Below are 60,948 nucleotides of genomic sequence, written 5' to 3' on the forward strand. Positions count from 1 at the left end.
GGGCCCAGCGGCGCCAAGGTATTTCAGCTGCTCTCGCCCATCGGCCTCACTTTACGCGTGAGCCAGTTCTGAGGGTCACAGTCTCGCGTAGGCGCAGAGAGGTTATTTTACCCCTGGATCTGGCCCTGCGGGCGACCGCTGCTGGGATCCCGTGTCCAGTTCTGGTGCCACCATTCAGGAAGGATGGTGATGAATCGGAGAGGGGTCAGAGCAGAGCCGGGAGAACGGCTAAAGGGTGAGAAAACCCGCCTGAGAGGGAGAGACTCCAGGAGCTCGATCTTGTTAGCTTCACAGAGAGAAGAGGGGTGACTTGTTCCCTGGCGATCAGTACCTCCCTGGGGAACAAATATATAATAACCAGCCCTTCAAACCAGCACAGGGAGGTCTAACAGCATCCAATGGCTGGAAGCTAACGTTAGACAAATTCCGACCAGAAAATAAGGAGTACATTTTCAATGGTGAGTGTAATTAACCCTCAGAACAATTCCCCCAGGGTCATGGCGGATTCTCCATCACCGACAATTGTTAAATCCAGATTGGCTGGTTTTCTAACAGCTGCTCTGGGGAGTCTTTCGGGGCACGTCTCTGGCCTGGGGCTCTACGGGGGTGTGTGTCAGATTCGCTGATCACAGACGTCAGTTCGGACCTTGGAATCTACAAAAACCTCCCGGAGAAAAAGGTGTGTGAGGGGGGGAAATCACCAAAAAACGTGCCACACGCGTGGGAAAGGTTTGCCGTGCCGGTGAAAAATACTCACCAACTGTGCACTGCTGTGGTTTTCTTCCACCCCCCAAAAAAGTGAAAAAACTCATCAGCCAAGCTTTAAATGACTCACAGGTGCCAGTCAAACACGTGTACAGGGTGCTGCAGTGTCCGGAGGAGGATGAGCTCACCCGAACGGTCTCCACCATGGCTGGAAATTTGAACAGTTGGTCAGTATTGGTTCTTCCTATATCTACGGAAATGAAGATCAGGCTGAATTTGTGTGTTGTCTCGAAGGAGCTGCATAATACCCCCTACGGCACAACCAGCGAGCCCAGTGGAAAAGCAAAGATTTTGCAAGAGCGAGGTTCCAGGATGTGAAGACCATATTGAACACTGAAGAGTATTTCTTTTCTTCCAAGCTGCAGTGAATTATCACATTGAAGAGGCTTGGCTGTGAGAGGAAGAAATCTGCTTTAGATAATTTTCTGTTGATACTCGAGATTTCCCCGTTTTTGCATCCCATGATCACATTAGGTCTTTTGGCCACAGCATGGGCACCGTGAGCTCCCGTTCTGCTGATTATCCACCACGCCCCCCCCGCATCCTTGTCAGAGTCGCTGCTCCCCAGGAGAGGGTCCCCCAGCCCGCACGCACGGCCGACATCTCTGTTCCTAGCTGGATATATTGGCATTTAGCCGTATTTAAACGCAGCTTGTTTGCTCGCGCCCAGTTTACCAAGCGATCCAGATCAGTGACCTGGATCAATGACGTGGCCTCTTCGGTACTCCTGCCATTTTTAGTTCACCCGCAAACTTGCTGGGCGATGATTTTATGTTTTCTCCCAGGCCGTTGATAAAACCGGTAAATAGCGTTGGGCCGAGAACGGGTCCCCGAGGGACCCCGCTGGAAACGCACCCACTCGATGATGCGTCCCCAATAACCGTTACCTTTTGAGCTCTATCAGTTAGCCAGTTTTTAAGCCATTTATTGTGGGCCACGTTTATTGGGCACCATTCTAGCTTCTTAATCAAAATGTCGTGCGGTACCAAGTCAAAATATTATATCAAAACTATGACCTTTATCAACCAAACTTGTAATCTCTGGAGAATTGGGGGGAAACTGATTTGTTTTGCAGGTTATTTTCCACCTTGTGGAGGGGAAATGGCCCCACAATGTTTTATAGCGGGTGGGAGACGTTCTGGTTATTTTTGAGGTTTTGGGTTGGAAAAAAATTCATCCCACAAAGGTGAAAAACAATGTGGTGAAAACTGGGTGGGTGAACACTTCCCCCAACCGCGCTCCAGAGCATCTCACGGCAGGACGTACGTGCGGGGGAGATCTCTGCTAGCAGAGGATTTGGCTGGGGCATTTTCACTCTCAGCCCAGTGCCACACCGCCTGGCCATGCCACGGCCTCCCCGACTGCTCCACATGCCAACGACTCCGCGCTCACCCCAGCGGCGGGTGCACGGCCCGGAGGTGCCGGACCACCCACCGGCGCTCCTGGAAGCTCTTTCCGCACAGGGCGCAGCGGTGGGGGCGCTCCCCCGAGTGCACCCGCCGGTGCTTGGCGAAGTTGGAGGCGTTGTTGAAGCTCTTGGGGCAGACGGGGCAGCGGAAGGGGCGCTCACCCGTGTGGATGCGCTGGTGGGTGGACAGGGCCGAGGACTGGGTGAAGCGCTTGCTGCAGACCCCGCAGGCGAAGGGGCGCTCGCCCGTGTGCACCCGCAGGTGCTCCTTCAGGTCCGTGGCCCGCTTGAAACGCTTGGAGCACACGAAGCAGATGTATTGCCGGGCATCGGGCAGGGGGGCGGGCGGGCTGCCACGTGGGGAATGGGCATTGGGGCTCGGGCGCCAGGGAGTGGCATGGACCGGCTTGCCCTGTCCAGGAACAGCAGGGCTAAGGCCCCAGGGAGGGGCATGGACTGGCACACCCAGCTCGTGGGCATCAGGGCTTGGGCACAATTGGGGCGCCCGGTCCAGCTTTTCCAGCAAGAAGCAGGGAGCACAATCACCCTCCTCTTCCTCAGCCGCTCTTCCTCCGTCGCCAGCTTCCCCGCAGCCCGAGTCACCGGGGGACAGCCGGGCACCTGTGCCAGGGACAGGGGAGCCCTGCTCTGCGTTTCGCTCCACTGCCAGACACCGCCATGCCCTGGGGCACCGGCTTTCCGCCAGCCCCACCACCGCCGGGCACACACCGTTAGCCAGGAAGTCAGGCCTGGGGCCTTTGGCAGAGGACCCCAGGGGCACCCACGTTAGTGCCAGCCCCTTGGCGTCACCACCGCTGTCTCGCGCCAGGTCCTTGGCACCCCCACCAGTGTCCCGCTGGCTCAGGGGGACGGGGGGGCAGCCGATTTCGCTGCCCAGGGGCTGGGCGTGGATGCGCTGGTGCTTCTTGAAGTTGGAGGCGTTGTTGAAGCTCTTGGCGCAGACGGGGCAGCGGAAGGGGCGCTCGCCCGTGTGGATGCGCATGTGGCCGGTCAGCACCGAGGACTGGGTGAAGCGCTTGCCGCACACCCGGCAGCGGTAGGGGCGCTCGCCCGTGTGCACCCGCTCGTGGTCCCGCCGGTCCGAGGAGCGCTTGAAGCGCTTGGGGCAGAAAGAGCAGGCATAGGGCTTAGCCGGGGGGGCGGTGTCCCGCCCGGCACGGGGCTGTGGGGGCACTGCCGGCAGGGAGGGCTGGGCAAGGACCGGGCGTGGCCCCAGGCGGGCGTGGCAGCGGGTGACGAGGCCACTGGTCCCCTCCTGGCACAGCGGCTCCAAGACGTACTCGGGGCACCCGCTTCCTTCCTCCTCCTCTTCCTCCTTCACCCTCACCACCTGGATCTCCAAGGGCTCCCCCGCCAGCCTGCGCTGCCCCCTCATGGTGGCTGGGGTCTCCGGGCTGCTTCCCAACCCCTGCGGGAAAGAGGGAAAGGAAGGGTGTAAACACAAGGGAGAGACAAATGGGGATGGGAATAGAACCCAGGAGTCCTGGCTCCCCCCCCATCCCCCGCTCTACCCACTGGCCCCCACTCCCCTCCCAGAGCCAGGGAGAGAACCCAGGAGTCCTGGCTCCCAGCCCCCCGCTCTACCCACTGGCCCCCAAACCCCTCCCAGAGCCAGGGAGAGAACCCAGGCGTCTTGGCTCCAGCCCTTCAAGTGAATCTGCTGGATGTTGGGGGGGGGCTGGCATTGGGGGGCTGCCCCCCCCCGGGGGCCCACAAGGAGCAGCCGGGCTCGGCGCTGGGTCCCGCACGGAGCAGGGGGGGCAGGGGGCTGCCTGGGGGGCAGGGTCCCCCCGCAGCTGGAGTCTCCCCCTGGCCCATTTAACCCCCGAGTGGCCGGGGGGGATCCCCAGCCCCATGCACCGCCTCCCCTCCCTTTGTCCCCTCACCTGGCCCGGCTCAGCACCGCCCCCGGCCTCCCCCAGCCCCGGGCCGCCCCGCCCCTTGAAGGGCCCAAATCCCGGGATTTAAAGGGGAGGGTGGCGGAGATTTTCGTGTCCGGTCTTTCTTGTCTGCGGTCAAAAAATCAAAGCTGGGTTGTTTTTCTTTCAAGAGGCAGGGCGGGGGAGGGGTCCCCCCCGGGGTCCCCCCCCCGGCTTCCCCTGCCCCCACCGCCAGCAGAGAAGGAACAGATCCCCCCACCCCCACCCCGAGGTTGGGCTGTGAAGGGCGAACCCAAGAGTCCTGACTCCCTCCCCTCAGCGACCACCCCCCTCCCAGAGCCAGGGAGAGAACCCAGGAGTCCGGGCTCCCAGCCCCTCCCCCCCGCTCTAACCACTAGCCCCCATTTCCCCCCCCCCAGAGCTGGGATGGAACCCAGGAGTCCTGGCTCCCAGCCCCCCGGCTCTAATCACTAGACCCCACTCAAGGTGCATTCCAGGTGCAGAGCCTGACCTGTAACCCCTACCCCCGACACCCCCAAAACTCCCACCATCGCCACCAGAACCCCCACCCCCATCAACAGTTCCCCCCCACAGCACCCTGGGGTGCAGCAGCATCACCTCAGTGAGGAAGGGAAACCGAGGCACAAGGAGGGCAAAGGTCAGATATCCCAGAGTCCCATGGGGCCTGGAGCCACATTCAGCACCACCCTCAGGGCTCTTCTCCAAGCCAGATATTCTCGGTTGTGAAATGAACATTCAGCCACCCAGGTGGGCACAGTGTGGCCAAGGCCTGGGCAGAGAACCCAGGAGTCCTGGCCCCCAGGCCCCCCCTGCTCTAATCACTAGCTCTCACTCCCTTCCCAGAGCCAGGGAGAGAAGCCAGGAGTCCTTGCTGCCAGCCCTCCCTGCTCGAACCACAAGCCCCCACTCCCCTCCCAGAGCCAGGGAGAGAACCCAGGAATCCTGGCCCCCAGCCCCCCTCACCCGCCCCCCGTTCTAAGCCACCAGACCTTAGGGGGGGTCTATGGGAGAACCGACATCCAAACCCAGCTCACCTTTAAGGCCGCCAATGAGCCAGGCCAATGGCTCCCTCAGTGGCTGGCGCACACACAGGGTGTGTCTACACAACACACACAGCCTGCTCTGACTCACATTTGAGCTGAAGCCCTCACACAAATCAGCCCGATCAGCCCGCACTCGGGACTTGGCTCCCAGGGCCCCGCTAGGGGGGTGGGGCAGAGCCCACGTTCTGCTGAGCCGCCGAGCCAAACCCTCTTTCTGCAGTGCGGATGCAGCTGTAAACCCAGGTTTCCAATTCAGTGTGGACGCGCAGGCACGGGCTTGGCCACCCCAAGTCCCAAAGACCCGGGTACACAGTGCAGTGTGGACGTACCTTAATTGGCCCAGACATATGAGGGTCTGGGCCAGAGATCCTACCAGGTAACAAAACCCATCATTTCTGGCAGGACGTTTTGAAAACCTGTCTTCTTTTTATCAAAACCCCCTGCTAAATTTTTTGAGGGAGCTGCCCCCCAAAAAAACCAACCAACCAACACACACCTGAAAAAATGGCAGTCTTTGAAAACCATTTTTGATGCAAATGACCAGATCTTGGTTCAAACAAATTCTGGTGCAAAAATTCTGGTTGTCAAAATGTTTGGGTCTTGAAAACCGACTGGGTAAACAATTTAGTTGGTTTGTTTCTGGTCATAAGTTTCACCTTTCGAATATTTTGGATGCTTGGCGAAAGGTTTGGGGGTTTTGTTTAAGAAAACGGTTGGTTAAAACATGTCGTTTTTTCAGCAAAAGTTTTCTTGCTGTTGGGAAAACATTTTTAGTAAAATGATAGTAAAAAAAATTTCAGGGTTGGAAAAAAAATGGATTAAAAATTGGGAAAAATGTGTGTTTCTGCTAAAAAAAATTGCAACTATTTTTTATTTGAATAATGTGATTTGCAGTGAAAATTTTTAGTTTCAAAAACTTTTTTTCTAAAAGTATGTTCAGTTTAGAAAATGGATTTTTTGATAAAAAGTTTTGGGATTTTAAACACGATTTTCAGTTGAAACAAACTGGGGTTTCAAAATGCATCTTCAGTCAAATAAATTGGTTTTTAAACCACATTCTCCGTCCATTTCTTTTGCTTTTGGTAGGAACGTTGGATTCTCAAAACCCCCAAACTTTTAATGAAAAACTGAAGATTTTCACCCCCGAAATGCCAGTTTTCTTGGTCCAAACTCCTGGTAAAAAAAAGGGTTTTGCTGGAAAATAACTGGTGAGACATGCGTGGTAAATAGCCGCTTGGGACCCAAAGTTGTATCTTGCCTGATGTAATTTTTGGTACCAAACCAGCCCCCTAGCTTCCCTCCAGCAATGAACTGGACTCTCCTCTCCCCTCCCCCCCCCGGCCCCGCCCCTGCCGCTGCTGGAAATCAAACCCCAGGCCCGACACTTCATTCCACACACACAAAAACAACCAAACAAAAGTGTTTTAATTAATAATAATAATTAAAAAACCAAGATAACGAAGATTCCACCGTAAATCGGAGCTGTGGAGAGGGAGCAGGTGGCCAGGCCGGGCACCTTGGAGTGATCTGGGCTTGATGGCCTGTGGGTCCAGTTCTGTCGTTGGATTTCCTTCTCCGGGGCGATTGGGAGGTGGGGAGTCCTTGGGGGGCGTCCCACTCCCCTGCCTCCACCTGCAGCTATTTGGGGGCGCCAGACCGAAAAACACAATGTGAAGATTGGTCCCAGTGCATGGTGGGCCTTCCGTGATGGCCCCCAGCCGTTGGTCACTGTTTGAGGCAGGATACCGGGGCAGATGGGCCTCTGGGACTGATCCGGGGGCAGGGAGGGGGTGGAATACCAGGTTACATAGGCCAGTGGGGCTGCTCCAGTGACCAGGAGAGGGCCGGATACAGGGTAGATGGGCCATGAGGAGCAATATGAGCCTATTTCTAGGGACTGTAGAGTCACCGCGACCCTCTATGGGGGTGGCCAGGACAACCTCCCTCCTCCCCCCAACCACTGGCTGTAGGACTAAGCTATCTGTCCCTAGAGGGGAAAGGCCCCGTGCCACATTCCCTGCCCCTCTGAGCCAGCCAGTCCCTGCCCTGGGGCCAGATGGGAGCTGAGGCCCCCTAGAGGGGAAAGGCCCCGTTCCCTGCCTCCCTGAGCCAGCCAGTCCCTGCCCTGGGGCCAGGGGGGAGTCTGTGCCCCCTAGAGAGAAAAGGCCCCGGGCCCCATTTCCTGCTCTCCTGAGCCAGCCAGTCCCCACCCTGGGGCCGGATGGGAGCCGGCGCCCCGTAGAGGGAAAAGGCCTTATGCCCCATTCCCTGCCCCCTAGTGAATTACCACCGATAAGTCCCGTATTTACCCGAGTGCTCCAGGACCCACAAGGGCTCAGATTGACCTGATCCAGGCTGCCATGCCCTATCTGCGACGGGCAGCCTGTCTTGGGGCGCCGTGGGGGGCATCTGTGAGGAGGCCAATGCCTTGGGCTAGGGCACGGGGGGCTGCCCACAGGGATACAGGGCACGCCTCCCTCCCCTAGACAGGGTGTGGGGGTACAGTAGACCCATGTGGGGACAAGGGTTGCTACATGGCTAACCCATGGGGAGTTGCCAGTCCGGCTCCGGGGCTCCCCGTGCCCATCAGGGCGGCGCCGGTCCGGCTCCGGGGCTCCCCGTGCCCGTCAGGGCGGCGCCGGCCCGGCTCCGGGGCTCCCCGTGCCCGTCAGGGCGGCGCCGGTCCGGCTCCGGGGCTCCCCGTGCCCGTCAGGGCGGCGCCGGCCCGGCTCCGGGGCTCCCCGTGCCCGTCAGGGCGTGGGCGGCTGCTGGCGGTGCTTGCGCCGGATGTGCCGCTGGAGCGTGTTGCGCTCGCCAAAGCGCATGTGGCAGTCCTCGCACTGGAAGGGGCGCTCGCCCGTGTGCACGCGCTGGTGGTGGGCCAGCTCGCCGGCGTCACGGAAGCTACGCTGGCAGATGGGGCACTGGTGGGGCTTGCGCCCGGCATGGGTGTACTTGTGCCGCTCCAGGTGGGACGTGCGCTTGAAGGCCTTGCCGCAGGCCCGGCAGACGTGGGGCTTGTGCTCCGAGTGGGTGATGCTGTGCCGCTGCAGATAGGAAAGGTACTCGAAGGTGCGGGAGCACACGGGGCAGCAGTACACCTTCCGCAGCCCCGCTCGCTCGCCCGCCGCGCCCGCCTCCTCCACCAGCACCGTGTAGGGCAGCCCCTGGCTGTCGATCAGCAGGTAGCGGCCGTAGCGCGCGGCCTCGCCCTGCTCCGGCCCAGCCTCCCCAGGGCCAGGGGGCCAGGGTGGGGCCCGGGGGGCCCGCGGCCGCCCAGCCTCCTCGTCCTCCTCCAGTTTGAGCCGGCGCCCGGACGGCTCCTCCCGGGCTGGGGGCTGGTGCCGGGGGTCAGCGGTTCCGTCCCTGGGGGGGCGCGGGCCGAAGGGATGGAGATCCATGGGGCGGGCGGCGCCCCCCGCTGGCGGGACCTGTTCAGAGCGTCTGGAAGGAGAAACGGGGGGGATGGGAGGGGAACGATCAGGTGTGTGTCATAGACCCCGCACCACGTACAGGAGTCTCCGAGGGCTCGGGGCAGGGGCGAGAATGGGACCTTTTCCCTCTGGGGGGCGCGGGCTCCCATTCAGCCCCTGGAGGTTTCTGGGTCCCAGCTCAGTTCCCGGTGGGAGAAGTGGCCTCCCACCTCACCCCATGGCCACCCACTGGCCCCTGACCCCCCCTCACTGCCCCAGTGTTCCCGTGCCACCCCCTGCTCCCACCCACTGCCCCTCATCCCCACTGCTCCCTCCTAGCCCCCTGCCGGCCCAGCACACCCCCACCCCTGCCATCCTCCACTGCCCCTGGCACCGCCCCCCTGGGGGCGTTAATTTACCTTCCCAGGTACCTGTGCCCAGTGTCCCAGCCCCGGGCTCATCGCGGCTCTGGTGCCCACATGGCCGGCCGGGCCAGCGCCGGGCACGGTGCCCTCAGCTCATGGCAGTGCTGGGGCCGGCTCCGAGCCGGGCCCGGGGAGGGATCCACCTGGGGGGGGCGGCACAGGTCCAGTCCAGGCTGGGGGCGGTACCGGTCCAAACCCGGCTGGATTTGGTGGTACCGGTCCGGTCCAGACTGAGGGGGACGGAACCGATCCGGAACCGCCTGGGGGTGGGCGGCACAGGTCCGGTCCCGCCTGGGGGTGGGCGGCACAGGTCCGGTCCCGGCTGGGGGGGCGATACAGGTCCGGTCCAGGCTGGGGGGGGGGGCGGCACCGGTCCGATCCGGTCCAGGCGTGGGGGGGGGGGCAGCACCGGTCCAGGCTCTACGCGCCTGGCGCCCCCCTGCGCCCCGGGGCCATGTGCCGCCCCCTGCGGGCTCTGGCGCCCTGTGACGGCCCCGGCGTGGGGGGGGGGGGGTCGGGGGGGTCCCGTCTGTCTCTGTCCGTCCGTCCCTCCACCCGCAGCAGGAGCCGGTGTCGCTGCAAAAGCCGACCGGGTGGAAACGCCTCGCTCCAATCCGGCCCCGGACGCCTGGGTTCCGAGCGAGACCGGGAGGCGGCAGATACCCCCCTCCCCCCACCTCAACCCCCGAGGGAAAACCCAGCCACAGACCGACCTGGGGGGATGTCTGACCCCAGGCAACTCCTCGCACGCCGCCTGTATCCGGCCGTCTGCCTATACCGCCCAGAGCCGAAGAGAACCCAGGCGTCCTGGCTCCCAGTCCCCTCTAACCACTAGAGCCCACTCCCCTCCCAGACCCAGAGGGAGAACCCAGGCGTCCTGGCTCCCAGCCCTCCCACTCTAACCACTAATTGAATGAATCGCATTATCCCTATTTCCCCCCTTTTCTCTTTAGGGTATTTTCTCACTTCCCCACACTGCTGGGAGGCGGGGGGCTGTGGACAGCAGCTGCCCAGTGGGACCTGTGCCGAGTGCTCTCCAATTCACCTCACTAGTTAGGGCAGGGGGTCTCAAACTGGGGGTCGGGACCCCTCAGGGGGTTCCGAGGTTATTACATGGGAGTCGCAAGCTGTCAGCCTCCACCCCAACCCTGCTTTGCCTCCATGTGAAAGGGGTCACCAGGACAGAAGTTTGAGAACCACTGAGTTAGGGTGTCTGTCAGAGCAGAACAATGAGCTGGATCAGGGCCAGCGTCCCCTAGAGGGGAAAGGCCATGTGCCCCATTCCCTCACCGCCCCAAGCCAGCCAGTCCCTGCCCTGGTTTTTCTGGGCCAATCTCCCCTTTGTGTGGTTGGTTGCTCAGAAGGGTTTTTGTGGAGAGATTGGTCTGTACACACACAGAGAGCAGGGCCCAGCCCCTCCAGCAGGGACACACACACACACACACACACACACACACAGATATTCCAGGGCTCAACCCCTCCATGTTGGACTAGTTTGCTCTTGTAACTTTAATAGTGTTTCTTGTAGAAGCCTCCAGCTCCCCTTTCCCCCTAGAATCGCATCCCCAGGGACCCCGGCCTCGTCCCTGTCCGGCATCTTTATTGTGCTGCTTTCGCTCTTTGCCTTTCACCGGATCATTTAGTGATCACTTTCCCCCATCTGCCTTGTTCCGTCTGCTGCCTCCTTAACTACTTACAATACCCCCAGCAGAGTTCACCCATTTAGTTCTGGTTTACAATAGAACCCAGTTTGTGTGATTTCTAACTGCGGGGGAAGGAGTTGTGCAGATCCTCCTCCACATCGAGGGAAGAGGCGAATTTCATATAATTTGGGGTTTGTACTCCAAGGGGGGGGTGGACATCTGGGTGCAGGGCCGTCCCTAGACATTTTGGTGCCCTACGCAGCCCCCCCATGGGGGGGCCGTCCCCAGGCCTCCACGGGGGGGCACCTTTCCTGGGCCGCTCAGCCGGCCGGGGGATTGGGCTGGCTGCTGGAGCAGCTGCTTTTGGTGCCCCAAATTTCCTGGTGCCCTACGCAGCTCCGTACTTTCCGTGTGGGTGAGGATGGCCCTGTCTGGGTGCTGTGGCAAGCCCCTCAAACTGAGCCTTCCCAGAGCGGATCTCTGTCTCTCTGTGCGGCTGGGTGTGGTGTGTCTGTGTGCTTGGCTGGAAAAGGTTGGGGTTAGGTTAGGGTTAGGGTTAGGGTTAGGAGCCTAGCCCAGCAAGACCAGGTAAAGGGGACCCAGAATGATGGAATAGTCCAACTCAGTGATGTCCCAGCTCCCCAGGTGACCTCCCAGGGGGGTCTGTCAAGGCCGATTCCCCACTCTGGCACTCCGAGTGCAGAAGGTGGGGCCCCCCATGGATTTTAAAAATGAACACTGGCCACTCCAGGCTTGTATTAAACTCCCAAGGTGACAGCTTCTCTCTGACCTTGGCTGGGTAGATGCTGCCACCACCAAGTGCAGAACCCCTTTGAGAGCCCAGGAAGCGCACTTGGGAATTCCTTCCTGTGGGGCACCGTCAAGGCCTTTCACCCCTCTCTGGGGAAGAGCTGAGAAAGGAAACAAACAAAAAAATAAATCAGCTGTTGCCACCGGCTAACTAAACAACATGCGCACAAACCTCTGAAGACACAAAAAAACAATTCTGGTCTTAAAAAAGGTACATTTTATTTTTTTAAAAAGGAAGAAAATACATCTGGGAACTCAGGCTACTGCTAGATTTTAAAAGAGCAACTCCAAGCATTAAGCATCCAGACTAGCTTCCTTGAGGTCCAGTTTAAAGGTTACAAGCAAAACAAAAGCACCTGGGGTTAGCACAGAGGAATTCACAAGCCATAACGAAATAAAAGGAATAAACCTAATTGCGTCTTCCTAGACATTTCCTGATCTACGTACATATCTGGGGGTTTAGATGAGTAGTTTCTAGGTATGATACTGATGATTTTTCATACCCGGCCCAAGCTTCTTACAGCATCGCTCTGCCCTGTCTGCCTCTCCCTGGGAAACAACCACAGACAGACAAAAGGGGAGTCTCTTCTCAATTTTAAAATCTTCTAGCCTCCCATTGGCTCTTTTGGTCAGGTGCCCACTCCCTTCCTGTTACCTATGCATCGCAGTGATTGCTTTACAGGTAAAGCAAGTAGAGAACAGCTACTAAGAGGAATTTTATAGCTAACTGGCCAGCTGGGTGTCCGTCAAAGGGAGCTACCCCCGCCCCCTTCATTTATCACAGGGTCCAACCCGTTACACCCCCCCAAATGCATTGTTTTTCCAATTGTCTGACCGAAAAGTCGGGGGGGGTGGATTCATTTGAGGAATAATGAAATGTTGTGATTTTATTTTTTTTTTTAGCTTAAAGGGAGGGATTTTTCTTTTTAATTGGATTTTTAAGTAACATTTTTACATCAAAATGTTTCGACTTTTTGGGGAGTTTTCTGAGGTTTTTCCGACAGGACCCGTTCGTCAAAATCGATGCGACTTCACTCGGTGTTTGGGGTGCCCCACCTCAGGATTTTTCACACACAAACAAACCTCTGATTCCCTCCTTTTATTGGCTTGGAGGATGGAGAGAGACCTGGATTGAAACCAAGTTTTTTTTAATTATCTGTTATCTATTAGGTGTATTATGGTAGTGCCCAGAAGCCCCAGTGATGGCCCGGCACCCATTGGGCTAGGCACTGTATGTTATTTATTAGCTTTACTACAGTATTTATTCATTTACCAAGGAGAGCCCCACAGGCCTGTTTCCCTGAACACAATAGACCCAATCAGCACCAGGCACTTTTCTTACTCAGCAATCCACGCCTGCTTCCAGCCTGTCCCGTGTCCCAAGCAGCAATGTCTCTGCGCCTCCCCCAAGGGCTACCCTCTCCCTCTGTCAGCTGTCTCTCTGTGTCTCTCACACAGACGACACCCTCTGCAGCAAGCAACCAGTTGTCCACCTCCTGCAACCTGTCCCAGGACATCCCTTCAGCCCATAGACTCTAGTTCTGATTAGCTTTGCCATGCAACCTAGTGCCTTGGGCAGGGGCTTCTGATTATCCACAGTTATCACCACACAAAGGGGTGTTTAATTGCTCCTTCTCTTTAGCTTGGGATGGCCATTAGCTTTCCCCAGGTCTGGAATTGTCTATAGATTCAAGGATTCATAGGTTCTAAGGCCAGGAGGAACCATGTGATCATCTAGCCTGACACTCAGTATAACACAGACCAGAGAACTGCCCCGAAATAATTCCTTGGAGAAAACCGTCCGGTCTTGGATTTAAAATGGCCAGTGATGGAGAATCCACTGGAGCCCTAGGGACCTGGTGCCAATGGTTCATTACTCTCACTCTTAAATATTCACACCCGAGTGAAGACCCGAGGGAGGGTGGGCATGAGCCTCCCGCAGCAGTTCTCTGTAGTGTCGCAGTGCAAGGTTCCCCAGCTGCGGCCCAGGACCCCCATTGTGCCAGGTGCTGGACAGACAGAACAAAGAGACGTTCCCTGCCCTAGATCCCACCATTCTGTGCGGTTTGCCCAGCGCCCAGGGTGTCCTAATGTAGATAAATCTCTGATAATTTTCATATGACTTTACACTGTGCCTCTTCATATAACCTTGTGGTGGGTCTACCCACGTGTGACCTCTGTTTTCATGAAACTTTGTATGAAAGCCTCATATAGAAACTTTGCATTGAACCTTGGTATAAAATTATAGCCCCTAAGGATAGAATAAGAGAGAAGAAAAATGTCTCTTTGCTAGCAGTAGAACAAGATCTCCCCCCCCCCCCCCCCAATCAATTGCCCTGTTGAATGAAGGAGGTGTGAATGAGTAAAGGCTTGGAAGGCAGCACCTCCAGACAGCTGCAACCATTGGAGAGGGGATGGAAGCCAGACCCAAGGACAATCAAACGTGTCAAATGGGCTCATTAAAGAAGAGCAGACATATTGATGGCCTCAGGGCTTAGAAGCCAGCACCTTCTTTTGGAAACACCCTCTTTGCAGCATTGGGACAACACCCAGAAGGAAGCAGCACAAAGAACCAATGGACACAGACACAGAGTTTGAATCTGGTGTAGATTTGCATGAGAGGGAAGCTGCTATAAAAGTGAGGTGTCTTGCAGAGGAACGCCGGTCTCGTCTTGTCAACATGGGAGCATCGATCCAGATGGGCAGAACCCCGGCTCCACCCCCTCTTCTAACTCACCTGGCCAGTGCAGTTAAGGGGAGCAACTAGTTGGTAACAACAACAAGACGGAGTGTGCTTGTGTGTGTGAGTGTGAGTGTAATACCTTCCTTCCCTGACGAACCAAGGGACACACCCCACCCATGTACTCATTCGCTAGACCGATACTGACTTGGACTCCTTATACATTCCATGGGTGGCGTACCCAAACCCACTTATCTAGGGTTACCATACGTCCGGATTTTCCCGGACATGTCCGGCTTTTTGGGCCTCAAATCCCCGTCCGGGGGGAAATCCCAAAAAGCCGGACGGTGGTGCTCGGCCGGGGGCCGGGGCCAGGTGTGCGGAGCCGGGGGTGCTCAGCCGCGGCCAGCGGTGCGGGACCGGGAGCCAGGCCGGGGCCGGGGGTGCTCGGCCGGGGGTGTTGGGCCGGGGGCTGGCCCGGGGCTGGCGGTGCTCGGCCGGGGGTGTTGGGCCAGGGGCTGGCCCGGGGCCGGGGGTGCTCGGCCAGGAGCCAAGGCGGGCGGTGCTCGGCCGGGGGTGTTGGGCCGGGGGCTGGCCCGGGGCCAGGGGTGCTCGGCCAGGAGCCAAGGCGGGCGGTGCTCGGCCGGGGGTGTTGAGCTGGGGGCCGGCGCCCCAGGGCCTGAGCTGAGCTGGGCGGGAGACGCTGGGGCCAGAGCCTCTTGGCCTGGGCAGCTCAGCTGTGCACTGCCCCAGCCCCAGCTTACCTGCTGCCCCCCTGTTTCAGGCTTCCCGCGAACATTTGATTCGCGGGAAGCAGGGGAGGGGGAGGAGCAGGGGGTGGAGCGTTCAGGGGAGGGGGCAGAGTTGGGGCGAGGACTTTGGGGAAGGGGCGGGGTTGGGGCGGGGCCGGGGCGGAGTTGGGGCGGGGGCGGGGCCCCGTGGAGTGTCCTCCTTTTTTAAAATGAAAATATGGTAACCCTACACTTATCCACTGACACTTGAAAAACTCTTGACCCCAATCTGGGTCTATGCCGGTTATGTGATATGTATGTATCTCTTCACCCTTGCAACCGACACCTGTAATCCCTCATAACCCAAGCCTCACCCCAGATGTACAGTACCTTCCCTCTTAACTCGTGTATGTTTAATTTTAAACATTCACTTTATAAAATGTTTATATCATATGCATATAATACAGTGTTAATGAATACATGTATTACTAATAAACGTGGCATTTTGCCTTATTCCCCCTGAAAAGATCCTGTGCAGTTCTTTGAATATAACACTAAGGGTCCCAAGATGCACAGTCACTGAGATCAGGGTTCCGTCGGGCCGGGCGCTGCCCAGACCGAGAGTCACCGAGATCGGGGCCCCGTCGGGCCGGGCGCTGCCCAGACACAGAGTCGCCGAGATCGGGGCCCCGTCGGGCCGGGCGCTGCCCAGACACAGAGTCGCCGAGATCAGGGCCCTGTCGGGCCGGGCGCTGCCCAGACACAGAGTCACCGGGATCAGGGTCCCGTCGCGCCGGGCGCTGCCCAGACACAGAGTCGCCGAGATCGGGGCCCCGTCGGGCCGGGCGCTGCCCAGACACAGAGTCACGGAGATCAGGGCCCCGTCGGGCCGGGCGTTGCCCAGACACAGAGTCACCGGGATTAGGGTCCCGTTGCGCCGGGCGCTGCCCAGACACAGAATCACCAAGATCGGGGCCTGTCGGGCCGGGCGCTGCCCAGACACAGAGTCGCCGAGATCGGGGCCCCGTCGGGCCGGGCGCTGCCCAGACACAGAGTCGCCGAGATCGGGGCCCCGTCGGGCCGGGCGCTGCCCAGACACAGAGTTGCCGAGATCGGGTCCCCGTCGGGCCGGGCGCTGCCCAGACACAGAGTCACTGCGATCAGGGCCCCGTCGGGCCGGGCGCTGCCCAGACACAGAGTCACCAGGATCAGGGGCCCGTCACGCCGGGCGCTGCCCAGACACAGACTGAGAGACATTCCCTGCCCCAATCTCTCAGTCTAAACCAGTGGTTGTCAAACGTTTGCACTGGTGACCCCTTTCACCCAGCAAGCCTCTGAGTGCGACCCCCCCATATAAATTAAAAACACTTTTTTATATTTAACATCATTATAAATGATGGAGGCAAAGCGGGGTTGGGGTGGAGGCTGACAGCTCGTGACCTCCCACGTAATAACCTCGCAACCCCCTGAGGGGTCCTGATCCCCAGTTTGAGAACCCCTGGTCTAAACAGACAGAGGTTGGACTTTCTCCCCTTTTTGCAGATGGGAACAGGTTGGATTGAGATATTCAGTGACTCCCCTGCGGTCCCACAGGAAGTCTGTGTGTGTCAGAGCTGGGAGTCAAGTTGGGCCCCAGCCTTGGTGAAACACCCCTCAGATAGATAGATAGATAGATGGGGTGGCTGGGGATAGACAGATAGATAGATAGATAGATAGATGGGGTGGCTGGGGATAGACAGATAGATAGATAGATGGGGTGGATGAGGATAGACAGACAGATAGATAGAGGGGGTGTCGGGATAGATAAATAGCTAGATAGAGGGGGTGGCTGGAAATAGATAGATAGAGCTCAGTGGTTTGAGCATTGGCCTGCTAAACCCTGGGTTGTGAGTTCAATTCTTGAGGGAGCCACTTAGGGATCTGGGGCAAAATCAGTACTTGGTCCTGCTAGTGAAAGCAGGGGGCTGGACTCAATGACCTTTCAAGGTCCCTTCCACTTCTAGGAGATGGGATATCTCCATTAATTTAATAGATAGATAGAGGGGGTGTCGGGATAGATAGACATTAGTGTGGAGCTGGGGTCGGGAGTGAGGGGCACAGGCCAAGCACTGGGGTGGGCTTCAGGTCAGGGGGGCCACCAGCCATAAGGTGACCAGACAGCAAGTGTGAAAAATCAGGACAGGGGTAATAGGAGCCTATATAAGAAAAAGCCTGCAAAATTGGGACTGTCCCTATAAAAGTGGGACATCTGGTCACCCTAACTGGCTGATGGGGCCTGCAGGTCAGGAGTGAATCATAGAATAGCAGGGTTGGAAGGAACCTCAGGAGATCATCTCATCCAACCCCCTGCTCAAAGCAGGGCCAATCCCCAGACAGATTTTTTTACCCCACTTCTCTAAATGGCCCCCTTAAGGATTGAACTTGCAACCCTGGGTTCAGCAGGCCAATGCTCAAACCCCTGAGCTATCCCTCCCCCCAACAGGCTGCCTGTTTCTCATCGGAAGCTTTTCCTGGTGGCTCCCTTTGTGCTGCCAGGTGGGGGGCGGTGGGAGGGGCTGGGAGGAAAGACCAGATAGGCAGCAGCAGCCGCTGGCAGGGACCGGGAGGGACACGGACACGGTGCCCCGGCATAAGAGGATTTGGGGAGGGACTCTCAAACCGCCCCCGCCCCCCCTGAGCTGCGAAGAGAACCCAGGAGTCCTGGCTCCCAGCCCCCCTGCTCTAACCACTAGACCCCACTCCCCTCCCAGAGCAGGACCTATTGGGGTCCATTCCATACTGTGGGGGCGGGGGGATCGCTCAGGTGCGACTTTAACCCTTCCATTCCTGGCAATTTTTCCATCCAGCAGAAGCTGTAGGTGCATGAACTCACAGAGCTAAACCATTAACAGGGGATATTATGGGATGGAACCCCTCCCACCATCAACCCACACCCAGCCCGCCCCCAACACCCCCCCCTTTGCTGGATAACGTGATAACGAAGAATTTAACACTCACTGTTTTTTAACTTTACTCTTTTGGTCTCCTGCAATCTGACAGACTCTGTGGAGGTGAGACAGAGTCACTGAGATCAGAACCCCGTCGGGCCGGGCGCTGCCCAGACACAGAGTCACTGAGATCGGGGCCCCGTCGGGCCGGGCGCTGCCCAGACACAGAGTCACCGAGATCGGGGCCCCATCGGGCCGGGCGCTGCCCAGACACACGGTGAGAGACATTCCGTGCCTCATAGATCTCACAAAACAGACAAAGGAAAGATCATTTCCCCTGTTTTAGAGATGGGGAAACTGAGGCAAGGAGCTGCAGCGACTCGCTCAGGGTCACACACAGAACCACAAAGACAAGCTGTTTTCACTCACTGTTTTAACCTCGGGAGTCAACCTATAGCTGGTGTTACCTGTCAGAGCTCTATGGACTCAGTGTTAGTTGCTCCCACTTATGTAACTCAAACGCCCAAGAAACATTTTGGAAAATAAAGTTGGGGTTGAAATCTAGCGCATCCTTTGAGCACAGCTGTCCAGCCATTTCCCTCCTGCTGGCTGATGAATTTGCACAAATGTCCACATTTCAAAATGTTTCTGCAAATCTTTGACCTTGAATCCAATTGTTTACATTTACTTTTGGGGAAAATTTCCCCCCCCCCCATAATGGAAAAATTGTGTTTGTGGGGAATATTGATTAAAAAAAAAAAACTGACCGTGTGACTGATCCGGCCAATCAGAATAAGCGATGGAGGTGGGGGGGAGGCAAATTTAAATGGAAACCAAGGGAGAAGAAGAAAAAAAATTGGACGTCGAAAAATTACAAGGGGGGGGAGTGTTTTGCAAAGAAAAAATCAATATTTTTCGCAAACCATTTTTGAAAGGATTGAAACAGTTTTATGTGGAAGGGTCTCAGGGTCTCCATGGTAGGTGATGAGGAAATGGCCCAGAGAGAGAGAGAGAGAGAGAGAGAGAGTGTGCGTGTGGGGAGATAGATAGATAGATAGATAGATAGATAGATAGATAGATAGATGGAGATAGGTGGATGGGGGTGGTGGGTGGATGGGGATAGATAGATAGATAGATAGATAGATAGATAGATAGATAGATAGATAGAGGGAGGGAGTGGATGGGGACAGATAGATAGAGGGGATGGATGGAGATAAATAGATGGGTGGATGTGGATGGGGACAGATAGATAGATAGGGTGCATGGGGATAGATGGATAGATAGATAGATAGAGGGAGTGGATGGGGACAGATAGATAGAGGGGATGGATGGAGATAAATAGATGGGTGGATGTGGATGGGGACAGATAGATAGATAGATAGGGTGTGTGGGGATAGATAGATAGATAGACAGATAGATGCGGTGACAGATAGATAGATAGATAGATAGATAGATAGATAGATAGAGGGGATGGATGGAGATAAATAGATGGGTGGATGTGGATGGGGACAGATAGATAGATAGGGTGCATGGGGATAGATGGATAGATAGATAGAGGGGTTGGATGGGGATAGATATATAGATAGATAGGGTGTGTGGGGATAGATAGATAGATAGACAGATAGATGCGGTGACAGATAGATAGATAGATAGATAGATGAGGTGGATGAGGATGCAGACATTTAGATATGTCCAAAAGAAGAAAAAGTTGTTGCTAAAAAAATTAGGAGAAAAATCAACTTTTTCCCTCAAAATTTAAACCAGTTTTGGCAAAACTTTCCCAAGGTGTTTTCATTCCATTGTCAATTTCTGTGCATTTCAAAGATTCCCTCCCACTAATATTGAATCTGAATCGACCCTTGATTTTTAATGTCCTTTGCCAAAAATTTGGCTTTTCCATTTCGACACCAGTAATGTGTCTTTCAGCAACACGCCGTTATGGGATCGAATGGAGCAAGTGGGGAGGCTGGAGGCAGGACAAATGACCCATCCATAAGTCAAGAAATGAAGCCAAATGGCTTTAATTAAAAAAAAAAAAAATCCTGGAGAAAGGCAGAGAAAAACCCAACGATTTTACCAGAAAAAAGTCAAACGCTTTGGACTCTCCCAAAGGAGGCCACGGGTTTAAACCCCAGGTTGATTTTGTGGCTTTTGAACTTTTCCATGCCCTTCCTTTTACATTGTGCATTGGCAAGAACTTGATCCCTTTCTACCTCGAGGACAGCTTTTGGGTACTGAAAACCATCCCTCACCCCCAGCCACCAAGATCAGGGCCCTGTCGGGCCCGGCGCTGATGGAATCTAGTCAGAATGTAAGAACATCCTGTATTAATTAACGGCACGTTTCATCCACAGACCTCCAAGCGCTTTACCTAGTCAGACTAGTATTGTTATGCTCTAGTATGCAAATGGGGAAACTGAGGCCGGCAGCAGCCAAGGGACTGACCCAGCCGGCAAGTGGCAGAGGAAGGAATGCGAAATCAGGCATGCTGAGCCTACCGATATCCCCGACCATTTAAAGATGGCGACAATAGGAAGGAAAAAAAAGATACATCCATGAAAAACATTTTGGGGGCTAAAAAAAAGACCAAAAAATCCCATGTTCCCTCCCCAGAAAAATGACCAGTAGATTTTGCCATAATCGCCAAGAATTTTTCCACCAGGGGTGGGTGTTTCAAGCAGCGGGATTTGCCGTGGCTCTCCACGGCATCGGAAAGGGAATGTTCACTTGGCGATTCGTGGTGGGAGGAAGGCCCCGATCCCGGGGGGAAACCTCAGCCTCTGGTTTAATTCTGTGCGTTTGCGTCAGAGCCGAGATACGGCTGGACGGCGCTGCACACGGAGTGACGCCGGAGAGTTAATAAATCAGTCACCTTGCTGAGCCCTAGGGCAGCTCATCCGCACACCTCCCACGGCTTTGCAAAAGTTCGTGAGCCCTGGTCTAGAGATGGGGAAACTGAGGCATGTGGAAAGGTCATGCCCAAGGTCACCCCACAGGGAACAGGAATAGAAGCCAGAAGTGCTGATGCCCAGCCCCACTCCACCCTGCTCTAAACCATCAGATGCCACTCCCCTCCCAGAGCTGGGGATAGAACCCAGAAGTCCTGGCTCACAGTCCCCCCTGCTCTAACCACTAGACCCCACTCCCTTCCCAGAGCTGGGGATAGAACCCAGAAGTCCTGGCTCACAGCGCCCCCCTGTTCTAAACACTAGCCCCCGCTTCCCTCCCAGAGCTGGGGATAGAACCCAGGAGTCCTGACTCCCCACCCTAACCACTAGACCCCACTCCCCTCCCAGAGCCAGGGATAAAACCCAGGAGTCCTGAATCTTTCAGGCTGTAAGAGCTTAACTCCTACCAACACCAGGCTGAGTTCTACCTGCCCTGAGAGCCCCCTGAGCTGCTGGGGAATCTCCTCCAGATGGGGGAGCGCAGTTCTGATTGCAGCCATCGAGGCAGCACGGCTCTCTCTCACGCACAGAGCAGGACCCAGCCCCTCCACCAGGGAACACACACACACACACTTCAACCCTGCTTATTTATTCCTGGTGCGATGGGGGCCTCTGGCCTCAGACAGGGGAACTAGGGACCCCACCCCACCCCTTTAGCCGCTCCCTGACTAATGAGGGCTAATTGGTCTCCTTGGGGCAGCATTTAAACACAGAGGCTTGGAACTAGAGAAGGTGCTTAAAAGGGTGGCAGAATTTGGGGGGAGTTTGGAGCCCAAATTGTATGTGTACTCACAAATGACTGAATCCCCTTATGCCCAGCCCCGCGCCCCACCCCAGAGGGGCCGCGTCCCAGCGCCGGGCGAGGGGTCCCCGTATAACAAGCCCCAGCATGAGCTCATGGAGGATGGCAGGGTGGGGGCTGGGTGTCAGGTGCGGGGGCTGGAGGGGTAATGGGGGGTCACTGTTCTTTGCGGGTCACATGACCGGTCTCACCCGCCGGGATAAGTGGCAGGTGGCGGATTCCCCGGCTCTATGTTTAGTGGCTAATGACGGGTTGGGATGGCGCATCTGCCTGCTCAGCGCCTCGGCAGGGCCTGTACAGGCAGGTCTGGAATCCCTGCCCTTGGCCCCGCTACTGCTGTCTTCTGCCACCTCTTGGTATAAAGTAGTCCCTACAAAAACTCTTTACAAAGGCATCTATTTCCCTGCCCCCTGGGCAGGGATTGGGGCCTTTCTTCTGTAGGGGCCCGGCCCAGGGTGGGATGGGCTGGCTCAGGGAGGCAGGGGATGGGGCTTGGGGCCTTTCCTCTCTATGGGCGCCGGCTCCCATCCGACCCCAGGGCAGGGACTGCCTGGCTTAGGGGGTCCCTCACCACAAAGTAGGGCGACCAGCCAGCAAGTGTGAAAAATCAGGACGGGGGTGGGGGGTAATAGGAGCCTATATAAGAAAAAGACCCAACAATCGGGACTGTCCCTCTAAAATCGGAACATCTGGTCACCCTACCACAAAGCCATCATGAGTGGCACTATTTGGCCAGTTCAGCCCAGGAAGGAGGCCAGGGGCTTAATTGGCCAGCAACACAGAGCATCCCTCGCTGGGGTCCCCCAGGGCAGTGTGTGTGTGTGTGTGGGGGGGGGGCTGCATGTGTATGTGTGTGTGTGTGGGTGGGTGGGTGGGTGCATGTGTGTGGGGGTCTTGCCCTTGCATGGGTGGTGTTTTCCAGAGAGATATTGAGGGATTGTGCTTCGGGGCAGCCCAGGCCCGGGCTAGTAGGGGGCTGCGGGTTGGGAGTGAGGGACACCGGCAGGGCTGGGGGGGCGGGGGCTGGCAGGGACTGCTGGTCGGGAGTGAGGGGCACCGGCCGGGCTGCTCCCTAAAGAATCTCACACTTTGCAGATACTCCCTAATTCCCAGGCTGGGGGCAGCTCCCCCCTTTTCCCTTTGAGGGGGGCAGGCAGCTGAGACCCCCCCCCAAAGGGAGAAGCTGGGGGACATTAACTCACTGAGCGTGATAGCAGCCCCTGCCCCCCCAAGCCATGAGCCCCCCGTAAAGATCCGCCTCCCTTCGCCTCCCATCCGGCTGGGGAACTGCGCCTCGCTCCCTGACAGTGCGGCGGGGGCGGGGCGGGCCTCTGAAGGGGCCGTCGCTAAAGGGTCGCGCTTTTCTAGAGGCGGAAAGTAACATGGGAAGCCGGGGAGAAGCGAGAAACTGCCCCCCGCCCCCGTGTGGGCGGATAGAGAATCGCTAGGTTAGATGGGGTGGGGGCTGGATGGATGATGGAGAGGGTTGGGGTGTATGGATGGATGATCGAGGGGTTTTGGGGGTGACTGGTGGAGGGGGGTTGGGGGATGGATGATGGAGGGGATTGATGGATGGATGATGGAGGGATTTGGGGATGGCAGATGGAGGGGGACGGATGATGGAGGGTGTTGGGGAATGGATGGCTGATGGAGGGTGTTGGGGTGGATGGATGGATGGATGATCGAGGGGTTTTGGGGGTGACTGATGGAGTGGGGTGGGTGGTCGGATGGATGATGGAGGGGGCTGGGGAGAGATGATGGAGGGGGTTGGGGGATGGCAGATGGAGGGGATTGGGGTGGATGGATGGATGATGGAGGGGGTTTGGGGTGGCTGATGGAGGGGGTTGAGATGGATGGATGATGGAGGGGTTTGGGGTGGGTGGATGATGGAGGGGGTTTGGGGGTGACTGATGGAGTGGGGTGGGGGGCGGGATGGATGATGGAGGGGGTTTGGGGTGGATGGATGGATGATGGAGGGAGTTTGGGGGTGACTGATGGAGGGGATTGAGATGGATGGATGATGGAGGGGGTTTGGGGTGGATGGATGGATGATGGAGGGGGTTTGCGGGTGACTGATGGAGGGGATTGAGATGGATGGATGATGGAGGGGGTTTGGGGGTGGCTGATGCAGGGGCTTCAGATGGATGGATGATGGAGGGGGTTTGGGGGTGACTGATGGAGGGGATTGAGATGGATGGATGATGGAGGGGGTTTGGGGTGGATGGATGGATGATGGAGGGGGTTTGGGGGTGACTGATGGAGGGGGTTGAGATGGATGGATGATGGAGGGGGTTTGGGGGTGGCTGGTGGAGGGGGTTGAGATGGATGGATGATGGAGGGATTTGGGGGTGACTGATGGAGGCGGTTGAGATGGAGGGATGATGGAAGGGGCTGGGGGAAGGATGATGGAGGGGGGTTGGCAGTGGCTGATGGAGTGGGGTGGGGGGCGGGATGGATGATGGAGGGGGTTTGGGGGTGACTGATGGAGGAGATTGAGATGGATGGATGATGGAGGGGGTTGGGGGGTGGCTGATGGAGGGGATTGAGATGGATGGATGATGGAGGGGGTTTGGGGGTGGCTGATGGAGTGGAGTGGGGGGCGGGATGGATGATGGAGGGGGTTTGGGGGTGGCTGATGGAGGGGATTGAGATGGATGGATGATGGAGGGGGTTGGGGTGGATGGATGGATGATGGAGGGGGTTTGGGGGTGACTGATGGAGGGGACTGAGATGGATGGATGATGGAGGGGGTTGAGGTGGATGGATGGATGATGGAGGGGGTTTGGGGGTGGCTGATGGAGGGGGTTGAGATGGATGGATGATGGAGGGGGTTGGGGTGGATGGATGGATGATGGAGGGGGTTTGGGGGTGACTGATGGAGGGGATTGAGATGGATGGATGATGGAGGGGGTTTGGGGGTGACTGATGGAGGCGGTTGAGATGGAGGGATGATGGAAGGGGCTGGGGGAAGGATGATGGAGGGGGTTTGGCAGTGGCTGATGGAGTGGGGTGGGGGGCGGGATGGATGATGGAGGGGGTTTGGGGGTGACTGATGGAGGAGATTGAGATGGATGGATGATGGAGGGGGTTGCGGGGTGGCTGATGGAGGGGATTGAGATGGATGGATGATGGAGGGGGTTTGGGGGTGGCTGATGGAGGGGATTGAGATGGATGGATGATGGAGGGGGTTGAGGTGGATGGATGATGGAGGGGGTTTGGGGGTGGCTGATGGAGTGGAGTGGGGGGCGGGATGGATGATGGAGGGGGTTTGGGGGTGACTGATGGAGGGGATTGAGATGGATGGATGATGGAGGGGGTTGGGGTGGGTGGATGGATGGATGATGGAGGGGGTTTGGGGTGGCTGATGGCTGCGCCTGGTGAGGCTAGAGGGGTGTCTATGGGGATGTCTGGAGCTCTCTCTCTCCAAGCCTTTACCCCCTCCCTCAGTCCCCCCAGGGGAAGTTGCTGGGGGGGGGAGCGCTGGCTGGGGGAGAGGCTGGGCCCTGGTGGGGTGTGTGTCGCTCCCCGCCGCTCTCTCTGGCACAGCGCTCCCCCCACGCGTGTCTCTGCCCTGCGTGCGTGGGCGATTCCCCCCCCCCACCCGGCGGCGCTTTGCAGACGCTCCCTGGCTCTGCCAGGGGAGGGGGGGGCTGGCTTTGCAGCCCGGTTGCTGGGGGTTCGCGTGCAGATCTGGGTGAGTGGGGATGGGGGGGGGGTTGTTCTCTGCAGACCCCAGACCCCCCCGGGAACCCCCGTGCGCCCTCTCCCTTTGCAGTCCCCCCCCCCGTTCCCCTCAGCCCTGGGGCCAGGGGGAAAAGTCTCTTTGCTGTGGGTCTATTTTGTATCCATTTTAGGGAGGTGGGGGAATCGAGGGATACTTTTGTCCCCCCCCACGACCCCATCTCTTTTGCACCCCCCCGCCCCCGGCAATCCAGGCTGGGAGCAGCCGAGTTATTGCAGCTTCACAGCAAAACACCCAGCGGAGGGGGGAGGGGCACAGAAGCCATTTTTAGGGCGATTTCCCCCCATTTTGGGGCACTCGAAGGAATCGGGGCGGGGAGGGCTGGGACCAGGAGTCTAGACGTGGGGGGGGGGGCGAGGGTTAGAGTCGATCTGAAAGTTTGGGGGGCGAGGGGGGCCCTGGATCTGAGATACGGGACTGAGGGGCTGTGGGGGCCCCAGGATGTGATGTACAAGACTGGGGGTCTATGGGGGGTGCTGGATCTGAGGTATAGGACTGGGGGGCTCTGGGGGGGGGGCCTGGATCTTATGTACAGGACTTGGGGGGTTCTGGAGGGCCCTGGAGCTGAGGTATAGGACTGGGGGGCTCTGGGGGGGCCTGGATCTGATGTACAGGATTTGGGGGGTTCTGGGGGGCCCTGGAGCTGTGGTACAGGACTGGGGAGCTGTGGAGGCCCCAGGATCTGATGTACAGGACTGGGGGGCTGTGGAGGGCGCTGGATCTGATGTATAGGACTGGGGGGCTGTGGCGGGCGCTGGATATGATGTACAGGACTTGGGGGGTTCTGGGGGGCCCTGGAGCTGATGTACAGGACTGGGGGGTTCTGGGGGGCCCTGGAGCTGAGGTACAGGACTGGGGGACTCTGGGGCCTTGAATGCAGGGTGGGGGGGCATGGGACTGAAGAAACACTTGGGGGTGTTTGTAGGGGGAGGGGCTGTGATGTGGGCTGCTTCAAAGTGGAAATGCCCATCCCCCATGTCCTAAAATTCTTGCTGATCTCTGAGGGTCCAGGCATGGGGGGGGATAGGGTAATTGGGGGGTTCTGGACAATCTGGGGGGTCAAGGCCAGGAGTGTGTTGTTGCGTGTGTGACGCATGCTCATCCATGTGTCATAGCACACTTAGTGAATGGCGGAGGGGGATTCTCCTCCAGCTTAGTGGGCTAGGGTACCTGGAGCTATTGCTGACTAGGTGTTGAACTGAGGAGTAGAACCCAGGAGTCCTGGCTCCCAGCACCCCCCCCCCCCTCCCCGCTGTAACCACTAGACCCCACTCCCCTCCCAGAGCCGGGGATAGAACCCAGGAGTCCTGGCTTTCCTTTCACAAACCCCCACAGACTGGCTTTGCTCCTGCCCTTGCCCTCTGATCCCATGCAGCAGCGTCTGCGTGGCTCAGCAGGTGGCGGGTTCGAGTCCTGCTCCCGGAGAAGCGACCTGACCGTGTGCATCTTTTCTCCCTCCCCCAGGGCTGGCTGGCGGGCGGCGCAGGACGGGTTTGGAGCTGGGCTGCCGCACGGCCCGTCTCAGGTAGGTCCCTGGCTGACCGGCGGGGAGGGTCCGAGGGCAATTCCCACCGGGACAGTAAGGGGTCAGTCTCAGCCTCTCCCATCACAGCGCCTGCTGTGGGGAGCCAGGGCTGTGCCCCCCCGGATTTCCCCAAGCCCTGTGGGTGATTGGCACCCGGTTCTGGTTCTGGGCATAGCCAGCCTGAGGCAGCTACCGTCAGCTCTGGGGCACGGTGGCTACAGATGGAGATGGCACACCGGGGGGCATATATACAGTGATGGGGGATGGGTGGCATGCTGGGACGATTTGGAGTATGGGGGGTGCCCCGGGAGGTTATGGGTAGGGGCTCTCTGGGGCAGGTAGCGGCTGCCCCAGTGGTTTATGGGTAGAGGTTTTCTGGGGTTATGGGTAGCGGCTACCCCAGGGGGTTGTGGGTAGGGGCTTTCTGGGGCAGGTAGTGGTTGCCCCAGGGGGTTATGGGTGTCAGGTGGCCCGGGAAGTTTTGTGTAGCGGCTGCCCCGGGGGGTTATGGGTGGCGGCTGGCCTGGGGGATTATGGGTGGCGGCTGGCCCAGGGGATTATGGGTGGAGGCTGCCCTGGGGGGTTATGGGTGGAGGCTGCCCCGGTGGGTTATGGGTAGCGGCTGGCCTGGGGGATTATGTGTGGCGGATGGCCCAGGGGGTTACGGGTGGCGGCTGCCCTGGGGGGTTGTGAGTGGCAGCTCTCTGGGGCGGGTAGCAGCTGCCCGGGGTTAAAACCTCACTTCTCTCTCTCACCAGCGTCCCCGTGCGGCAGCCAGGGGCCCGCCAGGCCGGGGCGCCGGGACGGAAGGAAAATGACTGAGAGGAATAACCGGAGGCGGACGAGTATGCAGGGCACGGGCAGCAGGGGGCGCCCCGGAGCCAGGCCCACATAGAGCTGGGGAGCCATAGGGACAAGAGGAGGGTACTGGGGGGGGCACATCAAAGTTGGGGCTCAGGGGGAGGGACTTCTGGGGTGAAAGGGGGCTGTGGGGGCTGGGGCGTGTCAAAGCTGGGAGGTGTCTGTGGGGGAGGGGCAGGGGAGCCAGTGGGGGATATGATCTGGGAGCGGGGAACAGTGGCTTGCAGTCAGGTTTTGGGGTGACCTTTTCCTGGGGGGAGGGGAGTCCCAGGGTATGGATGGGGGGTTGTTGTGGGGAGGGGTCCCTGCCCCGTTGGGGTAGGGGCTGGGCCGGGGCTGTCAAGGACCCACTGTGTGGGGGGTGGGGCTGGTTTTGGGGTCCCCCCGTGACACGTCTCTCCCTGCAGTGAAGAAGGACGATGAGGCCTACGAGATCTCCATCCCCTTCGAGGAGACGCCCCACCTAGAGCCCCAGATCTTCTACAGCCTCAGCCCCCCCCAGAGCAACTTCGAAGGTAGCCCCCCCCCCCGCACCTCTACCCCATGCCCCCATCCCCAGAGACTCCCCTGTACCCTCACCCCTGGGGGGGATGGGGAGATGGGAGGTGTTAGGTTTGGGGGGGGTTCAGTGGGGAGGAATCCAGGGCTGGAGGGCTAGTTTCTTTGTGGGGGGCTGGAGAGCCAGGGAAGAAAGGAGGGGGCATAGTGTGGGGGGAGGCCACCCGGGGCAGTGGGGCCCTGTCAGTGGGGGGAACGGCCGGTGGGGTGGAGCCAGTGAGGGTCAGGGTCCTGTTGGAGCAGATCAAGGTCCTCTTGCGGGGGGGGAAGAGACTGCTGGGGGGCAACGAGGGGGGCAGGGCCCCATTGGGAGGCAGATTCCGGCAGGGGTCAGGGCCCTGTCAGAGGGCAGAGGTTGGGGGGGGGTCAGGGCCAGGGGTGGAGGAGTCAGGTGGTGCCCCCCCCCCGCAGAGCTGCCGGAGCCGCCCCCGCCCGCCCTGGCGCTGATGAGCAGCATGAAGACCCAGCTGCACATGGCCCTGGAGCGCAACTCCTGGCTGCAGAAGCGCATCGAGGACCTGGAGGAGGAGCGGGATTTTCTGCGCTGCCAGCTCGACAAGTTCATCTCCTCCACCAAGGTGGACGCCGGTGAGCCGGGCAGGATGCCTGGGTCCCTTCCCTGGTGGTGGGAGGGGAGTGGGGCCTAGTGGTTAGAACACGGGGGGCTGGGAGCCAGGACACCTGGGTCCCTTCCCTGGTGGTGGGAGGGGAGTGGGGCCTAGTGGTTAGAACATGGGGGGGCTGAGAGCCAGGACTCCTGGGTCCCTTCCCTGGTGCTAGGAGGGGAGTGGGGCCCAGTGGTTAGAACATGGGGGGGCTGGGAGCCAGGACGCCTGGGTCCCTTCCCCAGCTCTGGATCCGTGCCCCCCTGTAGTGACTTTAGAAGTCAGAGGCGGCAGAGGGGGGCGTGTTGGGGCACTAGCTGGGGGAACAGCCTCTGTGTCCCCGTTTGACCCGATCCCAGGTCCCAGCTCTAGAGGGGCAGTTCCCTGGGCAGCAGGTGTGGTAGGGCTTTTATCCCTCCCATGGGCAGCCCCTAGGGGGCGCCGTATCTCCCAGCCAGAAGAGCTTGGTGGGGCGGGAGGTCGGGTCACTGACACAGCAAGGCAGGGAGGCTCCGGTGAGGTGCATGCTGGGACCCAGTCTCTGCTCCCCTCCCCCCCAGAAGATCACTGCCGCAGCAAGCAGCCTCCGCGGCGGGCGGAGGCGGCCGAGAGCCGGCCCGGCGAGGCCACGGACAACGAAAGCCTGGCGTCCTCGCTCAGCGCCGCCTCGGAGCAGGGCGGCTCTGCCGAGCGCAAGAAGCAGAAGCAGAAGGGGGGGGTGAGCCGGCGGCGCTTCGGCAAGCCCAAGGCCCGCGAGCGCCAGCGAGGTGAGTGGGGGCCTGCAGGGGGCGCTGGGTGTGGAGAGGAGGGAGCTGTGGGGTGGGCATGTGCCATGGGGTGAGGAGCAGGAAGGAGGCAGGGGGCTGTGGGGTGGGGTGTGGGGAACAGGAGGGGGACTATACGATTGAGGGGTCTGGCATGGGTGGGGTGGAGGGGCATGTGGGGGGAGGACTCCCTATGAGGGGCTTTGGGGGGCGGGGGCAGGTCCTCCTGAGGGGGCTGGCGGGGAGTCTGTGTCAAAGGAAAGGAATGAACAGGCTCTTCTCTCCTGGGCCTTTCTGTCCCCCTCCTTTCCTCTGTCCCCCCTCTATCCCTCCCCCCGGCCATCTCCCCGTCCCTCCCGTCCTTCTCGCCCTTGCCGTGGCCCGCCCGGCAGTCAAGGACGCCGACGGGGTGTTGTGCCGCTACAAGAAGATCCTCAACACCTTCCAGAAGCTGAAGAGCATGAGCCGGGCCTTCGAGCACCACCGGGTGGATCGCAACACGGTGGCTCTGACCACGCCCATCGCCGAGCTGCTCATTGTGGCGCCCGAGAAGCTGGCGGAGGTGGGCGAGTTCGACCCATCCAAGGAGCGGCTGCTGGAGTACTCGCGCCGCTGCTTCCTGGCACTGGACGACGAGACCCTCAAGAAGGTGCAGGCCCTCAAGAAGAGCAAGCTGCTGCTGCCCATCACCTACCGCTTCAAGCGGTGATGGGGCCCCCTGCTGCCCCCCCACCCCGGGACCCGTTACCCCGCAAACCGCCCTATCCCACTGCCGACACCAGCGCTGCTCCCTGGGATGCCCTCAAGCCACCCTATCCCACCGCTGGTACCAACACTGCCCTGGGACTCCTTCAAACCGTCCTATCCCACTGCTGACACCAGCGCTGCCCCCTGGGACGCCCTCAAGCCACCCTATCGCACCGCTGACACCAACACTGCCCTGGGACTCCCTCAAACTGTCCTATCCCACTACTACCACCGATGCCGCCCCCATCCCCTGGGATCTGTGATCCCGTGAATTGGCCTATTCCCACGCTGTCCCCCAAGATTCCCCTGAACTGGCCTGTCTCACCAATGCTGTCCCCACCCCTCAGGATCTGTCACCCCACGAACCTGCCTATCACACTGCTAACACCAAACACTGCCCCCTGAGACTCTCTCGAACCATCCTATCCCACCGCTAACACCAACGCCGCCCCACCCCGGGGCCCCTTGAAGCACCCTATCCCATGGCTGACACAAATACGTACCCAATCCCTGCTGCCCATCACCTCAGGCAGTGATGGGATCCCCTCCCCCCCCAAACACACTACTGCCCCCGGGACACCTCCTCCCACTGCTACCACAAATATTGCCCCCCAGATCACCTCTTGCTTCAAGCAATGATGGGACTAAGGCTCTGTCCCGCACCTATCACTTCTGGGAGTAATGTGACATCCCACCCCCACCGCATGTGATCCCACTTCTGGCTCCATCACCCCGGTACCATCCCCCTGGCACTGCCACCCACCCGCTATTGCTTAAAACAATGGTGGGACCCTGCCCTGCTCCAACAGGCCCCCCGCTACCATCAACCGCCTCACTTCGTCCCATTCCTCTGCCAGTCCCCTCTCCGTGTGGTCTGCAGCCACCCCTTGGTGAATCTCTCCACCCCAACGCGTGTTGAATGGCTTTGTTCCTCCCTCTTTCTGTGCACACCACCTGCTGGTCTCAGCACAGCTGGGGAGCCAGGACACCTGGGTTCTCTCCCCGGCTCTGGGACGGGAGCAGAGTCTAGTGGTTAGAGCGGGCGGGCTGGAGGGCCAGGATGCCTGGGTTCCATTTGACCTCTCTGGGGCCTTGGGGAAATTCCATTTTTCCTCCCCACTGGCAGAGCGGGGATCCCGCCCCTTTCCTGGGGCTGAGTGAGTCATGGGGCACTCAGTTCTGGGAGGGGGCTGTGCCTCCCGCCCTGTCCCAGGCCTGCCCATGGGAGCAGCTGAGCTGCTGGGCCATTGCGGAGGTTGGCATCGGGGCATGGCTCTGAGAGGCCCATTCCCACACCCCCGTCCTGGGGTAGGAGAGCTGTGATAGCAGGGGCTGGGCTGGGGCTAGCCGGGGGGCTTGCGCAAGGGGCCGTGAGCTGGGTGCTCTCTTGTGGCTCAAGGGGTTCTGGTGACATGGGTGGGGTGGGGCTGGCTGGAGCAGACTCCAGGAGTCGGGTCAGGTAGGAAAACGCCCGGCTCTCCTGCCCGTGAGGTGGGTCTGGCTGTGTTCTGGGAATGGGCCACGGGAGGGGGGCGGGGCTGGCCCCACGGGCGGGAGCTGGCACTGGAGGAAGGGATGGGGTCAGGTTGGGAAACAATTTGACCCTCTTGGACTCGGGTCCACTTCAGGCCTAAAAATTAGGCCTGAGCAGACCTCTATGACTCAGCAGGGTGGGGGATGGGACATGGGGCCTTTCCCCTCTAGGGGGCGCCAGCTCCCATCCGGCCCCAGGGCAGGGACTGACCGGCTCGGGGGGGCAGGGAATGGGGCACGGGGCCTTTCCCCTCTAGGGGGCGCCAGCTCTGATCATGACCCAGCTTGTCAATTTCACCCCAGGTTCTACAGTGCTGTTAAATTTATGGGGGGGGAGGGGTAGAGCCGAGCTGATTGGCCGAACAGGCTGCAGGGGGCTGTGCTGATTGGCCAATAGCTGCCCTGGCTACGTCTCCAACTTGGGGTCCGGATTCTGGACCCAACCTGCCTGCCTTGCCCTGAGCTCCCCCCTTTGATCCGTTCCATGTACAGATCCCCCCCCGCATATCCCATATTGCTTAGAGACCAAACCTGACCCCCATGCTCCCCATCCCCCCCCCGCCCTGCTCCATTGCCTGCAGACACCACCCTCCCCTCAGCAGGGCGGGGGCACCCCGTATGCCGAGGGCAATCTGGGGTTCCTACTCCGTCTGCCCCTGCCTGGCACCAATGGAAGCGCCAGATCGGGTCCCCCATCCCGCCCCTCTCACGAGGGTTGTCATTGATTCACTTCGCTCCCTGTCTTGGGGGGTGATTTCCCCGCCCCTCACTGCGGCCCTGAGCCACCAGGTCTGTATGTGTGCAAGGAGCTGTACACGGCAGCGTGGCCGGGACATCCCTTTTTATTCAGTGTAACAAACTCTCTTCTCCACTGTGCCTGTTCTTTCATGCCCTCTCTCTCTATGTTTAAAAAAAAAAAGAGAAAAGAAAAAAAAATCTACAAAAAAAAATCAATTTATTAATAGAATTTAAATTAAAAAAAAGAAGAACATTTGGAATAAATCAAGGCCTGCGTCTCATTTAATTACCCAAATCTTTCGTTTCCCTTGGGCCTAAAACCAGCTGCCTCTGGGGTAGGGTGGGGGGCGGGGGCTGTTTATACAGGAACCCCTCGCCCTGTGCGGAAATACGACCACCTCTGGGGTGGGGGCTCTATACAGGAACCCCTCGCATGGGGCTGAGATGTGGCCCCTCTGGGGTGGGGCACGGGGGCTGTTTATACAGGGATCCCGCACCTGGTGTTAGGCATGGCCCCTCTGGGGCAGCAGCTGTTCAGATGGGGACCCCACACCTGGCACTGAGATGTGGCCCCTCTGGGGTCGGGTGCAGGGCTGTTTTTATAGGGACCCCATGCCTGGCACAGAGAGGGCCCATGGGTGTGATCTCGTGCAAAGCCGGCGCAATACCGGGCTAGATGGGTGCATCGGTCTGATCCTCTGACCTGAAGGGGCGCTATCGGCCCCTCCTCCCCTTGTGGGGCCAGTGGAGCAGCGGGGAGAGACTCCCACTGCAAGGGGCTGGAGCAAAGATTAACTGAGGCTGGGCCCAGACCATCCCTGACCAGGGACACCCTGCCCCCCCCCCCACCCCACACCTTTCTGAGCCACGGCCCAGAATCCCCTCTGGAGCTCAGAAACCCCCCACCTACCCCAGCGGAATTCTCCAGGGTGAGAGGATTTCGGAGAGGGCGGCTGAATCCATCGGACATGGAAGGAGGAGGGGTGGGGTCATACTGAACAGAACTCCTGGGTTCTCTCCCCGGCTCTGGGAGTGGAGTGGGGGCTATTGGTTAGAGCGGGGAGGCTGGGAGCCAGGACTCCTGGGTTCTCTCCCCGGCTCTGGGAGTGGAGTGGGGGCTATTGGTTAGAGCGGGGAGGTTGAGAGCCAGGACTTCTGGGTTCTCTCCCTAGCTCTGGGAGGGGTGTGCGGTCTAGTGGTCAGAGCAGGGGGGTGCTGGGAGCCAGGACTCCTGGGTTCTTTCCCCAGCTCTGGGAGGGAAGTGGGGTAAATGTTGTACTTAAAGTACTGCACAGGATCTTTTCAGGGGGAATAAGACAAAACGCCACATTTATTAGTAATACATGTATTAATTAACACTGTATCATATGCATATGATCTGTATTACACTCATGCACTCACATACACACACACTCTGTCTTGTTGTTACCAATTAGTTGCTCCCCTTAACTGCACTGGCCAGGTGAGTTAGATGGGGGAGGGGGTGGAGCCGGGCTTCTGCCGATCCGGATCGATGCTCCCATGTTGACAAGACGAGACCCAGGGTCCTCGGCAAGACATCTCACATTTATAGCAGCTTCCCTCTCATGCAAATCTACACCAAATGCAAAATCTGTGTCTGTGTCCATTGGTCCTTTGTGCTGCTTTCTTCTGGGTGTTGTCCCAATGCTGCAAAGAGAGTGTTTCCAAAAGAAGGTGCTGGCTTCTAAGCCCTGAGGCCAGCAATATGTCTGCTCTTCTTTAATGAGCCCACTTGACAAGTTTGATTGTTCTTGGGTCTGGCTTCCATCCCCTCTCCAAGGGTTGCAGCTGTCTGGAGGTGCTGCCTTCCAAGCCTTTACTCATTCATGATTCGTTCATGAGCGTTGGCCTGCTAAACCCAGGGTTGTGAGTTCAGTCCTTGAGGAGGCCACTTAGGGATCTGGGGCAAAAATCTGTCTGGGGATTGGTCCTGTTTTGAGCAGGGGGTTGGACTAGATGACCTCCTGAGGTCCCTTCCAACCCTGATATTCTATTCTATGTTAACATGGCAATTGATTAAGAGTGGGGACAAGATCTTGTCCTACTGCTAGCAAAGAGACATTTTTCTTCTATCTTATTCTATCCTTAGGGGCTATAACATTATACCAAGGTTCAATACAGTTTCTATATGAGGCTTTGATACAAAGTCCCATGAAAACAGAGGTCACACGTGGGTAAACCCACTACAAGGTTATAGGAAGAGGCACAATGTAAAGTCATATGAAAATTATCAGAGATTTATCTACATCTAGTGGTCAGAGCAGGGGAGTGCTGGGAGTCAGGACTCCTGGGTTCTCTCCCCAGCTCTGGGAAAGGAATGGGGTCTAGTGGGCTTGTCATGATTTTGTGGCCCCAGGGCTTATTAATTATGGGCACCTGGGACGGGCTGTCCCCCTGCTGTTCTTCCCTGCACTTGGGGCAGGCTCTGCCTCCTCCACAAGATTCAGACAGCGCCTGGCGCGAAGGGGCCCAGTGAGAACACTTGACTCCACGGCCTCTCCCTGTTCATCTGTAGGGGGGAGCTTTGGAACACTGCATGCCACCCCCCAAATGTCTGGCCGTGCCCTGGGCATCTCTCTGGTGGGAAAGGGAACACACGAAAATCAGGCCCACAGCCCCTTTGGGGCACCCTCTGCTGCTGGAAATCACAGGCACCGGCTTACTAGAGGGTAGTCCTGTGGGCCAGCCCTTTAAATGCAAATGGGCCCTGGCTGGGGGAGGGCGGACCTGGATTTAGTGGGGGTGGGGGTGGGGGTGAGGGGCCCAGCTGGGGGGGGATGACAAGATTTTACTGTGGGGGGGCTAGATGGAGTTGTGGGGCAAGGGGCCACCTCAGCAGGGTGACCTGGTCAGGGCAGAAATACATCCTGGTGGTAGTAGAGTTCGCTATGCGTTACCCCGAGGCAGTGGCCTTGTCCTCTATCGAGGCAGACACCTTGGCAGACGTGCTGCTGACCATTTTCAGCAGAGTGGGGTTCCCCAAGGAGGTCCTTACAGACCAGGGGTCTAACTTCATGTCAACCCTGCTCCAGTGCTTGTGGGAGAAGTGTGGGGTCCGACACACCTCGGCCTCAGCCTACCACCCTCAGTCCAACGGGCTAGTGGAGAGGTTCAATGGGACCCTAAAGAGATGCTGAAAACCTTTATGGACCAGCACCCGCAGTACTGGGACAAATATTTACCCCACCTGCTGTTCGCATACAGTGAAGTGCCCCAGGAATCCACAGGGTTCTCCCCGTTCGAGTTGCTGTACGGGAGGAGGGTGAGGGGGCCCCTGGACTTGATGAGGGCCGAGTAGGAGGGAAAGGTCTCTCCCGATGGGGAATCAGTGGTGGAGTATGTACTGACTTTCCGGGAAAAGCTCGTGGAGCTCATGGGCTTGGCTAGGGGAAACCTAGCAAGGGCCCAGAGGAAGCAGAAGGTCTGGTATGACCGCTCAGCACGTGCCCGTGCCTATGCTACCGGGGACCAGGTGATGCTCCTCATCCCCGTGAGGAAGAACAAGCTGCCTGGGACGGCCCCTTCAAAGTCATCAGACAAGTAAACGAGGTGAACTATGTAGTGGAACTGTCCAACTGGGCACACAGCCACCAGATGTACCATGTCAACATGATGAAACCGTGCTGGGACAGGGAGAAGTTGGTGCTGGCTGTGTGGGGGCTGTGGGAGAGGACCCCCTGGTGGGACTCCTCCCTGCGGCTGGGGCTGACCCCTCGCTAGAATCAATTCCCCTCTCAGACCAGCTAACCCCTGCCCAGCAGGCAGAGATCGGAGCCGTGCTGCATTCATACTGGCGGCTGTTCTCCAACCGGCCTGGGCTCACTAACCTGGCTGTCCACTGGGTGGAGATGGGAACCAACCCTCCCATCAGGTGTTCCCCATTCAGGGTCACTTGGAAAACAGCCCAGACCTGGAGAGAGAGGTCAGTGACATGCTGGCTTTAGGGGTGATCCAGCCATCTGCCAGCCCCTGGGCCTCGTCGGTGGTGCTGGTCCCCAAGAAGGACGGGTCGATCCGGTTCTGTGTGGACTATCAGAAGCTCAATCCCATCACCGTGTCTGATGCCTACCTCATGCCTAGGACCAATGAGATCCTAGACAAGTTGGGGGGCGCCCAGTTCCTCACTACCATGGATCTTACCAAAGGCTACTGGCAGGTGCCTTTGGACCCGGAGGCCAGGGCGAAGTCCGCCTTCACCACTCCAATAGGGCTCTTCGAGTTCCTGGTCCTGCCTTTCGGCCTCAAGGGGGCACCTGCCACCTTCCAGCGCCTGGTGGATCAGATTAGCCAGACCTGGGAGGAACATGTGTCCCAGGTGAAGAGGGTGCTGGGTTGCCTCCAGGATTGACCATAAAAGCTGAAAAGTGCAAGGTGGGGATGGCAGAGGTGTCCTACCTGGGCCACAAGGTGGGGGGAGGCCACCTGAAGCCAGAGCCGGCTAAAGTGGAGGCAATCCAGGATTGGCCACTCCCCAGACTAAGAAGCAGGTTCCGGCTTTCATTGGGATGGCGGGGTACTACCTGAGGTTTGTGCCCCACTTTAGCTCCCTGGCAGCTCCCCTCACGGAGCTGTGTAGGAAGGGAAAGCCGGACAAGGTGGTCTGGACCGAGTAGTGCCAGAGGGCTCTCTGTATGCTGAAGGGGGCACTTATCCAAGGCCCGGTGCTGGTAAACCTAGGGTTATCATATTTCAACAATCAAAAAAGAGGACGGGAGGAGCCCCGCCCTAGCCCCGCCCCTGTCCTAGCCCTGCCCCCGTCCTGTCCTAGCCCCGCCCCTGCCCCTTCCACTCCCTCCCACTGCCTGCCCCTTTAGAACCCCCAACCCTCCCCCCCACTCCTTGTCCCCTGACTGCCCCCCAGGACTCCACCCCCTCCCTAAGCCTCCCTGCCTCTTGTCCCCTGACTGCCCCCTCCTGAGACCTTCCCCACATCCTAACTGGCCCCCTAGGACCCTACCCCCTACCTGTCCCCTGACTGCCCCAACCCTTATCCACCCCCCCACCCCCTGACAGCCCCCCCAGAACTCCTGACCCATCTAAACCCCTCTGCTCCCTGTCCCCTGACTGCCCCCTCCTGGGACCCCTGCTCCTAACTGCCCTCCAGAACCCCACCCCCTACCTAAGCCTCTCTGTTCCTTGTCCCCTAACTGCCCCCTCCTGAGACCCCCCCCACCTGTACCCTGACTGCCCAAAACCTTACACCCCCAACCCCCAGACAGCCCCCCCCCGAACTCCTGACCCATCCAACCCTCCCCCCTGCTCCCTGTCTCTTGACTACCCCCTCCCCGAACCTCCCTGCCGCTTCTCTGGCCCCTGGCAGCGGGGGAGGGGAGCAGGGTCGGAGGGCCGGTGATCTGTGAATGCAGGGAGGGCGGGGGAGGGAGGGAGAGGAGGGGAGTGGGGTGTCAAGTTTCAGGAGAGAGGAGAGGGGAAGTGCAGGAAGGGCTCTGGCTCTGGCTGTCGGAGCCCCGGCTGCTTTGTAAGCCGCGCGCACGCTCTGTATGGGGGGGAGGAGGGAAAGTCCGGACATTGACAAATTCCCCCCGGATGCTATTTTTAGTTAAAAAATCCGGACATGTCCGGGGGAATCCGGACGAATGGTAACCCTAGGTAAACCCAGATTTTAACAAACCCTTCCTGGTGTTCACCAACACCTCAGACACAGGGCGGGTGCGGTGCTGATGCAAACTGATACTAAGGGGGAGAGACACCCATTGTGTACCTGAGCAAGAAGCTGGTGCCCCGGGAGCAGCACTATGCGGCCATAGGGAAGGAATGCCTGGCCATGGGGTGGCCCCTTAACAAACTGCAGCCATATCTATTTGGGCGGCATTTCACTGTGTGCACCGACCATTCACCCCTGACGTGGCTGCACCAAATGAAAGGGGCTAATGCCAAACTGCTGAGATGAACCTCCAGGGGTTTGACATGGAGGTGGTCCATGTGAGGAGGAGTGCCAATGTTATAGCCAAGTATCAGAGGGGTAGCCCTGTTAGTCTGGAACTGTAAAAAGCAACAGAGTCCTGTGGCACCTTATAGACTAACAGATGTATTGGAGCATAAGTTTTCGTGGGTGAATACCCACTTTGTCAGACGTATGCTTTATCACGGGGCGGGGGCTCTGAACTTCCCCAGGTCACTGGCTAAGTGACCCTGCTCCGTTCAGCCTCGAAGGGGGGAGAGATGTGACGAAGTGGGGGATTTTCTTGTTTTTCCAACGTTTTGCATGCAGAGGGGGTGGGACTCAGTTTCCCTGGGTGTTACTGGTTTAACGAGGGGAGGGGAGAGGGAGTTTGTTGTTACAGAGGACCGGAGAAGGAACTTGGGACCCCAGCCAATGGCCTGGAGGACGGATACCCCAGCGACGGGTGGCCTGGTGACCCGGAGGCCCAGCTCAGGAGTTGCAGCCAGTTCTGGTCAGTGGGAGGACAATGGGCTGTAAAGAGAGGACCCTGGTGACCTAAAGAGAGGACCACCAGCCGGTTCCAGCCAGAGGGAGCCAGAGGACAGAAGAGAGGAGAGGAGGCCCAGGACAGACGTGTTTCCGCCTCTGTTTCCCCGGAAAGAAGACAATGGACAGAGGCGGGACTTGGGGCCAGTGATATCAGGGAAACAGAGGGGGCTCTGGGCTGGGGAGGAGGCAGAGCCCACCTGGATGCAGGGGAGACTGGGATGTGCTGGGCTGAGGGAGGCCAGGCCTGAGGCCCTGAGAGTTTCCTGTGCTGTGTTCAATGCTCAATAAACCCTCCTGTTCTACGCTGGCTGAGAGTCACTCCGGGCTAGAGAACAGGGTTGCATTATTCCCTCTGGGAGTGGAGGCCCCGGGGGTCCAGAGCGAATGGACTCCCTGAGGGGGCCCATGGCGAGAGACAGACGTGCTAAGGCTCCGAGAGGTGCGGTTCCAGGAGGTGGAGGGGCCTAACCCCGGGAGAGAGTGGACCCCCGGGAGAAGGGCTGTCTCACTGAAAGGGGCACCCCCCACGGACTGCACGGGGCCAAGAGTGGGCATGATCTGTGAGTCCGTAACACCCTCATTTGTCTCTTTCGACTGTAAGAGCTTCAGGGCAGTGCCTCACTCTGTGTCTGGGCAGCACGACACGGGCCTCGATCCCAGCGACTGCATGGGCAGCGCCTGGCTGTGGGGGTGTGAGTCTCAGTGGGGATTAAGGGAATCTGGGGGGGGGCCTCTGGGACCGTTGTGGGCTCAGTGCGGGGTATAGGAGAATTGTGAGGCTCAGTGGGGAGCTACAGGACAGTTGTGGGGCTCAGCGGAGACTATGGCATGGCTAGGGGGCTATAGGGCTCAGTCAGGGACTATGGGGTGGCTAAAGGGAATTTATGGGACTCAGCTGAGGCTATGGGGGGCTGTGGGGTGTCTGGAGTCGGTGGGATGTGTGGGGTAGTGGGGGACTATGAGGTTGCTAAAGGCAAGTTATGGGGCTTAGTTGGGGCTATGGGGCTGTTGTGGGATATGGGGTGTGGGATGTCTGGGGTAGTGGGGAGCACAGTGGGGGGTCTATGGGGCTCAGCAGAATGGCAGGGGGCTCAATGGGGGATGATGGGGAAGTTATGGGGCTCAGTTGGGTCTGTGGGGGTTATGGGATGTCTGGGATAGTGGGGGGCTATGGGGTGACAGTGGGGCTCAATGGGGGGGCCATGGGGTGGCAATGGGGGCTGGGGTCACTGAGCGGTGGTTATGGGGTGGGTGGGGCTGGGTGTGGTCATGGGGGGCTATGGGGAGCAGTGTGGGGTGGGGATGGTGCTGTAGGGGGCTGCGCTAGGGCAGTTGGGGGGCACAGGGGGTAACTTATGGGGCTGGGAGTGATTGCTCTTTGCCCTATATACCATTTCCGGTCCCACCCGGAAGTACTCCCCATTCTGGCCCCTCCCCCACACTCCGCGCTTTCTCCTTTCTCGCGGCCCGGGGTAGACCCGGGACGGCGGAAAGAGCCGAAGCAGCGTCGAGAAGGCGGGGGAGGAGAGGACGGAGCCGAAGAGCTGACGGAACCACCCGAAGCCGGGACCCGGGCGTGGGCGGAGTCTCCGAGCAGCGGAGCCCGGAGATCCCCGAGTGCGGGGCGGAAGGGGCCGAGCGACGGCGGAAATTACCGAACGCAGGGCGGAAGTGGCCGAGTGCGGGCGGAGATCGCCGAGTGCCGGACGGAAGTGGCCGAGGAGTGGCGGAGATCCCCGAGCGCCAGGCGGAAGTGGCCGAGGGGTGGCGGAGATCCCCGAGCGCCAGGCGGAAGTGGCCGAGGGGTGGCGGAGATTCCCGAGCGTGGGGCGGAAGTGGCCGAGCGGGAGGCGCCGCGGCCTGTGCGGGAGCGAGGCAGGGGCCGCGATGTCCGACTTCGACGAGTTCGAGCGGCAGCTCAACGAGAACAAGCAAGGTGGGGGCGGGGCCGGGCCGGAGCCGGGCCGGGGGGAGCGGGCAGGACCGGGCCTGGGGCCCCCCAACGTCTATGGGGCCCGGCCCGCGGCGTGCGCGGGGGGGCCCTTCCCGCCAGCCCCACGGCTCCCCCCGCCCCACAGCGCCCTCCCCGGGCCGGCCCCACGGCTCCCCCCGCCCCACAGCGCCCTCCCCGGGCCGGCCCCACGGCTCCCCCCCGCCCCACAGCGCCCTCCCCGGGCCGGCCCCACGGCTCCCCCCCGCCCCACAGCGCCCTCCCCGGGCCGGCCCCACGGCTCCCCCCCGCCCCACAGCGCCCTCCCCGGGCCGGCCCCACGGCTCCCCCCGCGCCCCATAGCGGCCCCATAGCTCCCCCCCCCACATAGCGCCCTCCCCGGCCCAGCCCCACGGCTCCACCCTGCGCCCCATAGCGGCCCCACAGCTCCCCCGCCCTATAGCGCCCTCCCCGGGCCGGCCCCACGGCTCCCCCCGCGCCCCATAGCGGCCCCATAGCTCCCCCCGCCCCATAGCGCCCTGCCCGGCCCAGCCCTACGGCTCTATCCCGCTCCCTATAGCGGCCCCATAGCTCCCTCCAACCCCATAGCGCCCCCCCGGGCCGGCCCCATGGCTCCCCCCCCCCCCCCCCCCCCCGTGCCTCATAGCTCCTGTTCCCCTAGTCCCGACACCTTCCTGAGGGCCAACCCTTCCACAGCGTGCCCCATAGCCCTCTTCCAGCCTGTACTCCCCCAACATTTGAGTGCCTATCTTATGCCCCCCCCCCACTGCCACATGGCTTCCAGGCAGCTCTCCTGCCTGCCCCCAACTTCTCCATCCCCCTCCACTTCCCCTTTCCTCTGCCAGTGTCTGCCTTCCTGCCCCATAGCATTGCCCAACCCCAAACTCCTGCTCCATATGCCCTCCAGCAGCACCCCTGTCTGCCCCAGTGCCTGTGTATTCCTTGAGTGCCTGCCCTATAGCCCCCCACCAGCACCCTTTTGCCACAACCGCCCAGCCTGACCCTGAACTCCCCAACCCACCAGCCCTCCCTGTGCCCCTCTCAATCCATGGCCTCTGCACCCCTTCTGCTAGTCCCCCCTCCATTGGCATCCCGCCAGCCAGCCCCTGTTCATCCCTGTAGCACCCCCTTGGGCAGAGACACTGAGCTCCATAATTAACCTTAGCAGGCTGGGGGGGAGGGGGTAAAACATTTGGGTGTTTTATCCCCTCCCCTCTCGCCCCCTGGGACTGGGGGGGGGGTCGGGGAGAGCAGGGTAGGAACACCCCCAATCCCAGGAGACTCAGGTCCCTCAGACTGGGGAAAGAGGGAAGCCCAAATCACCCGTTTTCCTCTTTACAGCAGGAAACTGATGTCCCCTCCAGGCAAATAAGTCCCAAGGGGTGGGGAGGGTCACACGTCACCACTGGGGGCATTTTTGGGGGCAGGGCAGGCCTACTGTCTCTGCCCTGCACTTGGATGCAGGGGTGATGGCAGCCATGGGCACATGTTAGGGGCCAGATGTGAATCTCTTGCCTGTTACAGCATTGGGGAGGGAGCGTGGGGACTGTGGCTTGATCTCTTCGGAGAAACCCCTCCATGGGTCGGTGGGTTTCTCTGGGCCAGGGCCTGGAAGGGTTTAAAACCCCCTTGCTTGGCTGTATGATTGATCATTTCCCTTGTGTTAGGAAGGAAGCACATGGGACATCCCGCTCTGGGGTGAAGCTGGAATCGATTCCAAGTCCATCCCTGTCAGCCGACCCCCATATAAAAACAGCAAAAAGATTGTGTTTTGGAAGCTTGCTTACGTCAAAGCAGAGGGTAGCTCTAAAGGCAATAGAGCCAGCATCCTATTAAAAGCATAAAGCCTTTATAAATAACCCCTCAGAGGTGTGGGGTATTATATTCCTCAGCTTGGCAGAATTTGAGTCTTACTTTGTTTGAAATTTAGACAGATAATATGGATTTTTTTAAAGCATTTTTTCTTATGTTTATTTACATTTTCACGGTTGTGCAAAAATTATGGGGTTTTAACCCTTTTTTTTAATGTTTCTTGACTTACATTTTCACAGTTCCTCAAAATTATGGGGTTTTAAGCATTTTTCTCTTATTTAAATGTCACAGTTGCACAAAATTATGGGATTTAAAGGTTTCTATTTCTAAATTTTCAGTAGCTCAAAATGATGGATTTTAAACATTTTTATTTTTTTATCTATTTAAATGTTCACAGTTGCGTGGAATTGGAAGAAGTAAATCTTTTTTTTTGTGCTGATTTACATTTTCACAGTTGTGCAAAGTGATGGGTGTTTAAATGTTTTTTCTGTTTATCAATTTAAATTTTCACAGTTGCATGAAATTAGGGGGTTTTTAAGCTTTTTTTTATATATATTTTTATCAATTTGAATTTTCACAGCTGGGGCAAGTTCTGGGTGGGTCAGACAATAACGGTCTAACGCCGCCGTGCGTTTGGTACGCGTTGAGGTGGGACCCTGTTCTCAAGCAGCATTTTTCCTACTTTACTCATCTGTAAATGTCGATCATTGATGAGAATTTTTTTTGTCTGTTTGCGTGTGTGTGTGTGTGTGAGAGAGAGAAAAATAGATGTTTACGGACATTTACCCATGAAAATCTGTATGTACCTGTCCTGGTGGTGCTAGGCGCGGCCTGTGATGGAAAATTAACCCCTGCTAACACAGTCCTGCTGTGATCCTTGAGCCCGGTTTTCAGAGTGACGATCGGTGGCTGTAGGGCCATGGCATGGTTGGGGGAAGGCAGTTGAGTCCTGTAAGGCTGGTCCGGTGCTTAGGGGATCCATATTCAATTCCCTGATTGGCCACAGACTCCCTGTGTTGGCGAAAGTCACCTGCATGCCTCAGTTTCCCCATCCGTAAAATGGGGCTAATGCAACCAACTTCTTTTTTTTGAAGTGCTTTGAGATCTCCAGCTGAGAAGTGGTAGTTGGGGAGTGATCTGGAAAATTGAGACAATAGCACAGGGGAGCTGAGAAGACAATATATCAAGGACTGTGAGGCGCTCAGTTACCACAGGTCCTGGGGGCCGGGTAATTACCATAGCTAGATGTGAGGGTTTGTATAACGCTGGAGTCCAGATGTTCCTCAGCGCCTTGCCACGAGACCAGCCAATCTCCCCGAGATCAAGCCACGCTAGTACCCTCTCTGTCACGCCGCCCGGGCTGAGCTGAGCACCCCGGTCCCTAGGACGTCCGGTTGTGACTGAAACGGCGCCCAGCTCGCTAGCTGCAGCGATACCGAGAGGGATCAATGAACTCGAGCAGTCAGGAACCCAGGGGTGCGGTGTCTGAGTGGTTCAGGAGCTCGGTAACAATCCTGAAGGTCGTGGGGGCGAGGCTCGCTTGACCGCCCCCTGACCAAACCGGCTGTGGGGCAGTCAAGGGTGGTCTCTCCCTTGCGTCCCGTTGGCTCTGAAACTGTCCATCCTGACCCGCGGCCGTCTGCTGAGTCGGCACCAGGGAACGTTGACTCTGCCCAGGATCAGCGGATAAAATGGTGGGTGTTTTCCCCACTTTGTAAACGGGGTGTCAGTGGGCCAGGGGCTCTCCCCTGTTCGTTCTAGAGACAGGATGCAAACCCAGCAGTTCTGGCTGCTCCCCGGACTTGGTTAGTATCATTCCTAGCTTTTACCTAGAGCTTTTCATCGGTTGATCTCTGTGCACATCGCACGCGTTAGTGTATTTACGTTCCCAACACCCCCGCCTGGCAGCGCTGTGGGGAAACTGAGGCACAGGCTGATTAAGTGACTGAACCAAGGACACGCAGGCAGTCTGTGGCGGAGCAGGGAATTGAGCCGGGGTTTCAGCTGGCACCCTAGTCGCAGGGCCGGCCTTCCCCTCTTGGGCTGGACCCCACCTCTGGAAGCGTCAATTATCCCTGAGCTGAAACCCCTCCCCTGCCCTGGCTCCCAAGCAGGTGCCAAACCACTCCCCCCTGCGGCTTCCAGGGCTAGGAGCGGGGTGGTTCACGCTCTGCTGTCTGTCTTGCGCAGTTCCAGAGCTTGCCAAGCCTGTCTTCCCTGCCCCCCATGGAGAAATCTAACCCCCCCCCCCTCCCTTGCGCACATGGCTGGATCAACAGATCAGTCCTCACAAATGAGGCTTTGTACAGCCCGGCCTATGACTCAGGCCTTTGTTTTCCCTCCCAGCACAGCTGTGGGCTCTTGGCCTGGTCCCTGGCCGGCTCCTGCTCTGATCTGGAGCCTGGCCCCCCCCACTCCCTCCTGGTTCAGACCGTTTCCAGTGTAAAATGCAGAGCCTTTGGGATGTGAGGGAAGGTGGGGTTCAGGACCATTGGGGCCCTGTGGGTGTTGCAGGGGCACATGAGAAATGCAGCCCCGGTGGTTAAGTCTAGCCCCCCTCCCAGTTTGGTAAGGGAAATTGAGGCACGGGGCGATGGGAGTGGAGGCGTGTGGCAAAGGGGAGCTAAGGGGCAGGTGGGGGATAAAGAGGGTTTGGGAAGGTATTGGGGAGTTGGGGGGGTTGGGGAAGGGGACCTATAGGGCAGGTGGGGGTCTAGGGGAATGTGGCCTATGGGGTGGGGGGCTGGGGGAAGGGTTTCTATGAAGGCTGAAGTTATGGGGCAGATGGAGGGAAGAGGGGTGCTGGGAGAACAGGGGCTATGGAGCAGGCAGGGGGCCACAGGGGGAGCTGTGGGGGTGACTGGGAAGCTATGGGGCAGGTGGGGGGCACCCATGGTCCCCCAGGAGCCCTATGCTGGTATATTTGAATAGTGTCTTATTCTTTACCTTCAAACCTTTTTAAAGACCCCCCTCGAAGCATAGTTTCTCTAGTAGCAGAGCCTGTTAAAAACCCGGAACCCTGACCATTTTCCCCCCATACACTGAAATGAGGTTGGCAGGTGCTCGGTGCTAAAATCAGGCAGGAGGTTCACTTGTTGGGGGCTGAATCTGGGGCTGGATACGGTGCGGGGGAATACAGCTGTGGCTCTGGGGTAGAGGCACCGTTCAATGTCACATTGACAGGGCAAACAGCAGAGCCAGGGGTGTTTGAGGCAGTGAAGTCCAGTGGTTAGATCACTGGCATATGAATCGGGACTCCTGGGTTCTATCCCCTGCTCTGGGAAGGGAGTGGAGTCTAGCGGTTAGAGCGAGGAGGCGGTGGGGCGGGCTGGGAGCCAGGACTCCTGGGTTCTCTCCCCAGCTCTGGGAAGGGAGTGGGGGAGGAGAGCGGGGCGTCCGCACTGCTGGGTTCTGTTTCCTGTTGGGTCAGGTTTACAAACTTCAGTGCCTAATTCACTTAGGCTCTGCTGCCTTCCCTTTCGGTACCTAAATGTGGCCTTTATTGTTCTTTCTGGGATAGGGGTAATAAAGCAGCAATCAGTGGGGAGCGCTCGGCGGCCAGTGTTATCTAGCCCAGCAGGCAGGGGGCCCGCGAGGAGTTAGTCTGGCGCTCTTATGGGGTGATGGATCGGGTGGGGATGGTTGAGGGAAGGCAGAAGGGGTAGCATTGGATGGGGGGGCTGCATGGCAGGTGGCATTGAGGGGAGAGTTGGCATCAAGGTTGTGCCCTGGCATCTAGGGCAGCCTGTCCCTGCTCTGTAGGTGCGGCAGGAGGTGTGGGGGGACCCTCGGATAGAAGGCCTTGTGGTTCCTTGTGGCTGTCTGCCTGGCTGGCTTCCCTAGGGGGCTTGCGCCACCCCCATCACAAGGCAAAGTGTAGAGGTGCAGCCCCCCAAAACTAAGATTCCCAGTATGCCATGCAGTGTGGCATGGCTGGAGCTGGAGTCTCTGCTGGCTGCACCTCTGAGATGGAGGGGGCGTTGCATGCTGGGAGTTGGAGTCCCCCACATGCTGCATTAGGCAAACTAGCGCCTGTTATTTCAACTGGACCCACAGCGGAGCCAGGCAAGGCCCAGGCCCCCGTGTGGGGAGATGAGTAGCTGGGGGATGGGACGCCAAGAATCGGGGGCAGGGCCCATGCGTCCCCCGCTAACCCGCCCGCCCTCCCCCTCCCCCCCCGCAGAGCGCGACAAGGAGAACCGTCACCGGAAGCGCAGCCATAGCCGCTCGCGGAGCCGCGAACGGAAGCGCCGCAGCCGGAGCCGGGAGAGGCGCAACAGAGACCAGCGCAGCGTCTCGCGGGACCGCAGGCGACGCAGGTAGGGAGGGGTGGGCTGAGCCCCGGGAACCCTTCGTCTCCCCCCCTCCCGCATCCTCACTGGTGCCAGGGCCGGTTCGAGAAGCCGGAGGGGGAATGGCTGGCCCCAAGCGCCAGCCTTGGGAAGAGAGTTGGGGGGCTGGGAGCCAGCACTCCTGGGTTCTACCCCCAGCTCTGGGAAGGGAGTGGGGTCTAGTGGTTAGAATAGGGGAGGGGGACTGGGAGTCACGACTCCTGGGTTCTATCCTGGGAGGGGAGTGGGGTCTAGTGGGTTAGAGCCAGGGGGGCTGGGAGCCAGGACTCCTGGGTTCTCTCCAATGTTCCCTCTAACTTTTTCCATCCATGTGCAGGTAATGTGCGGATGTGCACCACCAGTAGAAACAAAAACCTAGCTAGAATATATGTTTGAAAAGTTCCCATAGGGATAATTACTCCAGCCAGGGCAGGTTAGGCATTTTAGAACTCACTGTTCTCAAAGAATTAAATTGAATGCTAAGAGAGAAGTCAAATGATGAAATGCATAGACCAGCCAGAACACTGAAATAACACACTTTGAAAGAGTAACATTACAGAGAATATATGTGCATTGCAGGAAGAACCAAGAATTAACAACAACAGCAACAACACAAGTATGTGTTGGGAGGTGAGTGTGTCAGAGACAGAGACTGTGTGTGTGTGTGTGTGTGAGAGAGAGACAGACTGTGTGTATGTGTGTGTGTGTGTGTGTGTGTCACAGAGACTGTGTGGGTGTGCTGCTGGGGAAGTCTGAGAGACCCGTGCGCTCTCTTTAAGGCACTCGCTCACCAGAAAGCTGGTTATTTAGACTGCAGCAGGTCTCCTGAGATGGGGTACATGGGCTGGGGGGAGAGGGACACCCTGATATCCGTGCCCTCCCCCCGCTCTGCACAGCCAGCAGGAGGGTCCTGTGAGCAGCTGGCAGAGGGCAGGAACAGCAGGCGTGTGGGAGGCGTCAAGCACATGCCGCCAGATGTGCACGGCTCTGCTAATCAGTGCGCAGCACTTGATTGACTCTTGGGCGGCTACGCAGCTTAGAGGGAACACAGGTTCTACCCCCTAGCTCTGGGAGGGGAGTGGGGTCTAGTGTTTAGAGCAGGGGGGCTGGGACCCAGGACTCCTGGGTTCTCTCCCCGGCTCTGGGAGGCGAGTGGGGCCTAATGGTTAGGGCAGGAAGCCAGGACTCCTGGGTTCTATCCCCGTCTCTAGGAAGGGAGCAGGGTCTAGTGGTTAGAGCAGGGGGGGCTGGGAGCCAGGACTCCTAGGTTCTATCCCCAGCTCTGCAGTAACTTGTTCTGTGACCTGTATACGTGTGGGGGAAGAATAAATCTCTTTACCTCTCTATCCTCCTGCCGTTAGGAGGGCCGGGACAGACACTGGCCATTCTCTGGGCACATTCTCAGACATAACTCCCCTCTGGCTGGAGTTTTGGGGGGGCCCAGTGCCCTAGGAGTCCAGGCAGCACAGACTGAGGGTTCTGCCGTCCCTCGGGTGCTGCCGCAGAGCCCTTTCCCTTTGGGAGGGCTGACAGGCCGGGGCCAGGACACAGGTTCAGCGAGACCTGAAAGAAGCTGATAGGGTTACCACGCAGCCGATATTAACGCCCCAGAAGCTGTGTGCCAGGGCCCTCCACTGCCTCCGTTACCACCAGCCGGCACTGTCCTCTGTCCCCCAGGCTCTGATCTCCCAGTGGCATTCTGGCTGTTTATAAAGCCCGAAAGACGCGGCAATGGCCCTGTAACATGGCCTGAAATTCTTGAGGGTTTGGGGTGGGACAAGACATCCACGTAAGCCTGTTTGGGGGTGTGCCTGTCATCGCATCTGGAGCTCCCCTTGTTGAGCTGTGGGGAGAGTGCGTTAGACACTTGCTCTGCCCTTAATTGGAAGGGGAATTTTGACAGGGATCTCTGAACCACGTGTCAGACTTTTGGGGCAAGTCAGCGGAAGATTCCTTCCCCTGTCGGTGAATCAGGTCTCTCTGCTGGTGTTCCTGTAATGCCCCGACCTAGCCAGTTCTCCAGTCACCCCCAGAGTCTCTGAATGGCGAATGCAGGAATGAAATCTCTGAACGGTCCTTTCAGTGGCCATAAAGAAGCAGGAAAGGGCGCGAACCTGACTTCTGTTTCCCTCCCCTCTGCAGGTCACCCCTAAATCTCGCTGGTCCCTTGAGGTGAGTGCCGTTCTCCTCATTGAACAGGTGGGGAAACCGAGGCACGGGAGGGACTAGCTTACCCCCAGGCGGGAGGGATTCCGTGTCAGCAACGGTGGAGCATGGCTTCTCCATGCTGACCCCTGCTGGTCTAGGCAGTCGGCTCTTGCCTCAAGCCGCTGCCGGGATTGGCCAAAAAAGGGGGTAGGGCCTAGTGGGTCGGGAACTCACCCCAAATCCTGAGTGGCGACCCTGGCTGGGTTGGATCAAAGCACCTCGTGGTGCAGAAACCGTCGTCCTAGCCTGGGTCAAACCTCACCCCTCCTGCCCGGTGACGCGTCTCTCCTCTCTCGGCAGCCGCTCCCCCCGCCATGAGAAGAAGAAGAAGATCCGCAAGTACTGGGACGTGCCCCCGCCCGGGTTTGAGCACATCACCCCCATGCAGTACAAAGCCATGCAAGGTATCTATCCCGCCTAGGTGCCATCTGTCCGAGCAGGGAGCAGACCTCTGCTGACCGCCCCGGCCCTCTAGCTCTCTCTGCCCCATCGCCCCCCACTCCCCATCGGCGCAGGGGGAGGGAATCGGCTTTTGAACGTGTGGATTGGTGTTTCTCTCTCCTAGCCGCGGGTCAGATTCCAGCCACAGCTCTCCTCCCAACCATGACCCCTGATGGATTGGCCGTGACCCCTACCCCGGTCCCGGTGGTCGGCAGCCAGATGACCCGACAGGCCCGCCGCCTCTACGTTGGAAATATCCCCTTCGGCATCACTGAGGTACTGGTGGCTTCGGCAGCCCGGCTGCCGCTCTCTCTTGTCCGTGTGTCGCCCGCACTCTCTCTCTGTCCGGGACCCGTTGAGGAGCGCCGGAGGATATAACTTTTCTCTCCAAAACAGGGCAGCGCTGGCCGCAAAGGAGAGCAGAATCCACGGAGTGAGGTTGACGCCATGCAGCTAAACACATAGGCGGCTTCGGGGCAAACACTGACCGTAGCGTCTCACTGGGGCCGACCACCTGAGCTAGGTGGCTGAAGGATATGCTGCTCCCTCAGCTGCATTATAGCCTTGCGGGGGGAGGGGGGATCAGTCCTGAAAGCCCAAGAGGCCTGGGAGTGCCAGGGGCGGGAACCGGAACTGTGTCCGTGAACGCTGTTGGGAATCGGTAGCTGCACCTGTCCCGAGTGGGCTCAGGTCTCTATCCCTGTGACACGTGCAGACGGGTGGCTCTACTTACCCCTGTGAGCAGTGCAATTTGGGTCTCAGTTATTTGCCCTCTTCGCTCCTGGACATGGTAACAGGAACGCTGGCGTGGTTTTAACATCCTCCGCTCCAGTGACTTGCAAGCCCTCTCTTTTAATTTGTCCTGTCTGGTGCCAGGGGCCAGCTCCCCTTCCAGATAGCAGTAGGGGAAGTGCTCTCTTTCTTAGTATTTGAATTTGACTCTCGCTCAACCAAAAAACCAAGATCAAAAAGTTGTTTCCATTTCTTTTTAAAGTGAAAATTGTGGGGCTGAAATCCCTCGTAGCACAAAAGTTTGCTACCATCATGCAAGGCAAGTAGGCTGTTCTAGTTTTCCCACCTGCTCTTTGCTATCTATTTGAAATTCCGGGCCCGGTGGTGCACTGCCCTACATCGCTTCTTTTCCCCTCTCTCTCTCCGCAGGAGGCCATGATGGATTTCTTTAACGCTCAGATGCGCCTTGGAGGGCTGACCCAGGCCCCTGGCAACCCCGTCTTGGCTGTGCAGATCAATCAGGACAAGAATTTTGCTTTCCTGGAGGTGAGTCGGCTTTCCGTTCTGTCCGTACAGCGCCTGGCACGATGAGGCCCTGGGCTCCTACATGCTCCCGTAACATACCTTATTGTCCGATTCCGGTGTCCACAAGTCCAGAAGGATGTTGCTAAATTCGAGAGCGTTCAGAGAAAAGCCACGAGAACAATGCAAGGATTGAAAAACAGTTCGTATAGCGACAGACTCCAGGAGATCAATCCCCTTAGCTAGGAGCTTAGGGGGTGACTTGATCCAGTCTCTTAAGTACCTAGATGGGGAACAGAGATGTGATCGTGGGCTCTTTAGTCTAGCAGAGCAAGGTCTAACCTGCTCCAACGCCTGCCGGTTGAAGCTGGACACATTCAGACTGGAAATAAGGCGCATATTTACCCACGAGGGGAATTCACCACGGGAGCAGACTACCAAGGCCCGGGGTGGAATTTCTGGCCCCAGAAATCCATGCTGGCTGTTTTTCGAACCGATCCGCTGTGGTTCGAACAGGAATTATTCGGGGGACGTTCTCTGGCTGTGTTATGCACTAAATACTAGATGATCACAGTGGTCCCTCTCTGGCTATTGAATCTGTGAATCCTTTCTGCGTTAATGAGCCGTATTGGACCCCCCGTGGGCTGTTCTGGGGAGACGGCAGATTTAGTCTTTCTGGGGATGGTTCAAAGGTGAGTTGGTCCTCAGCTTGCAAGCACCTCCCGGTGGAGGAGACTTCTGCTGGCAGAGGACACTTCAGTCTAGCACAGTGGTTCCCAAACTGGGGTTCGCGAACCCCTGGGGGTTTGCAGAACATTACAGGGGATTCGCTGGAAAAATTTCACTAATGGCCGGAGGACCCCGGGCATTGGAGGCAGAAGGTGGGACCTGGTTGTAGGGCAGACAGCCCAATCCCCAGGGAGGGCGGGGCTGGGCAGTTTGGGCTGGCAGCCCGAGCTCTGCCCCCGTCAGCCCGAACCCCAGCGCTCCAATGAACTTTTGGCTGAGTTTCAGAAACAAGTACCCCTTTCTGACAGAAAAAGCTGCTGCACTTTTGTTACCATTTTCAACAACGTACTTGTGCGAGAAAGCGTTTTCCTCGTCTGCACATCTGAAAACCACAGAAACAGACTTGATGCCGAACCAGACCTGAGACTTTATCTTTCTCCAGTGGTTCCGGACTTCCAAGAGCTATGCAGAGCAAAGCAAGTGCATCCATCACACTGAGGACATTTAAACTTAAATCCCTGGAAATATTCATTTTTAGGAGGGGGTTCACGAGATTTCACAATTTAGTGAAAGGGGTTCGCGGGCTGTTAAAGTTTGGGACCCACTGGTCTAGCAGAAAGAGGCAGGGCCAGGAAGATGACGAGACGGGGTCCCGGGAGGAGAATGAGCCTTTGGTGCAATTGACATAGGGTCGGGGTGGGTTTTGCTGTCTCTCGGTCGGTTAAAATTCAGACCGGATTCTCCTTCCGAAAGCACCTCTTGAGCTCCCCCCTGAAATTACAGATCAGAAATTCCGGGCTGGAAGGGACCTTGAGAGATCATTGAGTCCAGCCCCCTGCACTGAGGCAGGACCAAGTGTCCCTAGATCATCCCTGATGGGAGTTTGTGCAACCTGTTCTTAAAAACCTCCCTTGGAAGCCAGTGCGACATCCTCTCCCTCCCCCCCCCCCCCCCCCCCGGCCAGTTAGTCCCCACTTCGTAGCTCTGCGTTGGCTCCCCCTCACCAAAGGGAAGCACTTTGTGCTTGTCTTCGTTGGATTTCGTCGGGTTGATCTCAGACCCAGTTTATGGTTGTTTGGAATTCTAACCTCCAAAGCGCTGGTGACCCCTCACTGCCGGGTCTCATCTGCAGATTTTATAGGCGCACGCTCCACTCCGTTATCCAAGTCACTAACGAAAATATTGCCTAGTACCGGACCCAGGACTGACCTCTGCTGGACCGGCCTCCCAGTTTGACAGTGACCCATTGCTAACTAGTCAGATTGCCGGTCTTTGAACCAGGTGTGCGCCCACCGTACAGGAATTCCATCTGGAGCGGCTTTCCCTAGTTTGCTTGCGAGGACCGTGTCAAAGCTTTGCTAAATCAAGATACTTCACCACATCCCCCTGTCCGGTCGGCCAATAATCCTGCCAAAGAAGGAAGTTAGGTTGGTTTGGCAGGATTTGTTCTCCCCAAGTCCGTACCGGCTATTCCTTATAGCCCTGTTACCCTCCAGGTGCTGACAATTGCCTGTTTAATCATTTTGGTCTCATAATGGGTTGTAGGATCAGCTCTGGGATCACTGGGTGAGGTTGTCTGGGCTTAGGCCAGACCTTGATGATCCCAATGGTCCCTTCTGGATGTGGGAATCTGTGAAAGGTCCATATGTGATTGCAGCAGGGACAGGAGGAGGATTGCACCATGGGCCGTAGTGCGTTATTGGTGGGTGTTGCCCATGAGGCACGGATGCAGGACTGGATCTAGTCTGTCCTGGGGGGAGGGGCGGGGGGGAATACTGGACTTAGTGGTCTGATATGGGGCAGCATTACTGGCTGAAGGGGCCTCTGGCAGGAAGCTGGGTCCCGCCGGTAGCCGGTGGAACTCCTTGCCACGTGATGGGACTGAGGCCAGGGTCCGTTTGACATTTGGAAGGAGGATGAGACATTGGTGGGGATAACAGAACGTCTGCCGTGTGCAAGGGAGGGAGTGAGATCCAGAGCTGGTAGGGAAAAATGTTTCCTCCTCCCTGGAAAGTTTCTATTTTTCAGCAAAAATTTGGATACCAAAATATTTTGGCTGAAAACTGAAATGCTGAAAGGCCACTGTGGTGCCTCATGGGAGTTGTAGTTCAGGGGATGATTCATGCCCCCATTCTCCTCTACAGCCTGGGCCACCTGTTTGGACTCCATCTCCCATGATGCACCCCAGCTGTCCTCTTGGAGAGGGGAGGTAGTGCATTATGGGAGTCCCTGGCTGTGTTGCTCCATGGGTGGTGTAGTCTGGCCAGCAGAGACCCAAGCCTGTAGATGCAAATAAGGGAACTACAACTCCCATGGTGCACCATGACCTATCTTGGATTGGGAAGGCAGTGCATCCTGGGAGTCCCTGGCTGTGGTGCATCATGGGAGATGAAATGCAGCCAGGAATTCCAGTTTGTAGAGGTGAGCAGTTTGCTTGCCTGGAGTCTACACCAGTGTTAAATAGGAATATTTTGGTTTTAGGGCATTGTGGGTTTTTTTCCTCCGGGAAGCAGGTGCTTCTTGTGCAAAACTTTGTTTTGCCAAAATCCCTGTTCTCCGTGGAAAATCAGTTTGGGGGGAAATCTTTTCCCCAGCTCTAGCGTGATGGACACCCCACCCTGTCCCGGGGCATCAGCCGACCGCTGTGGCTACATCTGCATGGGACAGCTAGCCCGGGCGTGAGCAACCGCGCCGCTCGGCCAGACCTCGCGGCTGGGCCCAGGTTCCAGGGGTCTTTGTGCGGAACTCGTCTGGCCTGCGGGGGAATTGTGGGAAGGCCTTGGAGTGTTGTTAGCGCTCGCGTGACTTAGCCCCTGTCCTTACTGCAAAGCGGCGAGTTCCTTCCCGGGTTCTAACTGCACACACCCCCTCCCAGGTCAGGGAACCTGGCTTCTAGCACCCTCCCGCTCCCCCCAATCCCTCCCAGGCGGGTCATGGAGCTTCGACTTCAAGCACCAGGTCAGAGGGTTTTCTGTGTGCCTGGTAGGGGGAATTGGGTCAAAACCCTGCTCAAAGCCTGGATTAAGACACCCCCCAGCGATGGGCTGGGACAGCGCTCCCTCCAGGGCCAGATTATTCCAGACGTGGCCAGTAGGGGGCGCTGTGCAGCAGGCAGTTGACACAACAGGGGTGTCACATACCTTGTCCGCTCATTTTTGGAGACTGGGTTACATGGGCAGTCGGGCAGTGGTCCCACTCGGGTGGGGGGAGATCTGGGCCAAATCACTGGCGGATCATGTGAGTTAAGGGGCTCTGGGCTGTGGTGCCAATCGGGCGTCCGTGTCCCTCATCGGCTTCCCCCGACTCTCCTGCAGTTCCGCTCTGTGGACGAGACCACCCAGGCCATGGCATTCGACGGCATCATCTTCCAGGGGCAGTCGCTGAAGATCCGCCGCCCCCATGATTATCAGCCGCTGCCCGGCATGTCTGAGAACCCATCTGTCTACGTGCCAGGTGAGTAGCCCCCCCGCTCCGGTGTGGGGCCAACGGGTGAGCGGGCCTGCGCCTTCTCCCAGAGCGCACTGGGGCAGGGGAGATCCAGCCGGGTGCCTGGTCCTTCTTTAGACACGTGCTGCATGGCATTGTAACGTATGCCCGTCTGGGTGTGGAGCAGCAGGGCAGGGAGCCCAGGATTGGGGAGGCTGGAGAAATTGGAGGGAGGGACCAGACGCCCAGCAGGACCCCTTGCCCGGCGCTGGGACATGGCCCCTCTAGGCTAGGGCGTGCGGGGTTGGTTATATGGGGACCCCTCACTGGTTGCTGAGACGTGGCCCCTCTGGGGTGGGGCGTGGGGGCCGGTTATAGGGGGACCCATTGCCTGGTACTGGGACATGGTTTCTCTGGGCTGGGGCGTGGGGGCTGTGACTGCAGGGACCACCTCAGAGGTGGTCCTGTGGGAGGAGCGGGGGCTGTGTTGCTGTCTTGTGGGGCATGGCTGCCTTGATGCAGGACGGTGTGGGACCCCCATCTGTTCCCTTCCCTCTACCCCCGGCAGGCGTGGTGTCCACCGTGGTCCCGGACTCGGCTCACAAGCTCTTCATTGGGGGTTTGCCTAACTACCTAAACGACGATCAGGTGAGCACAGGGCAGCGGGCGGCCTCCCTTGGACAGCGCCCGGATCAACCCAGGGCCGCTTCGCCCCACAGGGCCCCGGGAAGGGGCTTTTTCCCACGAGTAGCTCCAGCCCGCTGGCTTCTTAGCCCGTGGCTCCCGGCTCTCAACACCCATCTGCTCTGGTGTGAGCCCGAGCTGCCCCCTGAGAGTGGGGCTGATGGGAAATCTTTGCTGGGGAGGGCTTTGAATTACGGGAGGTGGCGGCGTTCAGCCCTCGTCGTGCCTAGCCTCTAGCTAGAGCCGCGACAGGCGCTGCCTGGGCATCCAACGACCGAGACTGGGGGGAGCATTGTGCCAGTGCCACCCAGCAGCCAAAGCCCAGGGGAGCCCGTCGTGTGCCCGGGCAGCACCCAGAACAGTGACAGCCAACCCTGCCCCACGGAGCTCCTGGGCTAAACAGACAAAGGGTGGGGAGGGGAAACTGAGGCAGGGGAGGCGTGCCCACAATCGCCCAGGAGTCCTCGCTGCCTGCCCGCCTCACCCTGCCCTTCCCCGTCCGCCCCAGGTGAAGGAGCTGCTGACTTCTTTCGGGCCCCTGAAGGCCTTCAACCTGGTGAAGGACAGCGCCACCGGGCTGTCCAAGGGCTACGCCTTCTGCGAGTACGTGGACATCAACGTCACAGACCAGGTACTTCCCAACTCCCTCCTCCTCCGCCCGCCTCTCCTCGCAGCTCTGCCGCCCTCCGAGGGGCCTGCGTCCGTCAGCCCAGCCAGCCGTGGGGGTGTGTGCGTTCTCCTTTTTTTTTGGTTTTCTTTTGTTTGGTTTTTCCTCCTCCCCTCCTTGAGCAGGTGAATTTTTTTCCTCCACCCCTAGGGAGCGCCAGCCTTTCTCTCCTTTACAGCTCCGGGGGCCCCCATAGGCCGCGCCTCGTCGCTGTGATCGCCTCGTTTTCTCTCCCCCCACCCCCTTTTTCCCCCCCTTCTCCCCAATCTTAGCCCGAACAGCGGCCACAAACCAATCCGAAGACCCCAGCTCTGCTCTGCCCATGCAAGCCGGTAAGATCCCCCCCTCTCCAAATAAAACCCCCCCATCAGATCCCGCTATGGCCGGGAAATCTCCTCCCTTAGCCGCAGCTGCCTCCAGCGCCGATCCTGACTTGCCCGCGTCGGTCGCAGCCTTATAGAAATCTCTTCGGACTTTCTATATAACGGTGTTTTCTCTTCTCCCGCTGTGCTTTTTGTTATAGCGGGAGGAGGAGGAAGAGAACCGTAACAGCAGGGGCCCTCTGTGCGCTGCATTCCCAGCGGTAGTTGTTCAAATGCAAGTATATATATAATTTTTTTTAATGTATTTTTTTTTTGGATTAAAAAAAAAAAAAAAGCAAAAAACCAAGCAACCAACCAAACCACCCCGACCCCGTGCGCCCCTTCAAATCGTCCCCCACAAAAAGTCAGCCCCGGCGCTGGCGGGAGAGGGGCATCCTGCCACAGAGAGGGTCCTTAGATGCGCGTAACTTCATAACCCCCCCCCAACTCTTCCTCCCTCCCCACCCCCCCCACCCCCGGAGGGCTTAGAGAGAGCTGGTCTAATGGTGCATGCTGGGCGCGAGACCTCGGCGCTTGGGTAAATTGCGAGAGGGTGCGTGTGTGTGTGTCTGTGTCATCCGGGCTCCTGCCCCCAGCCCGTCTTTCGGGCCCCCCACTTCCTGTCCCCAGCCTGTCTGGGTCTCTGTGGGCCTCCCCCCACTTCCTGTCCCCACCCGGCCCTTCCTGTCCTCAGCCTGTCTTTCGGACTTGCGCTCCCCTTTCCGCTTCCTGTTCCCGGCCTGTCCTTTAGGCCTGTGTCCCCCGCCCCCTTTCCTGTCCTTTGAGCCCCACTGCGCCCCCACTTCTGTCCTCAGCCTGTGTTTTGGACCTCTGTGTGCTGCCCCAGCCCCCCTTCCTGGCAGAAGCCTGACTTGGGCCTGTCCCCAGCCTGACTGTGAGGCCCCGTCTTTTGGGAACATGCCTCCCCCGCCCCCTACTTCTGTGCCCAGCCTGTCTTGGGGCTATGCCCCCTCTCCACTTTCTGTCCCCAGCCTGTCTGGGTCACCGGGCTGTGCCCCCCACACACACACTTCTTGTCCCCAGGCAGGCTGTGCTCCTGCCCCCCACCTGGCTTTTTGGGGGCGGGGTGCCCCCTGCTGTGTGGGGAAATGCAGCGAGGTTGCGCAGTCGGTCGAGAGGTTCCCCTGCCGGCCCGGCGAGGGGGCGTCCGTGGCTGGCACCTGGCCCCAGCGCCCCCCGCTGGCCGTGCCCCCGCGGCCCAGGAGGCCTTCAGAGACGCAGGTAATGCAGCGCCCCCTGGGGGAGGGCAGGGGAGCCTTCGGAGCCGGCCGCTCCTGCCCTCCCAGCACCAGCCAGGCGCCCCGGGGGCAGAGGAGAGCTGCGTGAGTGTGTGTGTGCGCGTCCGTCTGTCCGTCGCCCTTCGCGTCTGTGCTGATTGCAGCGGGAGGCCGGGGGGAGGAGCCGCCCGCTCCGGCGCTGGGAGCAGCCAGATTCATTTCCCCTCTGATTTCGAAGGCCATCGCCGGGCTGAACGGCATGCAACTGGGTGACAAGAAACTGCTGGTGCAGAGAGCCAGCGTCGGAGCCAAGAACGCCACGCTGGTGAGTGGGGGGTGGGAGCCGGGACTCCTGGGTTCTCTCCCTGGCTCTGGGAGGGGAGTGGGCTCTAGTGGTTAGAGCAGGGGGGCTGGGAGCTGGGACTCCTGGGTTCTCTCCTCGTCTCTGGGAGGGGAATGGGGTCTAGTGGTTAGATCCAGGACTCCTGGGTTCTCTCCCCAGCTCTAGGAGTGGAGTGGGCTCTAGTGGTTAGAGCAGGGGGGGCTGGGAGCCAGGACTCCTGGGTTCTCTCCTCGTCTCTGGGAGGGGAGTGGGTTAGAGCAAGCGGGGTTGGTATCCCAGGCTAGCTCGGCCCTTTGGTCTGGTTTAGTTGAGCAATTCTCATGCTCCTAGAACGGGTGGGGCAGTTTTCCTTGCAAAACTTGCCTTTTCTCTCCCCCCCCCCCCTCCACCCCAAAAAAACAGAAAACTTGTTGCTTTTTCTCCCACGTTATTTTGGGGTGCCAGGGCCGTTTCCGGGAGCTCCCATTGGCTATCTTACTGGAGAGGCTGGGCGGGGGGTGATTTCAAGTGGTTAGGATGGGGGAGCGCTGCTTATCCTCCCCAAACTGCAATGGGCTCAGGCTCTCGGCAAACCCAGGCAGTGTCCCGCCTTCAACCACAAGGGTTGGGGTTCTCGAAGAGCCCCCAGGGGTGGGGGCGAGCTCAGAGGCCAGGATCAGCAGGCCGGAGCTCATGGCAAGCTGGCCAGGAAGGGGCTCTCGGGGCCAGGCCTGGGCCAGTGCATAACACACACCCCCCCCCCACCCCCGTCTCTGCAGAGCACGATAAACCAGACCCCGGTGACGCTGCAGGTGCCCGGGCTGATGAGCTCGCAGGTGCAGATGGGCGGGCACCCCACCGAGGTGCTCTGCCTCATGAACATGGTGCTGCCCGAGGAGCTGCTCGACGATGAGGAGTACGAGGAGATCGTGGAGGACGTGCGGGACGAGTGCAGCAAGTACGGGGTGGTCAAGTCCATCGAGATCCCCCGGCCCGTCGACGGCGTCGAGGTGCCCGGCTGTGGCAAGGTGCGTGGGAGAAGGGGCTAGCGGGTGGGGGGGGGGGTGCGGGGCTGGGAGTCAGGACTCCTGGGTTCTCTCCATGGCCCTGGGAGGGGAGTGGGGGCTAGTGGTTACAGCAGTGGGGGCTGGGAGTCAGGACTCCTGGGTTCTCTCCCTGGCTCTGGGAGGGGAGTGGGGGCTAGTGGTTAGAGGGGGGGGGGGGCTGGGAGTAAGGACTCCTGGGTTCAGTCCCTGGCTCTGGGAGGGGAATGGGGGCTAGTGGTTATAACGGGGTTGGGAGCCAGGACTCCTGGGTCCCCTCCCTGGCTCTGGGAGGGGAGTGGGGTTTGGTGGCTACAACAGAGGGTGTGGGAGTGGGACAGAGCCAACCTCGGCCCCCGCACCCTCATCTCCACGTCTGGCTGGTGCTGTAACCTCTCCCCTCCCCCCCCCAGATCTTCGTGGAGTTCACCTCGGTCTTCGACTGCCAGAAGGCCATGCAGGGCCTCACCGGCCGCAAGTTCGCCAACAGAGTGGTGGTCACCAAGTACTGCGACCCCGACTCCTACCACCGCCGCGACTTCTGGTAGCCGCCGGGCCGGGCCGGCCCTCGGCCACGTGGCGGGTTTCTATTTTATGGCCAAAATGGTTTTGTTTTGTTTTTTTTTCAATTGTTTTCTGGCCCCTCCCCAAAAAGAAAGACCACCCCCCCCCCCCGATTTCCTCCCGGCCCTCAAGGGCCCCCCCACCCGACGGCTGCCAGTGATGGTTATTCCATAGTAGAGACGTCTCCTTGCGCCTTTCTCTCTGTGCCGTTGCATATTGGCTGAGAAGGATCTCCTCGTTCCGCGCCCCCCCCCCGCCTGTTCTGTTAGCTCCCCCCTCAGTGTGTGTATGGAGTGTTCCCTCCCCCCCTTTTATTTCCCGTCGTAATTAAACACTTTTTCCAATCCCCTGGGCTCCACCCGCCTGTGTCTGTCTCCACGCGGCAGTGCCAAGTCGGGGCTCGGCTCTCCAGGGCAGCTGGAAGGGGGGGGAGGTGTTTGGGGACCCCTCGGGGGCTGGAATGGGGGGGCATCCTCTCAGCTGCTGTCCAGGCAGAGAGGTGCTGAGGTTGGGGCCACGCCCAGGCAGAGAGTGGGAGAGACCCCTGCCTGAAAGAACTTGCAATCAAAAGAGACGAGAGGGGCTATGGGGGAGGGGAAACTGAGGCACGGGGGCGCTGTGACTTACCTGAAGGTGTCGGGTGGGAGGAGAACCCAAGTGCCCGCTGGGTCAGGCTGTCCGTCCCCATCAAGAGCAAGTGCTCTTCTAACCACCCCTCGCAGCCCCTGGAGAGCCAGCTGTGGGTGGGTGTAGCTATAGCAGGTTGTTATCTCCATGGGACTGATGCCACCAGCTGGGTAGCAGCGGGCCACACACCAAACCATGGGCCACTGCTGTCAGCTCTCGGCCCC

General features: G+C 58.8%; 4 protein-coding genes across 8 annotated transcripts in view; 2 read left to right on the top strand and 2 right to left on the bottom strand.

Moving 5' to 3' along the window:
- The window catches only part of LOC128826556 (zinc finger protein 628-like), a 4,963-nt gene extending 853 nt beyond the window's left edge, over positions 1–4,110 (bottom strand). The window contains exons 1-2 of the mRNA XM_054009906.1: positions 4,081–4,110; positions 1–3,602 (exon numbers count right to left, since the gene is read on the bottom strand). The exon at positions 1–3,602 is cut by the window's left edge and continues 853 nt beyond it. Coding sequence (XP_053865881.1) covers positions 2,154–3,569 — 1,416 coding nt within the window. The 5' untranslated portion in view covers positions 3,570–3,602; positions 4,081–4,110 and the 3' untranslated portion in view covers positions 1–2,153. The remainder of the gene's footprint in view (positions 3,603–4,080) is intronic.
- Positions 4,111–6,545: 2,435 nt separating this feature from the next.
- LOC128826562 (zinc finger protein 581-like) lies at positions 6,546–9,310 on the bottom strand. 2 transcript variants are annotated; one of them, XM_054009914.1, is made up of 2 exons: positions 8,983–9,310; positions 6,546–8,582 (listed from the first exon to the last, which is right to left on the bottom strand). In XM_054009914.1, exon 2 carries the CDS (start codon positions 8,537–8,539, stop codon positions 7,889–7,891), a length of 651 nt encoding a protein of 216 aa, XP_053865889.1. In that variant the 5' UTR covers positions 8,540–8,582; positions 8,983–9,310; the 3' UTR covers positions 6,546–7,888. The 2 variants fall into 2 exon arrangements, with proteins under 2 accessions (XP_053865889.1, XP_053865888.1); XM_054009913.1 differs by having other exon boundaries at positions 8,971–9,309.
- A 15,623-nt stretch (positions 9,311–24,933) lies between these two features.
- On the top strand, positions 24,934–32,856 carry CCDC106 (coiled-coil domain containing 106). Of its 2 annotated transcripts, none has more exons than XM_054009909.1 (7): positions 24,934–25,211; positions 26,724–26,784; positions 27,543–27,629; positions 28,053–28,160; positions 28,615–28,791; positions 29,372–29,575; positions 29,965–32,856. In XM_054009909.1, exons 3-7 carry the CDS (start codon positions 27,599–27,601, stop codon positions 30,279–30,281), a joined length of 837 nt encoding a protein of 278 aa, XP_053865884.1. In that variant the 5' UTR covers positions 24,934–25,211; positions 26,724–26,784; positions 27,543–27,598; the 3' UTR covers positions 30,282–32,856. The 2 variants fall into 2 exon arrangements, with proteins under 2 accessions (XP_053865884.1, XP_053865883.1); XM_054009908.1 differs by having other exon boundaries at positions 24,937–25,211; positions 29,369–29,575.
- Positions 32,857–40,889: 8,033 nt separating this feature from the next.
- U2AF2 (U2 small nuclear RNA auxiliary factor 2) lies at positions 40,890–60,443 on the top strand. Of its 3 annotated transcripts, none has more exons than XM_054009904.1 (13): positions 40,890–41,001; positions 47,012–47,147; positions 47,739–47,789; positions 49,302–49,331; positions 49,668–49,771; positions 49,933–50,084; positions 50,970–51,086; positions 55,106–55,244; positions 55,786–55,865; positions 56,410–56,532; positions 58,407–58,493; positions 59,270–59,518; positions 59,947–60,443. In XM_054009904.1, exons 1-13 carry the CDS (start codon positions 40,953–40,955, stop codon positions 60,079–60,081), a joined length of 1,452 nt encoding a protein of 483 aa, XP_053865879.1. In that variant the 5' UTR covers positions 40,890–40,952; the 3' UTR covers positions 60,082–60,443. The 3 variants fall into 3 exon arrangements, with proteins under 3 accessions (XP_053865879.1, XP_053865878.1, XP_053865880.1); XM_054009903.1 differs by having other exon boundaries at positions 56,410–56,531; positions 58,397–58,493; XM_054009905.1 differs by lacking the exon at positions 47,739–47,789 and having other exon boundaries at positions 56,410–56,531; positions 58,397–58,493.
- The last annotated feature ends 505 nt before the right edge of the window (positions 60,444–60,948 follow it).

This window comes from Malaclemys terrapin, chromosome 20 (assembly GCF_027887155.1).
Source record: "Malaclemys terrapin pileata isolate rMalTer1 chromosome 20, rMalTer1.hap1, whole genome shotgun sequence".
Classification (NCBI taxonomy): Eukaryota; Metazoa; Chordata; order Testudines; family Emydidae; genus Malaclemys; species Malaclemys terrapin.

Coding starts and splice junctions, on each gene's coding strand:
- LOC128826562 (XM_054009914.1), bottom strand. CDS start 8,539: ATGGATCTCCATCCCTTCGGCCCGCGCCCCCCCAGGGACGGAACCGCT.
- CCDC106 (XM_054009908.1), top strand. CDS start 27,599: ATGACTGAGAGGAATAACCGGAGGCGGACGA. Junction 28,161..28,614: donor CCCCCAGAGCAACTTCGAAG/GTAGCCCCCCCC, acceptor CCCCCCCCGCAG/AGCTGCCGGAGCCGCCCCCG. Junction 29,576..29,964: donor GGCCCGCGAGCGCCAGCGAG/GTGAGTGGGGGC, acceptor CCCGCCCGGCAG/TCAAGGACGCCGACGGGGTG.
- U2AF2 (XM_054009903.1), top strand. CDS start 40,953: ATGTCCGACTTCGACGAGTTCGAGCGGCAGCTCAACGAGAACAAGCAA. Junction 47,790..49,301: donor ACACAAGTATGTGTTGGGAG/GTGAGTGTGTCA, acceptor TCCCCTCTGCAG/GTCACCCCTAAATCTCGCTG. Junction 55,866..56,409: donor ACTACCTAAACGACGATCAG/GTGAGCACAGGG, acceptor CGTCCGCCCCAG/GTGAAGGAGCTGCTGACTTC.